Here is a 72,089-nt window from a genome sequence, read left to right as displayed (position 1 = left end):
CCAAAACACCAAATATCAGTAAAAAAAGGACTCAAAAATCTAAAATAAAATCGTCGGAGGAGAAGCGTAAACTTGACAATATGCCATTTACCACACGGAGTGGCAAGGAACGGCTGAGGCCCTGGCCTATGTTCATGGCTAGTGGTTCAGCTTCACATGAGGATGGAAGCACTCAGCCTCTCGCTAGAAAAATGAAAAGACTTAAGCTGGCAAAAGCACAGCAAAGAACTGTGCGTTCTTCGAAATCACAAATCCACAAGGAGAGTCCAATTGTGTCGGTTGCGATGCCTGACCTTCCCAACACTGGACGTGAAGAGCATGCGCCTTCCACCATTTGCACGCCCCCTGCAAGTGCTGGAAGGAGCACCCGCAGTCCAGTTCCTGATAGTCAGATTGAAGATGTCAGTGTTGAAGTACACCAGGATGAGGAGGATATGGGTGTTGCTGGCGCTGGGGAGGAAATTGACCAGGAGGATTCTGATGGTGAGGTGGTTTGTTTAAGTCAGGCACCCGGGGAGACACCTGTTGTCCATGGGAGGAATATGGCCATTGACATGCCTGGTGAAAATACCAAAAAAATCAGCTCTTCGGTGTGGAAGTATTTCAACAGAAATGCGGACAACATTTGTCAAGCCGTGTGTTGCCTTTGTCAAGCTGTAATAAGTAGGGGTAAGGACGTTAACCACCTCGGAACATCCTCCCTTATACGTCACCTGCAGCGCATTCATCATAAGTCAGTGACAAGTTCAAAAACTTTGGGCGACAGCGGAAGCAGTCCACTGACCAGTAAATCCCTTCCTCTTGTAACCAAGCTCACGCAAACCACCCCACCAACTCCCTCAGTGTCAATTTCCTCCTTCCCCAGGAATGCCAGGCCATGTCACTGGCAATTCTGACGAGTTCTCTCCTGCCTGGGATTCCTCCGATGCATCCTTGCGTGTAACGCCTACTGCTGCTGGCGCTGCTGTTGTTGCTGCTGGGAGTCGATGGTCATCCCAGAGGGGAAGTCGTAAGACGACTTTTACTACTTCCACCAAGCAATTGACTGTCCAACAGTCCTTTGCGAGGAAGATGAAATATCACAGCAGTCATCCTGCTGCAAAGCGGATAACTGAGGCCTTGGCATCCTGGGCGGTGAGAAACGTGGTTCCGGTATCCATCATTACTGCAGAGCCAACTATAGACTTGATTGAGGTACTGTGTCCCCGGTACCAAATACCATCTAGGTTCCATTTCTCTAGGCAGGCGATACCGAAAATGTACACAGACCTCAGAAAAAGACTCACCAGTGTCCTAAAAAATGCAGTTGTACCCAATGTCCACTTAACCACGGACATGTGGACAAGTAGAGCAGGGCAGACTCAGGACTATATGACTGTGACAGCCCACTGGGTAGATGTATTGACTCCCGCCGCAAGAACAGCAGCGGCGGCACCAGTAGCAGCATCTCGCAAACGCCAACTCTTTCCTAGGCAGGCTACGCTTTGTATCACCGCTTTCCAGAATACGCACACAGCTAAAAACCTCTTACGGCAACTGAGGAAGATCATCGCAGAATGGCTTACCCCAATTGGACTCTCCTGTGGATTTGTGGCATCGGACAACGCCAGCAATATTGTGTGTGCATTAAATATGGGCAAATTCCAGCACGTCCCATGTTTTGCACATACCTTGAATTTGGTGGTGCAGAATTATTTAAAAAACGAGAGGGGCGTGCAAGAGATGCTGTCGGTGGCCAGAAGAATTGCGGGACACTTTCGGCGTACAGGCACCACGTACAGAAGACTGGAGCAACACCAAAAACGCCTGAACCCGCCCTGCCATCATCTGAAGCAAGAAGTGGTAACGAGGTGGAATTCAAACCTCTATATGCTTCAGAGGTTGGAGGAGCAGCAAAAGGCCATTCAAGCCTATACAACTGAGCACGATATAGGAGGTGGAATGCATCTGTCTCAAGCGCAGTGGAGAATGATTTCAACGTTGTGCAGGGTTCTGCAACCTTTTGAACTTGCCACACGTGAAGTCAGTTCAGACACTGCCAGCCTGAGTCAGGTCATTCCCCTCATCAGGCTTTTGCAGTAGAAGCTGGAGACATTGAAGGAGGAGCTAACACTGAGCGATTCCGCTAGGCATGTGGGACTTGTGGATGGAGCCCTTAATTCGCTTAACAAGGATTCACGGGTGGTCAATCTGTTGAAATCAGAGCACTACATTTTGGCCACCGTGCTCGATCCTAGATTTAAAACCTACGTTGTATCTCTCTTTTCAGCAGACACAACATCTCCTCCTTCACATTCTCCCGCAACTGGGGGTGCGAGGAAAAGGCTCAGAATTCCGAGCCCACCCGCTGGCGGTGATGCAGGGCAGTCTGGAGCGACTGCTGATGCTGACATCTGGTCCGGACTGAAGGACCTGACAACGATTACGGACATGTCGTCTACTGTCACTGCATATGATTCTCTCACCATTGAAAGAATGGTGGAGGATTATATGAGTGACCGCATCCAAGTTGGCACGTCAGACAGTCCGTACGTATACTGGCAGGAAAAAGAGGCAATTTGGAGGCCCTTGCACAAACTGGCTTTATTCTACCTAAGTTGCCCTCCCACAAGTGTGTACTCCGAAAGAGTGTTTAGTGCCGCCGCTCACCTTGTCAGCAATCGGCGTACGAGGTTACTTCCAGAAAATGTGGAGAAGATGATGTTCATTAAAATGAATTATAATCAATTCCTCCATGGAGACATTCACCAGCAGCAATTGCCTCCACAAAGTACACAGGGAGCTGTGATGGTGGATTCCAGTGGGGACGAATTGATAATCTGTGAGGAGGGGGATGTACACGGTGAAAGGGGTGATGAATCGGACGATGCTGATGAGGTGGACATCTTGCCTCTGTAGAGCCAGTTTGTGCAAGGAGAGATTGCTTCTTTTTTGGTGGGGGCCCAAACCAACCAGTCATTTCAGTCACAGTCGTGTGGCAGACCCTGTCGCTGAAATGATGGGTTGGTTAAAGTGTGCATGTCCTGTTTATACAACATAAGGGTGGGTGGGAGGGCCCAAGGACAATTCCATCTTGCACCTCTTTTTTCTTTCATTTTTCTTTGCGTCATGTGCTGTTTGGGGAGTAGTTTTTGGAAGGGCCACCCTGCGTGACACTGCAGTGCCACTCCTAGATGGGCCAGGTGTTTGTGTCGGCCACTAGGGTCGCTTAGCTTACTCACACAGCTACCTCATTGCGCCTCTTTTTTTCTTTGCGTCATGTGCTGTTTGGGGAGTATTTTTTGGAAGGGCCATCCTGCCTGACACTGCAGTGCCACTCCTAGATGGGCCAGGTGTTTGTGTCGGCCACTTGGGTCGCTGAGCTTAGTCACACAGCTACCTCATTGCGCCTCTTTTTTTCTTTGCGTCATATGCTGTTTGGGGAGTGTTTTTTGGAAGGGCCATCCTGCGTGACACTGCAGTGCCACTCCTAGATGGGCCAGGTGTTTGTGTCGGCCACTTGGGTCGCTGAGCTTAGTCATCCAGCGACCTCGGTGCAAATTTTAGGACTAAAAATAATATTGTGAGGTGTGAGGTGTTCAGAATAGGCTGAAAATGAGTGGAAATTATGGTTATTGAGGTTAATAATACTTTGGGATCAAAATGACCCCCAAATTCTATGATTTAAGCTGTTTTTTAGGGTTTTTTGAAAAAAACACCCGAATCCAAAACACACCCGAATCTGACAAAAAAAATTCGGTGAGGTTTTGCCAAAACGCGTTCGAACCCAAAACACGGCCGCGGAACCGAACCCAAAACCAAAACACAAAACCCGAAAAATTTCCGGTGCACATCTCTACTTTAAATAGGACTGCATCTGGTTTGGAACCAAGCATTAAAGGTTCGCCTAATTCTTTGGACTTTCAACTGCTAGCATTGCAAAGTGCACCCAGGACTGTGGCATAATTCCAAGGATCTTCATCAGTGCATCATGTCCGGCTTCCTCGTGTGGTAATACACCAAACAAACTTGCTGTGCTTGCCCTGCTTGACACGTTTTTATCAAAATTATTTTATATTTATTTTTTATATCTATACATATATATGAATTGAATGGTTTACTTGTTGCAACAATTTTTATAATAAATTGTGATTATTATTATTTTTCCATATTCAGTTTTCCAGCGCTGTTTGCATACCCCTATCCCTATTGTTTCATCAGGGACTAACTATCCCTTCATACAGCAGCTTAAAGGTTTAGCATTTCCTCTTGACAGCGCCGGGCGAATAACCTTGGTATTTCGTTTTTTGCACTCCTTTCCCCATTCACTAGCCAACTTCTGTAAGAAGCCACATGTTTACCCCTATTTCCACACACACCTCATCACAGCTTCTCCCGCCCTGCCCCTTCTTCTGTTTCATTTTCTTCTTCCACCAGCTCTTTCCTACCCTTCGCTCCCCCTCCCCCCTTTCCTCTTCCGTGCTTCCCTTTTTTCCCCCTCCCCTCTCCCCCCCCCTTCCTTCCCCCTTCCCCTTTTTCCCCCCTCCTCTGCCCCCCCATCCCCCCTCCCGCCTTCCCCCGTCTTGTTTCCCCTTACTTTCTGGGACAAGGGGTTCAGCCAGACACGTCATTTTTTCTCCATTGCAGCACACTCCCAGTTAGACACAGTAGAGCCACTTCTATGGTTCTCCAGCACACAACATTACCCCATCCCTGACATTTACACTCATACACACATTCCTGCAACTAACGTGTGCCCCGCCTTGATATTGCTGGATCGGGTCCCCCATCGCATTTATGTCTACAATGTTTTCATTCATAGTTATTTGAGCATGGTAGTTGTCATGTGTTCATAGATATTCGGTGATTGGGGCTCTGTAATGTACGTCACTCTTTGTTTAGTTTGTAGCGCACACTGATGCGACATCGGGCGCCCCGGTTCCCATGACTACCTGGCAGCGTGTCATCATACCGCGCCAGTTGAACGTCAGAGTAGGGTCCAACCCACGTGACCGCGGGCGGCGCTTCTTCCACGGCGGGCTTCTCCTAGGTATTTAGGTAAGTTATGTTCTTGTTATTTCATCTCTGTTCACCTTGACAAAGGGGCGTGCCAGCCCCGAAACGTTGGTTTGGAGTGCTAATTTGAATACACGTTTTCCAAGTTAAAGACTCCGAGTGCCGCAGTGTCTTCCTTTACTGACTATATATATATATATATATATATATAGCACAAATTGGTGGGCGGCACTCCAAGGGTTTGTAAAGAAAAGACAGCTGCACAAGCTGAATTGCTTCAACGTTTCAGACGCCTTTATTTGCGCCTTTCGTCATCCTGACGAAAGGCGCAAATAAAGGCGTCTGAAACGTTGAAGCAATTCAGCTTGTGCAGCTGTCTTTTCTTTACAAACCCTTGGAGTGCCGCCCACCAATTTGTGCTGTCTGCTGGGCCTTGTAGTGCCACGGGAGGGCACCCAGGTACTTATGTATTTTTTAGTTGGAGTGCCGGTCACATGCATATATATATATATATATACAAAAAAGGATGTATTCAACACTCCACTAAAGATAGAGGTAACAGCTTGCTCCGGTGCCCTGCTAGCAAAATAGCATACGACAGACAGGAATAGCCGGCACTCTCAGAGACTTAGTAAATAACTTGACAAAGCACAGCAGCTAGAGTCAAGCTGCTGTGCTGTGTCAAGTTATTTACTAAGTCTCTGAGAGTGCCGGCTATTCCTGTCTGTTATATACACTGCTCAAAAAAATTAAGAGAACACTAAAACAACACAATGTAACTCCAAGTCAATCATACTTCTGTGAAATCAAACTGTCCACTTAGGAAGCAACATTGATTGACGATCAATTTCACATGCTGTTGTGCAAATGGAATAGACAACAGGTGGAAATTATAGGCAATTAGCAAGACACCCCCAATAAAGGAGTTGTACTGCAGGTGGTGACCACAGACCACTTCTCAGCTCCTATGCTTTCTGGCTGATGTTTTGGTCACTTTTGAAAGCTGGCGGTTCTTTCACTCTAGTGGTAGCATGAGACAGAGTCTACAACCCACACAAGTGGCTCAGGTAGTGCAGCTCATCCAGGATGGCACATCAATGCGAGCTGTGGTAAGAAGGTTTGCTGTGTCTGTCAGCGTAGTGTCCAGAGCATGGAGGCGATACCAGGAGACAGGCCAGTACATCAGGAGATGTGGAGGAGGCCGTAGGAGGGCAACAACCCAGCAGGACCGCTACCTCCGCCTTTGTGCAAGGAGGAACAGGAGGAGCACTGCCAGAGCCCTGCAAAATGACCTCCAGCAAGCCACAAATGTGCATGTGTCTACTCAAATGATCAGAAACAGACTCCATGAGGGTGGTATGAGGGCCCAACATCCACAGGTGGGGGTTGTGCTTACAGCCCAACACCGTGCAGGATGTTTGGCATTTGCCAGAGAACACCAAGATTGGCAAATTCGCCACTGGTGCCCTGTGCTCTTCACAGATGAAAGCAGGTTCTCACTGAGCACATGTGACAGACGTGACAGAGTCTGGAGACGCCAAGGAGAACGTTCTGCTGCCTGCAACATCCTCCAGCATGACCGGTTTGGCAGTGGGTCAGTAATGGTGTGGGGTGGCATTTCTTTTGAGGGCCGCACAGCCCTCCATGTGTTCACCAGAGGTAGCCTGACTGCCATTAGGTACCGAGATGAGATCCTCAGACTCCTTGTGAGACCATATGCTGGTGCGGTTGGCCCTGGGTTCCTCCTAATACAAGACAATGCTAGACCTCATGTGGCTGGAGTTTGTCAGCAGTTCCTGCAAGATGAAGGCATTGATGCTATGGACTGGCCCGCCCATTCCCCAGACCTGAATCCAATTGAGCACATCTGGGACATTATGTCTCGCTCCATCCACCAATGCCACGTTGCACCACAGACTGTCCAGGAGTTGGCGGATGCTTTAGTCCAGGTCTGGGAGGAGATCCCTCAGGAGACCATCCGCCACCTCATCATGAGCATGCCCAGGCATTGTAGGGAGGAAGCCACACACACTACTGAGCCTCATTTTGACTTGTTTTAAGGACATTACATCAAAGTTGGATCAGCCTGTAGTGTGTTTTTCCACTTTAATTTTGAGTGTGACTCCAAATCCAGACCTCCATGGGTTAATAAATTTGATTTCCATTGATAATTTTTGTGTGATTTTCTTGTCAGTACATTCAACTATGTAAAGAACAAAGTATTTAATAAGAATATTTCATTCATTCAGATCTAGGATGTGTTGTTTAAGTGTTCCCTTTATTTTTTTGAGCAGTATATATATATATATATATATATATATATATATATACACATATATATATATATATATATATAGTGGAGATCAGTAGTGGCGGCACTCAGGAGAAGAATAAGTACTTATTCGTCTCCTGACTGCCGCCACTACTGATCTTTACTGCATATATAGTCCGTAAGGTCTGGAAGGAGGGCACCGGAGCACGTATACCAGCTATTTACTGATGAGTGCCGGACCTGTTGTTTCTCTCTGGCTCTCTCTCTCTCTCTCTCTCTCTCTATATATATATATATATATATATATATATATATGTGTGGCAACTGGGACAAACTTACGCCACTGATTATGTGAAGGAAGCATGGCAGGAGGGTTGGCAGTGGCACCTCTCTGCTGTGCGCTGCCCTCCATATCCAGATGCAAAATATGTTGGGCCATGGACGGTACTACAAGCAGCTTTGTTTGCCTCCTTCTGTGTCTGGCCTGCCTCCTAAAGTCCCCCTTATTTGGCTGCATTGTAGCAGCAGCGGCCACACGTCAGCGGGAACGAGAAGGCAGGGCTGTCTCTCTGAATGGATCCTATGAGCCGTAACGTCCTTTGCTTGACCACACTTCCCTACCCCGTAGTCTGCAGCTGCCAGAGCTTGAACTGCACCGCAGCCGCGGGCAGTTATGTTTGACCACCTCCATCCCCTCACAAAATAACCTCTGTTTCCCCATACTGCCTTAAGACCTTAATGGCTGGCTAATGTACCCCTTAACCCCTTATTGCCAGAGAATAAAAAGTACAGATCCTATGTGTCATAGTAAGCCACTGTTTGGATATAGGGGCACAGTAAGACAAAGTGTTGAACTAAAACTCCCAGCATGGCTGGAGGCCAGTAATGTTATATGAATCCTAACATACTCTCTCCCCATAGCTTGTACTGTAGAAGCAGGTAGTAAAACCCGACCTCCCCCCCCCCCCTTCCTTAGGTTGCAACCGCGGATTGGGTAGCGTGAAACACGGCATTCATATGTGCCCCCTCCTCTCTCAGGGTAAGGGAGTTTTGGGCAGGGACTAAAGTGGGCCAGAACAGGGTGTATTACAGTTCCATCAGTTGTAACTGGAGGCAGAACTCGTTCAGCTTCTACTCACACCCCTTGCTTGCCTACCACAACAAATTATATACCGCACTCGGCACCTCACACACCTGCTCCATACCCAGCCTGATAATATAGACCGTACCCAGCACCTGACCCTCTGGTACCTCATACACCTGCTACCTGCACAGGCACCCACTCCCTGGAACCTCATACTCTTGTCACATTAAATACCCAGGAGGAGGGCATATCTTATGCTGGGATCAGTACCCCCAGCTGAGCACTGCTCTGCTCCCTATCCCTCAGCTGTCTCAACCCCAACTCCCTGCCATGGCTAATTACATGCACGTCCTGCATGGCTCCTTCCCAGGTGCACAATGTGGAGCTGTCCGTGCTGGCGAGAGGCTACCAGGAGCTGCTGTGTGAGCTCTGTCCTGACTGGAAGACAGAGGAGGTCACCACCCAGGTGTGGGGGGGGGGGGGGTATTGGGTGTGTATGTGGGGGGACAGAATGAGTAGGGTGTGTGACATTATGTGTATAAGTGGCACTACTGTGGGCAATGTGTTTAAGGGACACTGCACTTGAATGGCCCGATTTCTTAGGAGATGGGCTGCCTGAAGAAGACCGTTGTATACTGCTCTTAGTTCCAGGATGTTGATGGGCAGGCCGGCTTCCAGACTTGACCACCTTCCTTGGAATGTTACTCCTTGAGAGACTGCTCCCCAGCCCCGAAGGCTCGCATCCGTGGTTAGAAGGACCCATTCCTGAATCCCAAACCTGTGGCCCTCCAGAAGGTGAGTTAATTGTAGCCACCAGAGGAGCAAAATCCTGGCCTTCGGCGACAGACGTATTCTCTGGTGCATGTGGAGATGAGATCCTGACCACTTGTCCAGGAGTTCCAGTTGGAAGGCCCAAGCGTGGAACCTCCCATACTGGAGAGCTTTGTAAGAGGCCACCATCTTTCCCAACAGGCGAATGCATTGATGAACCGACACCCGAGCTGGCCTCAGGACATCCCAGACCATAGCTTGTATCACCAACGCCTTTTCCTGCGGAAGAAACACCCTCAGCACTTCTGGGTCTAGGATCATTCTCAGAAAGGACAACCTCTGGGTTGGTTCCAAATGGGACTTTGGAAGGTTCAGAATCCAACCGTGGATCTTGAGGAGGCGGGTTGTGAGAATAATGGACTGCAGCAACTTCTCCTTGGATGATGCCTTTATCAGCAGATCATCCAGATATGGAATGATGTTCACCCCTTGTTTGCGGAGGAGAACCATCATCTCTGCCATCACTTTGGTAAACACCCTTGGTGCTGTGGAGAGGCAGAATGGCAGGGCCTGGAACTGGAAATGACAGTCCAGTAATGCGAAACGGAGATAAGCCTGATGCGGCAGCCAGATCAGAATGTGGAGGTACGCATACTCGATATACAGGGATACCAGGAATTCCTCTTCTTCCAGACCTGATATCACCACCCTGAGAGACTCCATCTTGAACTCCTTTAGAAAGGGGTTCAATGATTTTAGGTTCAGAATGGGCCTGACCGAACCATCCGGTTTCGGAACCACGAAAAGGTTCAAATAGTAACCTGTGGTTTGCGAATGAGGAGGAACTGGCACAATGACCTGTGCCTCCACCAACTTTTGGACAGCTTCTTGTAGGACAGTGCTGCCTGCAAGCAGAGCTGGTAAGCCTGATTTTAAAAAACGATGAGGAGGGAGACTATGAAATTCCAGCCTGTATCCCTGGGATACAATATCTATCACAAAGGGATCCAGGCCGGACGATACCCAGATGTGACTGAACTGTCTGAGTCTTGCTCCCACTGGCCCCACCTCCAGTCCACGTGGCCCACCGTCATGCGGAGGACTTTGGCGTACCTGAAGCAGGCTTTTGTTCCTGGGAACCTGCAGCGGCAGGTTTCTTGGACTTAACTCGACCTCCCCTAAAGAAGGTATTGGACGGTCTGGTCTTTCTAGGCTTGTTAGGCTGAAAGGACTGTGTTGCTGATGAAGAGAAGGATTTCTTTGGAGCAGGTGCAGCTGAGAGAAGAAACGGAGACTTATCCACCGTGGATATCCATGCATCTAAAGCTTCCCCAACGAGAGCCTGACCTGTATAGGGTAGGGACTCCACACTCTTTCTGGATTCCGCATCGGCCGACCACTGGCGCAGCCACAGTCCCCGACGAGCTGAACTAGACATGGAAGAGATTCCCGCAGCCATGGAACCCAGGTCTTTCATGGATTCAACCATAAAACCTGCTGAATTGTGAATGTTGCGTAAAAATAATTCAACATCACCCTTATCCATCGTATCCAAATCCTCTAGTAAGGTAGCCGACCACTTTACTATAGCTATACTATAATCCATGCACTAGCAATAGTGGGACGCAATATGGCCCCTGAAGCAGTGTACATTGATTCAAGTGTGTTATCAATTTTTCGATCAGCTGGCTCCTTTAAGGCAGTAGATCCTGGAACAGGTAAAACCACCTTCTTTGAGAGTCTGGACACAGATGAGTCAACAATCGGCGGGTTTTCCCATTTTTTTCTATCCTCCTCAGGGAAAGGAAACGCCACCTGTACCCTTTTAGGGATCTGGAATTTTTTCTCAGGGTTTTCCCATGCTTTCTCAAATATAGCATTCAATTCCTTTGACACAGAGAAGGTTAGCAAGGCTTTTTTATTTCAGTGAAAAAAGCCTCCTCAACCTGCTTAGGTGTGGTATCATTAATATGCAACACATCCCTGATATCATCAATTGCACCCCCTTTGCAAGAGATGCAGACCCCGCAACACATCCCCATCATTGTCCACCGTCTGTGGTGTCAGAATCAGTATCCGTGTCATCCTGCGCATGTTTGTAGGGGTATATAGCGGAGATTCCTGAGGTACCAGAATCGGGCCATACTGCCATAGGGTTCTGTAATACCTGGGTTGCAGATTCATTACTTGCAATCCTGTCAGAAATCTGAGAAATCCAAGATTTGATAGAGGAAAACCACTCAGGCTCCCATGCTGGTATCTGTGCTAAACCAGTGCCATCCTGCTATCCATGGAATGGGATCATCCTGGGAGGACAAATCCTCAGCAGCATATGACACAGTGTCCCTGGACATAGCTAAAGGAGACCACCAAACACTCTACACACACACACAGGTGAGGGCAGACACAGTTTCCCCCCCAAGAATGGCAAGAGAGACACAGAGATTGGAGCCAACCCACACACAGTGCTTTTACCAAAGGGAGACCCCTTGTCAGCGCTGACTGTGCACCTTAATAGGATACACAGTCATATTGCATCCTCCCCACCCCTTCTACAACCCCCTGGTACCGTTTACAGATAGCTGGAGTTGCTGTGGAAGGACCTGATTCTCCTTGTCAGCGCTGTGCAGGCAGGAAAATGGCGCTGAATGCTGCTGGGTCCAGTCTGAGGAGAAGCTCCGCCCCCTTAATGGCGCTGTCTTCCCGCTCTTCTTCAGATTATACTGGCCTGAGGATTTAGTGCTGGCTGAGATCCGGGGGCCCCGACAGGCTTCTGGACCAGTGTAGGGTGTCGTGCTGGCTCAGGGCGCCCCCCACAACGCCGCACCATGTACCGCTGAGCCATCCCTGGAATGCAGTTAATACTGCGCTCCTACCCTGTGCCGCCATCTTCACACCGACCCCCCGCTTGCTAGGGGGGTCGGTGTCTCACTCCCCACCGATTCTTCAGCTCTGCAAGGGGGTGGCGGCATGCTGCTGGGGCGATCGGTCCCCTGTGACGGAGAACGATCAGACCCCAATGGAGCTCAGTGTCCAGTCAGTGGAGACAGTGGCTTAGACCCCGCAGGGCGGACACTGCTCCCCCCCTCAGTCCCTCGCTGCAGGGAGGCTGTTGCCAGCAGCCTCCCTGTAAAATAATAAACTCTAAAAAAAAAAAAAATTTACCAGGAAGACTCAGGAGAGCTCCCCTAGCTGTGACCGGTTCTTCCGGTCACATTTTCTAAATTGAGTCTGGTAGGAGGGGCATAGAGGGAGGAGCCAGCCCACACTCTCAAACTCTTAAAGTGCCAATGTCTCCTGGTGGACCCATCTATACCCCATGGTACTAATGTGGACCCCAGCATCCTCTAGGACGTAAGCGAAAACTATTCACAAATCACCAGAAAGGTCCTTGGGCGCTCATATGCAAAATAAAAAACAAACAAAAACATATAGTGTAATATATTCAATTTTTTGTTAAAAAAATGTGCTCGCTTCCTATATAAATGCTTTTAGTCTACTTAAACAGTAGACTGGAACTTGTGGTACGAGGTTCATTGTGTCTCATCAATTTTTATTTTGAACAAAAAATGGAATATATTACACTATATGTTTTTGTTTGTTTTCTATTTTGCATATAAGCGCCCAAGGACCTTTCTGGTGATTTGTGAATAGTTTGGATTTGCTCAAGTGTAAGGTGACACTTTTTTCCATTTTGGTCCTAGGAGCTGCCTTCTGCGCACTTTATTTGATCTATTTTCTATTCACGTCTTTGGATGGAGATAAAGTCGATGGAGATAAAGTACCAGCCAATCGGCTCCTAACTGCCATGTCACAGGCTGGGTTTGAAAAATGACAGGAGCTGATTGGCTGGTGCTTTATCTCCATCCACTTTATCTCCGTCCAAGGCTTAGTAAATAGACCCCTTTGTACTAGATTGTACACAATATAGTCAATATTGACTTGCCTGCACAGTCTATCTTTTCTTGCGATACCGACCCTACGGGAGCACGCATCGGTATCGCAGCTGTGTACACACTATGCGATTTGCACTCACTTTCCTTACGATTTTACTATATAGTCAAAATCATAAGGTTGCATTGCACCATGTGTATGCATCTGTAGGGACGAATTCCTGGTGAGTAGCTCAAAAGAGGAAGATGGATATGGTTGCCTAGCAACCTATAGCTTACAGAAAACCCCAAAACCCTGATATCAGCATGATAGAAATAAACCCGTAACAGGAACTGACCTCTTGGACAGCCGATTGAGCTCTTGGGCAGGTGTGCTCTGCTATCATTTGAAGCCCTATAAGTAAAATATCCAGAACTTAATCCAAATTTATTTGAGTATTTACAGTTAAGACATGTCACTAGAATGAGGCCTCAGAGATTTAGGGGTAGATATCCCAAGCAGTGAAAAGAGTGGAGAAGTGAGCCAGTGGAGAAGTTGTCCATGGGAACCACTCAGCTGCTCTCTATAATTTTATAGTATGCAAATTAAAGTTACTCAAGTGCTGATTGGTTGCCATGGGCAACTACTCCACTACCTTTTGAGAACCTATGCATTTCCTCACACCTATGAAAAGGTATGATGTCATTCCTTTACAGAGCTTTATGGGATGCTATCCTGGGAACTCAATGCAGGTATGAAAGGGAGTAGGAGAACCACTTCATTGCCTGCTGAAAAAGACTATTGGGAGACAGAAAGCCATCAGCTCTAATCGTCACCGTAACTAAGGAATACACTTATTATATTTATTTAGATACTGTAGCACTTTACCCGTGAGAAGCGTTCCAAAACATTAAACTTCTCCTTCCTTGATTGTTGTAAGGATTGAAGACAGGCAGGAAAGTGCATATATCTGGTGGTCTTGTCCCAAGATTTTCTCTATCTGGAACAATATCCAGGATCTCTTTGCTTTAAGAGTACTCTGTAGTCCACATGGATGATAAAGTAAGAAAAAGTTGAAAATAAAAAACAAATTATAAAAAACTCATGTCGACCTTTTCCTATGCCATGTCAACCTTTTAACAATGTCAACCTTTAATCCATGTCGACCTATTACATGTCGACCAATAATGGTTGACCTATTGACTGTCGACCTAACATCCGGATACCCTTGAATACTCCCTCAAACATCTTGCAGAACAGCTCCATATGTCGGAAGTGTGTACTAGTTCCCTCCCCTTCCTCATCACCGACCCCACGCCTAGTTAGATTAACCCCATAAGACTTAGGTTTGTCACTAGTTTTTATTTTTTATATACTTTTTTGCTATGTTCATATTGGAATTTGTGTTTTCTTACACCTTTTTCTCGTCATTTTTAGTAACTTAATGGATCCTTTAAGACTATTCAACATACTCTATATGTAATCTGTAGATTACTCTGTGGGTAGAAATATCCTGTGAAATGCGGCATAAAAAGCAAAGCAAAAAATAAACACCATTATGAGGTACAGTATATCTAGCAAAAGCATTTGGTCAGACACCAGATAAAAACAATATGGAAATATGTATTGTTTGAGATTGCATAACTGTGTAAAGTCACAGTAAGGACCAGCATGAGATGAAGGGAGCTTTGTTACTAGACATTTGGCATTGCACAACTGCTTACAAATTAACTGTTTTAAGATTTTTTTAAACTACAGGAATAAGCACTTAATCATTATTATTCACATGGATTGAAAATTACGGTTAATACATAACTACTGTATTTTCTGCTTCTCAAGTATGTAAACTTATAAACATCCTATAATGTATGTAGTTGTTAAACCTGATTTATATGGTATAAATTCAATATTCTTCATATTAGAAGATATAGAACATATACTGTATAAGACTGTCCGTCTACCCCTACCCTTTAGAATGTAAGCTCTCACGAGCAGGGCCCTCTTCCCTCACGTGCTTACCCTTTTCGTACTTTAATAATCTTCAGCTGCACCAAATCCAGCAGTCTTCTGCCACCTGATACTTATTCCAGTGTCATCTGCTGATGTAGCTATGTTTATTTACCCTGTACTTGTCCTATACTGTCATCAACTGTAAGTTGCTGTTTTCCTGTTTGATTATTTGTTTATGTACTCTGTAATTGGGCGCTGCGGAACCCTTGTGGCGCCATATAAATAAAGGATAATAATAATAAAAAAATACTCAAAAATTATAGGTTGGTGAATCACAGAGAACTTAGAATTTAGCAACTAATTTAACAGGGCAATAATGTAAAGCATACATATAGTCAACAGTGAGCAAGCGGAGCTGTGAACCTGATATCCACTCAAATGGTAATTTTTCACCTGCACATGTGTTGAAGTTGCATAAAAGTTGCACAGCGCATGTGCCAAAAGGTGTGTGTGCGTGTATGTACAAAGTCACAGTATCGATTGAGATGTACATCAATTGCAAATATAATAAGCGTTCCTGACGCATAGAGATGGCCTGTCTTATAGGCATGTAATGGGAATGTCGCAGACATATCTCAGAAGTGGTGCAGTCTCAGGTGCACAATCTTGTATGTTGGAGACCATATACTGATGGAGAATCTGCATTTATTGTAGCGTGGGGCTAGTGCATGTTTAGATCGCACAACTGATGGTTACGTCTGAAGATGCACCAAGTGGTATTACAGCATCTAAAGACGCTGAAAGTGAGCACACCAGTCCTTGCACATTCAGACGTACAGCTGTACACCAAGGAAGGATTTGTAGAGGCATCAGCTTAAAGTCAGACAAAAAGATGCAGACACAGACGCAGTTGCCTCTGACTGAGAATCAGGCCCTTGTAGTTACATCACTGGGGCATCACCATGTTACATATTTTCACATTTTTTGCAAAATGTTTATAAAGGGGTAATTAAATTAGATCTGGTCATTTAAGGGTGTGAAAAGAGGTGGTAGTCTCGGGTTTTAACACCCAGGGCTATTCAATTAGAGCCCTGTTTTCTTGCTCGGTAAATTACCCTATTATTGAGCATTAACACACAGGGCTGTCTTAACAGCAGTGTAGGCCCCTGGGCAAAGCAATGCACTGGGGCCTCTACCCATCCTCCAGCAGTAGGGGTGGGTGGTGCTATCAGCGGCAGCTGTGATGTCACGCGGGGTGGGAGGAGAACACTAAACTGTAGATGGGAGCATTGGACGGAATGAAGGGGCACCGGTACATGACTTTAAGGGTGGTAGATGGTGTTTAATACGCAGGGGAGTGGTGGATAGTGGAGTGGGCTTAATATTCATAATTTTCCGGTGGAAGGTCAGCTTGCTTGACTGCAGATATCTCTAGTTCCTGGGAATAGATTTCTTAGGTTACAATGGGATTAAAAATTAGAGAGTACCACCTTTCATGTGGGACTTGGGGATCAGAGTTCAGCAGTCAGAGCAATCCACCAACAAAAATATAAAACTGCATAACAGGCGTATGAAGCTGGAGCGGGGACCAGCTGTTGTAAGGCTGATATCTCTGGTTCTTGGCATAGTAGAGACAAGTTGCCAATGTCCACCAAAAGGGGAGAGTCCCAGGTTTTGGAGAATACCCTCAGAAAAACTCAGACAGAGCCAAAGATATCTGACTGGAAAGAGCAATTGACAGGCTTGGATGGGAACCACTGCTTTGAAGCCAGATATCTCCAGTTCCCCAGGGCTGATTTTCAAAAATCTGGTAGGCTGGAAAAAGGGGACCATCAGCTATCAGCCTAGGTCCCTTATACTCCTGGGTCCCTTGGGCAACTGCCCAATGAGCTCATACGAAAAGATGATCCTGTTAACACATAATGGGGGTCATTCTGAGTTGATCGATATCTGCCGTTGTTCGCAGCACAGCGATCAGGCAAAAATCGGCAGGCGCGTCGTACGGGTACAATGAGCATCGTGGGTTTGCACAGAGTCTAACGAACATTCCAGTCGCACTGCCGAACGCAGAAAGATTTACATGAAGTGGGCGTTTCTGGGTGTCAACTAACCGTTTTCAGGGAGTGCTTAGAAAAATGCAGGCGTGGCAGAAAAAACGCAGGTATGGCTGGGCGTTCACTGGGCGGGTGTGTGACATCAAAAGCCGTCCCTCCATCGTTAGAATCAACGCACACGAAGAGTAACTACAGGGCTGGTCTTGTTTTGCACAAAATTATTTTGCAGGCACTCTGCTGCACAAGCGTTCGCGCTTCTGCAAAGCGAAAATACACTCCCCAGTTGGCGGTGACTATGCGGTTGCACGGCTGCTAAAAACAGCTAGAGAGCGATCAACTCGGAATGAACCCCATACTTGGGGATAATTTCCCGGATATACAGTACGTGTTAACATGGTTTGGGCACCCAATAACAGGCTATTTATTGGGGATTTCTATTCAGTTCTGCTCAGACCTCAAAATAAATATCCGTTACCTGCAGCGATCCAGTCTGAATTAGGCCCTCCGCCATTATGTGTTACCATGATAAAATATGGGCCCTATAAATACTTTAATTCTCCTTTCATGTCCCAAGAACATAAAGTTACCAAAGCAAAAAATGTCCCATCTACAAAATGAGAAGTAAATCATAAAACAAATTCAGATCACAGTGCAGTTCTGGAAATTAATCTGTACAAACTTATCTTCAGGTACCGGTGTCGCTAAAAAGCACGACAGCTATATAGCATGTGGCTATATTTATGAAGGCACAGAGAAGACTTGCAGGTGCTGATTGATATTCTGCCCAGGCTTATGGTGCACGGGGTAACCTGACAAGTGCCAGGGACATCTGCATTATCATATTTGTCTAAGCTGCGAAACAAATTAGTTAGTTATAAATTTGGAATTTAAGGATCCAGGTTCTTCACTCATCACAAAACAATCAGAGCCGAAGAGTGGAAATTAGTGTTACATTAGATGCTAATGGGGGCAGCTGCATTGGCAGTTTGCCTGGCAGGGGCACCATAACTAAATGTTGCAATGTTGTTACTCATTCACACCGATGACATGATTATGTGTCTCATTTACAGTCCATGGCTGTTATTTTTTTTACTGAATAATTGTTGCCTTATTTTATTTAAATTATTACATCAACTGTGAAATTCACAAGCAAAGTTGCCAACATAATTAGAGATGGACTATATGATTCTGCCGATTAAGGAATGCAACATTTCATAGATTCTATGGGGAGAATGCAATTGTTAGTGTCGGCAGCTGTCCCTCCTGCTCGCCCGATGGAGCTATTCAATTGTTGTTCTTGTCAGGTGCGACCAGCTGCGTGCGCCGGCATTTCAGCTCGCACCCCCCTGGGGGCAGCAAGATGAAATGTGAGAAAGTGACTTGTTTGGGCACCCAAATGGCACTTTTTGCGATCACGCCCATTAGTTTGGTTGGGTTTAGCTGCTTTACACAGCGATTGGTGCAATAACCAGCATTAATTGAATATCGCCTCTGCGATCTTCCGTCACTTTAGACGGAGATCGGGCAGTGTTAACAACTGAACTTCCCCCTATGTTTGCAAATTAATTCATAAATTAATCCTAACTAGCAAAAAATATGGTTAATTTTAACACCCACTGGAGAATCAGACCAATCACAGGGGATGGAATCTAGAGCAGCCAATCCTCAAGCATGAAAAAGTGAGCTTACAGCCCATCTTCCTGCCCTGGAACTCTGAATGATCTCTGATCGCTGTACACATCTGTGTCCTCTCCATTTTCTACATTGCTTTTAAAACAGTACTGCAGCATTGTTTGCCTGCTCTGTCTTACACATGTTACACCCTCACTACAACAAACGGAATGCAACAAAACAGAATTATTTTATGTTTCATATTTGTGCCATAACTATCAAAGTTTAGAAATTTGTTATAGATGTTTCCACATACACCTATCCTCAAATTGCACCAAATCGCTTAACCTGTGACTTTATACCATTTCCTTTGTGAAAAAAAGTACTAAACTAGTGTGCCTAGAACACTATGGGGCATATTCAATTAGTCACGGTTGTTACCCTTAGGCTGCACTACCCGTGTGTTTCTGCTCCTCCTGAGGTGTGGACAGAAATAGCTGAAGTAAGTAAGTTTTTTGCCTTACTGAAGCCACCGCTAGTTGCTCCATGTACCATTGCTCCATGTACTTTAACCGGAATTTATGAGTTCATGCGCATTTGCCATGGATCTACTGCTGGAGGAAATGGGCTTAAAACTGAATAGCTGCGGATGTTAAAGCTCAAGGCTATCCTCCCAGCAGTAAGCCCTGCTACTACTTGAATATGCCCCTATAAGTGAGTTTGTATGTGTCTGGAAATCACTACCCATGGCAGAGTGTCTCACGCCACATAGGACAGGAGTATGAGGACACATCTGCATATTCTCAAGTAATCGGAGAGAACTCTTTTAGCTGGGGCACTCTTTATATGATGGAAACTTAACTTTTATTAGCATGAAATATGACTTACTCAACACATCACATAAATATGGTTAATATGAAAATAACCCTTTCAGAGCTGCAGACTCTGCCTTCAGTATGAGTATAAGCAATAAGGAGAGTTATGATAGAGTTACCATGGTTAACTCTTTTTCTGTGAGATACACTGGGTTCCACAGGGAAAACATCAGGTGTAGAGTGGACCTTGATCCAGAGGCACCAACAGGCTAAAGCTTTAGGCTGTTCCAGGATGCATTGGGGTGAGAAGGGACCAGCGACTAATGCCATACAAACCCATAGAAGCTAGGTGCGTCAGGGTGGGCGCCCTGTGGAACCCAGTGTACCTCGCAGAAAAAGAGTTAACTATGGTAAGTCTACCATAACTCTCCTTTTCTGCAGCAGGGTGCACTGTGTTCCACAGGGAAAACATTGGTTGATGTCCTAAAGCAGTTCCTCAAGGGAGGGGACGTGCCTTAGCGGGTATGAGAACCCGGCATCCAAAGGAAGCATCCTGGGAGGCTGAAGTATCAAAGGCATGGACCCTAATGAACGTGTTCACTGAGGACCATGTAGCCACCTTGAACAATTGTTCTGTGGACGCGACACTGCAGGTCTCCCAAGAAGGTCCAACAGACCGAGTAGAATGGGTTTTAATAGCAGCAGGAGCAGGGAGTCCAGCCTGCACATAAGCTTGTGCAATCACCATTCTAATCCATCTTGCCAATGTTTGCTTATTCACAGGCCAGCCACATTTGTGGAAACCAAACAGTACAAAAAGGGTATCTGACCTCCTGATAGAGGCAGTCCTCTCCACATATATACAGAGAGCCCTTACCACATCCAAAGACCGTTCTTTGGGGTATAAGTCAGAAGAGATAAAGGCCGGAACCACAATCTCTTGGTTAAGGTGAAAAGATAACACTACTTTAGGTAAGTAACCTGGGCGAGTTCTGCCCGGTCATGATGGAATATTAGAAAGGGTGGATGACAGGACAAAGCGCCTAAGTCCGTCACCCTTCTACCAGAGACAATAGCCAGCAGAAACAGGACTTTGGCTGTGAGCCATTTAAGGTCCACTGACTCAAGAGGTTCAAATGGAGACTCTTGCAGGGCATTCAGGACAATAGACAGATCCCATGGAGCTACAGGAGGGATATGGGAGGCTGAACCCGTAACACACCCTGAGTGAATGTATGAACGTCAGGTATAGATGCAAATTTTCTCAGAAACCACACTGACAAGGTAGATATGTGAACCTTGAGGGAGGCCAGATGAAGACCTAAGTCCAGGCCTTGTTGCAGGAAATCCAGGACTCTGGGTGTTTTGAATCTGTACGGATCATAGTTCTTATCAGCACACCAGGTGAAGTAAGAATTCCAGACCCTGTAATAGAGCCGGGCAGACGCCGGCTTATGCGCTTTCAACATAGTTTGGATGACCACCTCAGAGAATCTTTGGCCCTCAGGAGTGATGCTTCAAGAGCCACGCCGTCAAAGCCAGTCTGCCCAGGTCTGGATAGAGATAAGGGCCCTGTACGAGGAGGTCTGGTCATTGAGGAAGTAGATGAAGACGCTCTATCGATAGACCCTGCAGGTCTGAGAACCAATGCCGTCTGGACCACGCCAGAGTGACTAGTAATAGCATTCTTTCTTCTTGCTTGAACTTCCGCAGGACCCTGGGCAGGAGTGACACTGGGGGAACACGTAAAGCAGCCAAAAGTTCCATGAAATGGCTAATGCGTCCACGAACGTTGCTTGAGGTTCCCTGGTCCTTCATCCGAAGACCGGAACTTTGTGATTGTGTCGAGACGCCATCAGGTCTACATCTGTAAGGTCCCACGAGTCCACTAGGTGTTGAAAGACTTCCGGATGAAGACTCCACTCTCTGGCGTGTACATCCTGGTGACTGTGGAAGTCTGCTTCCCAGTTTAGGACCCCCGGAATGAACACTGCCGATACTGCTGACAGATGGCGTTCTGCCCATTGAAGGATTTTTGACACTTCTAACATTGCCATGCGGCTTCGAGTGCCGCCTTGATGGTTTATGTTTGCCACCATGGTGGCGTTGTCTGACCGTACTTGAACAGGCCTGTTCTGTATCAGAGGCAGAGTGAGAGTTAACACATTGAACACCGCCCACAGTTCTAGAATGTTTATCAGGAGAAGGGACTCCTCCTTGGTCCAACGACCCTGGGAAGAGTGTTGCTCCAACATCGCACCCCATCCCGGCAGACTGGCATCCGTCGTCAGGAGGACCCAGTCGGGGATCCAGAAGGGAGGGCCCCTGCTTAATTGCTGGTCCCAGAGCCACCAGGTCAGTGATTGACGAATCACCGGAGTCAAGTTAATCATGTGAGATCTGATCCGATAAGGTAGGCCATCCCACTTGGAAAGGATTAACCTCTGTAGAAGGCGGGAATGAAATTGAGCGTACTCTACCATGTCGAATGCCGACACCATCAGGCCAAGTACTTGCATCGCCAAGTGTATCGACACTCTGGGGCAATAGAGGAAGCATATTATCCTGTCCTGAAGCTTCAGGACTTTCTCCAGAGACAGGAACATACATTGACTGTTTGTGTCCAGGAGTGCCCCCAGGTGCACCATGCTCTGAGCTGGGACCATTGAGGATTTCTTCCAATTGGTGAGTCACCCGTGGGCTTGTAGGAAGCTTACCGTCAGTTATAGATGACTGAGGAGGACATCGTGGGAGTTTTCCAGGATCAGCAAGTCGTACAGATACAGCAGGATCCTGACTCCCTGGCGATGGAGATGGAGATGTGCCGTCATTAAGGCCCTGACCTTGGTGAAGATAAGATAGCCAGTCCAAATGGCAGAGCCTGGAACTGATAGTGTACTTTAGGTTGACAATAACAGACCACAGATACTGCTGATGTGACTTGGCAATAGGTATATGCAGGTACGCATCCTGAATATCCAGGGATACCATATAGTCTCCGGGTTCCATCGCCAGTACAATTGAGCGCAGCGTCTCCATACGGCACTTGGACACTCTCACAAACTTGTTTAGTGATTTTAGGTTGAGTATAGTCCGAAAGGACCCATTATGTTTTGAGACTAGAAACAGGGTCAAGTAGTAACCACTGCCCGTTTGGGACAGAGGTACTGGCTCTACCACTCCTGTATCCAGGAGAAAACTCACAACCTGCTGCAGAGCTTGCGCCTTTAGTGTATCCCAAGGGATGACTGTGGTGCAAAACTGGCAAGGGGGACGTCTCCTGAAAAAGACTGCGTAACCAGTGAGAGACAACTTCTTGCACCCATGAGTCTGAAGTGGTCTTCAACCAGACCTGGGTGAACTGCAGAAGTCGGCCTTTCACCCTGGGGTCCCCCATGTGGAAGCCCGCCCCATCATGCGGCAGGCTTGTCTTGTTTAGAAGCAAGCTGACGGGCTGCCCAGGACTACTTCACCTTGGGCTTAGTGGTTTCGCAAGCACAAGATTGTCTCGGGTATGCCTGACCTTTTGCTTTCCCTTGAGGTGGAAAGGAACGAAAAGTGGTACCTTTTGCCTTCTGTGCAGAAGGATTAGTATTTGGAAGAAAGGCAGTCTTGGCAGCCTCCAGTTCAGACACTATTTTATTTAGGTCTTCCCCAAACAATATGTCTCCCTTAAAAGTGAGTACCTCCAAGGTCTTTTTGGAGTCCAGGTCCACCTTCCATGACCTCAACCACAGAATACGGCGAGCCAGGACAGACGTGGTCAACGCCTTGGCCGCCAACACACCTGCCTCAGAGGATGCCTCTTGAATATAATAAGAGGCGGTGTGATGTGAGACACGTCAGATATATCCTCGGGCAGCTCATCCTCTATTGCCTGAACCCATGCTTCAAATACCTTTAGAAAGCCCAGGAGGCAGCAATAGTAGGTCTATGTACAGCACCTGTCAGGGAGTAAATAGATTTCAGGCATCCCTCCACATGTTTATATGTCGGTTCTTTCATGGAAGTGACAGTGGTGACAGGCAGAGTTGATGACACCACTAGGCGGGTAGCATGTGAATCCACCAGCGGTGAATTTTCCCACTTGTTACATAACTCTGCAGAGAGAGGGTAGCGAGCTAAGGCTCATTTAGAGAGAGGGAATTTCTTCCCTGGATTAGACCAGGGTTCCTGCCTGATGTCTACCAAATGGTCAGAATGGGGTAATAGATTTTTAGCCACCTTCTGCCATTTAAACATGTCAGTTTTCTTGGTGACAGTAGTGGAATCCTCATCATCAGTGATTTGTAGGATTTGCTTAATAGTAACCACTAGAGCAAGGACATCCACTTGCAATGTAGAATCCTCATCAGAAATGCCTCATCAGACACAGGATTGACTTGGGGTAGATTTTTGTCTGACCAAAGAATGAGTCAACTGCTGCAACTGGTTAGACAGGTTGTCCGCCCAAGGCGGATTGACCATAGGGACTATTTGAGGCTGTAATGGTACAGGTGGTCCCATAGGGGGTGTTAGGCATTCCACTAGAGTACCTAGTAGGTTTGAGAATGCGGCCCAGGGTGGCTCTTGATTGGTTACAGGAGCCACCAACTGACTAGTGGGTGTATGGCACATAGTACACAGACCATCAAACACAGCTTCCCCCTCTGGTAAATCCTTGGCGCATGCTCTGCATGATGCAGGAGCATCCAGACTTACTGCCCTTTCTGTTAGACATTGTACACAAATGCAACACAGAGCAGTTTAGTACGATGAAGCCAGACAGAGTATAATACCTGCGAATAAATCCGATAGTACGTGACCAAGTCCCCAGTACACAACACCTGCGAATAAATACGGTATTATGTGACTGAGTACACAGCAGGATACATGTAAAAGGTAAAAACTGTGAAGCACTATATAAACGACCCTGACGCACCTAGTCCCCTAGGGTACAGAATATAGTGATATATCTCTGAGAAACACTGAAAGTGAAACCTCACAGCAGACACAAGCACACACAGCTTTAGCCTGTTGATGCCTCTGGATCAAGATCCACTCTACACCCAATGTTTTCCCTGTGGAACACAGTGTACCCTGCTGCAGAAATTGCAATTCTGTTAAACCCTTTTTTCAGTAACAGTACTACTTTATACCACAAGTACTGCTTAAGTTGTCAACAATCCAATAAGAGACTTTGTTCCCATTAACTTTTGCTCAGCATGAGCTTATCCAGGAACATGATTATACACCATCTTATGCTCAACATATGATTGTGTGAGTGAACAAAAGATTTATCAAAGTATTCATAATCATATCATCAAACATATACACATACCATAATTATAAATCACTTTTGAAGGTACTGGTATTTAGAGATATTCAAATCAATGCTGATTTTTAAAAAGATTGGAAAGATCGAAGGCAGCATATGGTACACATAGTGCCAATAAGGTTTCTACTTTTGGTTGTTTGTCACTTAACATTGGACAGCCAATGTGAGTCCTGATTTGCAGCAATATGTATAAAGTAACTCAGCATCTGCTTTTGGCTGAGATCTCTCTAGGAACAGTGGCCCTCATTTCGAGTTGATCGCTTGCTAGCTGCGTTTAGCAGCAGTGCAAACGCTAAGCCGCCGCCCTCTGGGAGTGTATCTTAGCTTAGCAGAAGTACAAACGAAAGGATCGCAGAAGAGTGCTAAAAAAAATTCAAGCAGTTTCAGAGTAGCTGCAGACCTACTCCTACCTTGCGATCACTTCAGTCTGTTTAGTTCCTGTTTTGACGTCACAAACACGCCCTGTGTCCGGCAAGCCACTCCCCCGTTTCCCCAGGCATGCCTGCGTTTTCATCTGACACACCAGCATTTTTTAGCACACACCCAGAAAAGGGTCAGTTACCTCCCAGAAACGCAACTTTCCTGTCAATCACTCACCGATCAGCAGTGCGACTGAAAAGCGTTGCTAGACCTTGTGTGAAACTGCATCGGCTTTTGTGAAAGTACTTCACGCGTGCACACTGCGTACCATGCGCATGCGCAGAAGTGCCGATTTTTTACCTTATCGCTGCGCTGCGAACAACGGCAGCTAGCGATCAACTCGGAATGACCCCCAGTGTTCCTTGCCAATGAGAGTACCGATGAAAAAAAGGAGGATTGTTACAGAGAGAGTCTGTAGTGATAATCAGTTAATTTATCTTAAAAACTTTGGTAATGATACTGTATTTACAAAACATTTGTTCTAATAGTCAGTTAAAAGTCTTAACAATAAAGATTCCACCACCTATTTGCACACAAGGTTACTAGGTATCATCACAGTTGCAGAAATGTATATAAGGCATACAGGTGTATGCAAGAAGTTAGAAATATAAACTATAGCCAATGAGAGAGCACAGAGGGAGAAAAAGTATACAGTAAGGTACTGGATACCAATATAGATAGTCCCTCAGGCATGGAAAGCTTCTACTTGCACCCCATGTTCAGCATGGATGCTGCTTCCCTCATATATCTTTCACCAGAGTATAGGGCTTTGTCAAGGTGGTCTATATTAGTATCCAGGTACCTAACTGAATACTTTCTCTCCCTCTGTGCTCTAGAATTACAAATGGCTCTTAAGCCAAAATGGTGCAAATATGAGTCAAACACATGAAGTTATGGATTGGTGCCTAGCTCATGACAGGAAAATGAATTTGTGATGCACTTTAATTGTCACAACTTTGTGAACTTTGAGGATAAAGTTTATTTAAAATTACTATAATTAAATGCCAGTAACCATAGGTAGGACTGAAGTTAGACTACTGTTCATTTTGGGCAAAGAGAAAGCTCATTGCCCCCCCTTCATTATCTCTCTTTTTGCCCCTTACATATGCCCCCCAGAGCTCTCTCAATGCCGAGTCCATTGCTCTTTCACTACCCCTCCATATCTCTCTCACAACCCTTCCATAGGTCTCTAACTCCACAACTCTTTCTGTCCTTTCCCAAACTCTTGCTGACTTCACAGCTTTCTCCCCCCCCCCCCACCCCCATGGCTCTATCATTGCCTTTTCATATCCCTCTCACCTATTCCCCCAAAGCTCTCTCACTGCTTCCTCAGCATGTCTCTCACTGCCTACTCAATGCACTCTCATTGCTCCCTCCATGGATCTTTCAAAGCCCTCTCCACGACTCTCTCACTGCTCCCTCCAAAGAACTCTCTCTCTCTCTCTACTCCTCCTCCTCAGCTCTCTCATTTCCTTTCCATAGCTCCGTCACTGGCCTTTCAATAACTCTCACTACCCCTACCCTTACTCTCTCAGGCTCCCCTCAGTAGCTTTCTCATTGCCCTCTCTATGACTCTTTAATTGCCCTCTCAATAGCTCTGGTACTGTCCTTTCCAAAACTCTCACTACCCCTCAAAAACTCTTGCTTTTCCCCTCCACATTTGCCTAACTGTCCCATCCATAACTCTCATTGCACTATAGCTCTTTCATTGCCCCATTATATCTCTCACTGCCCCCTTCCATGGCTCTCTATTTGCCCCTTTCATGTCTCTCTCACTGATCCTTCCACAACTCTTTCATGGTCAATCCACATTTCTCTCAGACACCTCAATAGCTCTATAATTGCCTCCTGTATATCTCTCTCACTGTTTCCTCTATAGCTCTTTAACTGCTCCCTCCCCAGCTCTCTCAGTGCCCCTCAATAGCTTTCTCATTGCTCTCTCTATGACTCTTTCAATACCTTCTCCATAGCTATTGCACTGCCCTTTCCAAAACTCTCACTACCCCTCCAAAACTCTTGCATTATCCCTCCGCATTTACCTAACTTTCCTATCCATAACTCTCATTGCACTTTCTATAGCTCTATCATTGCCACTTTATATCTCTCACTGCCACCTTCTATTGCTCTCTCATTGCCCCTTTTGTTTCTCTCTCTCTCTCTCTCTCTCTCTCTCTCTCTCTCTCTCACTGATCCATCCACAACCCTCTCACGGCCAATCCACATTTCTCTCAAAAAACCCTCAATAGCTTTATCATTGGCCCCTCTATATCTATCTCACTGTTTCCTCTATAGCTATCTCACTACCCTCTTCATATCTCTTTTACTGCCTTGTACATAGAACCATAGAAACACAGAATTTGAGGGCAGATAAGAACCCGTTCGCCCATCTGGAAAGGCTCTCTCAGTGCCTCTTCCATGGCTCTCTCACTTACCCCTTCATACTGCCTCATACATGGCTCTCCCAGTGCCTCCTCCAAGGCTCTCTGTCCCTAGTTGTGACTTCTCTGCCACTGTCAATCTAGTTTCAGCTCCTCCTATGCTGCTCCGACTGGAAGCAAATTAAATGTTCACGGGGCTGTGTGGCAGCTCAGGCAGCGAACCGAGGAGTCACTCAACATTAGCTTTACCTCTGTTGTTTTTCAGAAAGTGATTATGAAGTTAAGTCAAATGGTGATGAAAATTCCACCCTCCCCCCTACTGCATCAGAGAAATACACCCCCTCCCTGGCTGCCCAAAATATATTATTATATTGTGAAAGATCACTTTAGAATAAACGTGTTCTAAATACCTCTTGTCTATTCTGTAATTGAGTTCATAGAATTTGTATTACACTACTTCAGAGTTTAACAGATAAAGATTTTTAATCACATAAAAATATGGTTCTAGTGTTTAAAGATTAACAATTAGAAGCTCCTGTGCCACTTCATGGTGAGCTTTCATATAGGTTGATGTGCTAATATTTTAGGAAATCAGATTCAAAGCTATTACACAGAGTTAAAGGTGAAACAAATCTTTTTTTAAATGACTGTCTAGTTTAGCAACATTTACATCTTTCTTGTCTTTGACTATACAGTACATTCCCTATGTTTTGGATGATTTCAGATATACTCCTGCCCCTTTGAATGTATTATATTATCAATCATTACAGGGTCGCATGGTGTGTGACCTATTTTTTATTATTATCATATTTTTATTAAGCATATTACAAATTTACATAGTACAATTAGCAGTAATTGCAAAAAATAAAAACAAGAGGGAATAGAATGTCTGCACAAGTACAATAAATACAAAGTATAACACACTAATTCATAGCATGTGGTGTGGAACAGCGTAAACTACTCATAAAAAGTGTAAATGTACAAATATTTTTTTTTCTCCCTTGTTATCAAGGACTATTCCTTTAACGTATAGAAGGTAACCAATATCAATAATCAATGACTAGTGATATAAAAAAATAAAGCAAACAAACAAACAAACAAACAAACATTAACGGGGGATAGGTTCATGGATAGGTTCATCCCCAGTGGCGTAACTAATGAGGATGCAGGGGGTGCAGCTGACATGGGACCCAGGCTGCTTCCAGGGCCTGCTGCTCCCACTACACACAGACATTGGCTGCCTCCAAGGCCGGCTGCTCCCCCCTTCACCGCCGCCCACTGTGAGAACGGCTGCCGCAGCCGATAACACCCTCCACCCCATCAGGATGCAGTGTATACTGAGGATGTAGAGGGGTGTGCGGGGCCCTTCCTGGCCATCTACAAGTCCCGGCTGCCGGTGCCGCGATTCGCTGACATTTAGGGAGTGGGGCCTAATTCCGTGAAATGGCTGCCCCCATCAGAGACCTCTGCTGTGTTCAGGAGGGACAGGTAATATATCTCCTGCTTGTCCCCATCTCTCCTCAATCTCTCTCCCTGATACTCTCTCCCTTGCTCCTCTCTCTCTCTTGCACACTCACTCTCTCTCTGAGACTGACTCGCTATCCTTGATACTGTCCCTTTCTCTCTCTGACACTCTCTCCCCCTCTCTCTCTCTCGCTCTCTCTCTATGATACTGTCCCCCCTCTCTCTCTCCCTCCCTCCCTGTCACCGTCTCTCTCTCTCTTCCCAATACTGTCCCCCTCTCTCTCTCCCTGACACTTTCTCTATTTCTCTCTGACACTCTCTCCCTCCAACACTGTCTTTCTCCCCCTCTCTCTCCCTGACACTATCACTCTCCCTCTGTCTCTGACACTGTCTTTCTCTCCTTTACACTGTCTCTCTGTCCCTCTCTCTGAATATCTCTCTCCCTGACACCCCCTCTCTCTCGTTCTTTCTCTCCCTGACCTCACTCTCTTTTGAGCTCCTGTCTTTCTCTCTCCCTCCCTTCGTGACACTCTTGCTCACTCTCCACCTCTCTCTTCCTCCTCCCTGCTCTCTCTCTCTGACACCCTCTCTCCTCGCTCCTGTCTCTGTTTTCTCATTCCCACTTTCTCCATGAAACTCTCTCTCTCTCTCTCTGACCTGCCTCTCTCCCCTTCTCTTTCGTGTTCCTCTCTCTTTCTTTCTTTCTCTCTCTCTCCCAGCACCCCTGGGTCTCTCTCTCTCTCTCTCTCTCACTCCCCTCATTATCTCCTGCTTCCTTAAGAGGCATTGTATTAAAAATGGTGGTGGGGGGGGATCGGACCCTTTCAAGATTTTACTATGGGGCCACCAAAGTTCTACTTATGCCCCTGCTCATCCTCCAACAAAATTCTGGTCTCATATCAACCCGTATGCTGAGTACAAGTATGCTGAGTGCAAGTTTTTAACCTGCAGCCGTGTGGAATTTGACAAATTATCCATATAGCTTTCCCATCATTCAAAAAAAAATCTGCCCGCTAGCCTCCTTATGGAGGGATGCCTTTAGCCAAACCATTTTACAAAAGCAAAATATATTTTCTTGAAAAAAAGACAAATTTGGAGGGTTAGGATGAATTCAGTGCTTGAGGAAGGTTTTTTTATGTAGCAGCAGAGAGAGTAAGGTGGAGTTTCTTGCTCCCTTTATTGTACCTCAAACCCAGGGATGTTACTCTCAGTACAGCACCTTCAGGCGGCAGCGGCAAATAGTTGAGGAGGGGGCCATTTGTATAGTTTTTAATCTGCACCAAGAATCTTTTAATTGGTGGTTAGTTCCACAGACAGTGAGATAATGAGGCATCTACACAGGCACATTTAGGACAAGACGAATGGGATTGTAAACCAATCATACTACATCTAGACAGCTGGCCAAGTTCTATTCGTGTAAAGCAATTGGGTCACACGTATGGGTGAACTCGCTTCTAAAACAGAGAGCAGCTTTTTAGTGTCATTGGTCATTGGTTAGCTGCCGGACACAGTTAAGTCCCTCCATTGTCCAAGAACGCAATAGAAGTGTGGCCTCATCATTTTGAAATTCAGGATTTGCTAAAAGGGGGAGGAAAATAGAGTGATGACTTTTGAGATTCCAAGCATTTCTCACAGTATGTCAGGTTTACCAAACAGTCATTTATGGGTCTATTCATGAAGCAGTGAAAAGTATGAAGAAGTGAGCCAGTGGAGACGTTGCCCACGGCAACCAATCAGCATTGAAGTAACATTTATAATTTGCATACTAAACAATTCTAAGGAGCAGCTGATTGGTTGCCATGGGCAACTTCTCCAAAGGTTCACTTCTCCACTCTTTTCACTGATTCATGAATAGACCCCTAAAAGTGGATTATCTTATAAATGAGGAATCTCTTGCTTGTGCATATGTAAGAAACAAATTAGATCCGTCCGGGCCAGTAACTGCTGATCTAGTAAGTGTCTCGTTTATGTAATCTTTAATGTATCTACACATACTGTAGCAGCCTATGAGTAAAGCCAAACATCTGGAAAATTGACCCCACCCCTCAACCTCGTCTTCTGCAGAACAACCATACTAATTTCGTTTTTTATGTCTTTCCAAATAAAGGAACATAATTATTTGAGAACAGCAGCCTCATCTGATATAGAGGGTATAGTCGGCAGCACTTGAAGCGGATACAACATTTTCAGAAATACATGTGTGATCTGTTTAAAGTAACAAGGTTTTAACCCCATGGTTTTACACAATAATATTTTTATGTGTATTTTTATATGTCCTCCTTGAACTTCCACTTTTAAAAGACCAAGTTTCACGATGGAAAAATGAACAAAGGTGCATATAGTGAAGTTCGTTTAATACATGTCAAATTACAAACATAAAACCATAATTAATATTTCACCCAAAGCATCTGGTAGCATGTAAGGCGGGCAATTACCGGAAAAGAACGTAACTGGGGCCAAACAGTTCCTATCAGCTGGTGGTTTGATGAAAAGAACTCCGGATCTCCTAGTCACCACCTCAAATTTACACGCCGATCACCGGTAGTTCTCCCCGTGTTCCTTGCTGCCACAAAGCTCTCCAACGTGTTTCCACCCTGATCTGGGGTCTTTTTCAAGGTTTCCAGGTGAATACTAATCATCTACATCCAAAGGTATTTAAATGTCCATTCACCAATCGTTGGCCGGAATGTACAGCTGGACCCTATACATCATCATTCCTAATTGTCCCATGGTCCCCTGCTTTGCATTACATATCCCGGAAACATCCGTTGTGTGTGTCTCGGTTGTCATGGTAACCTGCTCGCACCTCAGTAGCCCCTTCATGTCACTTCTGGTCTGTGTGAATCTGCGGGCTCCTATTACACATTGTTCCACACAAGATGTTTGTGCACATATGTCCTGCTTGGAGGGGTCTTTCTCTGTTTTCTCTGTCTCTCTATCACTCTAAGAAAGAGCGATTTAAAGAAAGATTTACATGATTTTATATTGAAGACTGTCCAGTTTCTTTTAGGAAATAATTATTTTGTTTTTAATGGGACCGTTTACCTTCAGAATGTCGGCACAGCCATGGGCACCAGGTTCGCTCCAAGTTATGCAAACATTTTCATGGGACAGTGGGAAGAAGATAACATTTTGAACCACTGCCCCTTTGGAGCGAACCTGGTGTCCTGGAAAAGATACATTGATGATGTATTTTTTATCTGGTAGGGGGGATAAGAGCTTTTAAAGGAATTTTTTTTATCTACCTCAACAGCAATACCGTAAACATATTTTTTACTTTTGAGCACAGTAATGTCAAAATTTACTTTTTAGACATTACGATTTTCATAGAGAATAATTTGATTCAAACCATGAATTATGTTAAACCAACCGATTCAGGGGCCTACATAGGGACTACAAGTTGCCACCACCCAGTCTGGTTAGGCTCAATACTCGAGAATTTGCTAAAATCTGGGGAGAGGAAAAAAGACACTAGTTTCGAGGGGGCCTTTGTGACGTCATTTAGTTCACAGTATAAAAGCATAGAAAACTCCATAAAAAAACATTGGGGAATCCTTAGGAAGGACCTGGTAATAGGAAATCTATTACCTGGGAAACCAAAATGCACTTTCAGAAGAGACCCAAATTTAAAAGCAAATTTAGTATACAGTGCTTTACCCCCGAAGAAAGCCATGTGTATGATCAAATCAAAAGGTTTTTTCAGGTGTGGGTTGTGTTTGGGCTGTAGAGGTGTACAAACAGGGGAAAGTAAAATCATAAATGTTGAGGTCAATAATGTTGAGGTAAAAATCACAGATTTTATTATGTGCAATAGTTCAAACGTAATATATGGAATTGAATGTGCATGTTGCCTATGGTACATAGGAGGAACATCAAGGCCAGTGAAAGTACGGATTAGTGAGCACCTTAGGAATATCAAAAAGTGTCTCACAACCCATGCACTATCAGAACATTTTAGTGCGGCCATTAAACAATTCTGTGGCTTGAGACATGTTAAAGGCCATTGGAGAAGGGAGGAAACAGCCAGTCAATTAGCCCAGGCAGAAATGAAAATGATTTTTGAACTGGGCACATTAAAACCGGGCGGATTAAATGCTCATTTCGAAGTGAAATGGTTTTTATAAAAAGTTTTATATATTCTTAATTATTTATATGTACCCTCTGTCGTTATGTTATCCGAATCACCTTTTGTAAGTTTTAATTGTGTCCTAATCTACTCGTAACAGTGAATACAGCCGCTGTGTTGACATATGATGTCACCGGAAGTGATGCAATGGCACGGAGTAGGAATGGGACTCTAAAACCTCGATAAAAACTATTTAAACAGAGAAATAAGACCCATCTGAGCAGGACATATGTGCACAAACATCTTGGGTGGAACAATGTGTAATAGGAGCCCACAGATTCACGGAGACCGGAAGTGACGTGACAGGGCTACTGAGGTACGAGTGGTTACCATGACAACTGAGACACACACAACAGACGTTGCCGGGAGATGTAATGCAAAGCAGGGGACCATGGGACAATTAGGAATGATGATGTATAAGGTCCAGCTATGCATTCCAGCCAACGATTGGTGGACCGACATTTAAATACCTTTGGATGTAGATGATTAGTATTCGCCTGGAAACCTTGTCAAAGACCCCAAATCGGGGTGGAAACACGTTGGTGAGCTTTGTGGCAGCAAGGAACACGGGGAGAACTACCGGTGATCAGCATGTACATTTGAGGTGGTGACTAGGAGATCCGGAGTTCTTTTCATCAAAACACACACTGATAGGAACTGTTTGGCCACAGTTCCGTTCTTTTCCGGTAATTACTCACCTTACATGCTACCAGATGCTTTGGGTGGAATATTAATTATGGTTTTATGTTTGTAATTTGACATGTATTAAACGAACTTCACTATATGCACCTTTTCCATCGTGTAACTTGATCTTTTAAAAGTGGAAGTTCAAGGAGGACATATGAATAAGGATACAGCCTGACAGCGCCGGCTAAGTGTCTACTCTGTTCTTTTGTATTGTGTCACGGTGCAATGACTGTCTCGCATGAAATTACGCATTGGCCTCCACAGGTAAAAACCTCAAACACATATGCCCCCACAGTGCCAGTTACACATATGCCCCCACAGTGCCAGATATACCCCCACAGTGCCAGATATACCCCCACAGTGCCAGATACACATATGCCCCCACTGTTCCAGACATGCCCCCACAGTGCCAGATATGCCCCCACAGTGTCAGATACACATATGCCCTCACAGTGCCATGTGCCCACAGTGATAGATATGCCCCCACAGTGCTAGATATGCCCCCAAAGTGCCATGTGCCCACAGTGTCAGATATGCTCCCACAGTGCTAGATATGCTCCAACAGTGCCATATGCCCCCACAGTGCCAGATATGCCCCACAGTGCTAGATATGCCCCCGCAGTGCCAGATATGCCCACACAGTGCTAGATATGCCCCCACAGTGTCTGATATGCCCCCACAGTGCCATATGCCTACAGTGCCAGATATACCCCCATAGTGCTGCTCACCATTTTGCTGCTGTGGTTAGGAGAAAGAGTTATTACATTTTGTAAATTGAGCTTATATGTCATTCTTAGGTTCAGTTATGTGGTGAGGGACAAGATTTGCTTCTGTTTGTCCACATATTTTATTATTGACAGCCACCAGCACTAGTTTCACTATTACATTGACCATAAATAAATAATTTGAAATGGTCCTGTATCACCAACACAGGGCACCCCTGCAAGTGTGCCAAGGCACCCCAGGGTGCCACGGCGCACAGTTTGAGAACCACTACCTTACACATACTTACTGTATGCCTACCTCTACAAGTGGCTAGTGCAAGATATGGCAATGTGAAGATTGGGAGAAGGGACTGTGCTGCAAAGAATATGCCATATTTTTCAATCAAAATAGCTCAAAGACGCTACTTCACAGTTGATACATTTTTGTCCTTATGTACTTAATGTTGTCGGGTACTGCCAAGTCATCAGTGTGCGTGCTTTGGGTTCTGTTTTGTTTCACTGATCTTACAGTCAGTTAATGATCTTGCAGATCTTTCTGGTGTACTGCTTGTCAAATTTCTGAATATTACATTTACACTGTCTTCTAGTATTAAAATTTCATTAAATCAGTAACAGATAATCTAATAAATTAGTACCCTTTCCTTTAAACACATTTTTAAAAGTTTGTGGTTATTTTTGAGTGCAGATTAAACAAAAAAAATCTTATACCATGCGCTTGCAGCGTCGGAGAATCGGAAATGGAACAATATCGTACCCATAATAAAAACACAATATTGTTCCCCTTGTGGGAGTCATTATTTCTTGAGTATAGTTTTAAGAAACAATATTTTTCTTACAGTGTTTGCTTGCATTGTAAGTAGCTCGTACTTAAGCAAATGGCTGCAGTGGCGGAACTAGAGAGTGGTGGGCCCAGGTTCAACACTGTGCTTTGCCCGCACCAGTCCCCTCACTAATCCTGGCACCCCACACCCCCAACACCATCCCACAGACAGGGTAATAGAGTATACTGTATATATATATATATATATATATATATATATTCTGTATACCTGTACACAAGATAGATATAGAGTGGGGAATTCAATGAAGTGCCGGCAGATTTGCCCTGCAAATCCATGCAACACTTGCAGCACTTTACGGCAGCAGGGATCTCGCTAAAAAGTGCTTGGTGCCCCCACAGTGTAGGCGAATATGGCATTTAGACATCCATGCAAAGGGTGCAGATCAAGCTGCCATTGCCAGCATTGAAATGCCATGGCAAAGGCTAATCCACCCCCTTTGCACCTAATTGAATTACCCCCATAGATAGAGATATCAATATCGATAGATAGATCGGACACCCTCACATTGAGGACGCCGGCACCCCTGCACAGTGGACACCGCCAGCACCCCCACACTGAGGGCAACGTTGGCACAGCCGCACTAAGGACACCACCAGCAGCCCCACACAGAGGACACCGCCAGCACCCCAACACTGAGCACACCACCGACACTCCCACACTGGGGACACCACCAGCAACCCCACCCTGAGGACAACGTTGGCACACAGCATCTATTCATTTGAAGATGGGGGCATGGCCAGAAGCTCACAGAGTGCTCGGCATTCTCCCACAGTGACGAAAACAGGAGGTGTGTCTCATGGTTCCCAAGAATCTACGCCCCTTTCACTGAGGCCACACCCCTTTTTGGCACAATTGGGCACTCAACACAGTTGGGAGGTATGTCCATGTGCCAGCAATTCCACAGTCGGAGAAGCAGTACCCGCAGTCAGCTGTGGGGCAGAGCGAGGTGGTGGTGGGGTTTAATCTGTTGTCTACAGAGATCACATAATTGACAGGAGTTATCAGTTGTGGGTGCAGAGTGAGGCACGGGGGAGGAGGGAATGCTGTGGACATTGGCAGTTTCAGGTGACCCGGGTCCCAGGTCCCGTAAGTGGAAGCAGGGAGACAGACATCTCTGCTTGAGTGCTGAGTAACCCTGGCACCTCTGATTAGCTGCTGCAATAGAAGAAGGGTGTTGAGAAGATGGGGAGGATGCAGGAAGTCGGCTGAGCTTCCCATGCTTCTATGAATTGCTCTTCCCATTCTGCTGTATGGGGAAGTGATACACTGTCTTCACTAATCAGAGGTGCTTGAGAAATCTGCGATTTCTCCACAGTAACCCATTTGGTGAATAGACGGAAACAGTGAAAAGCCCTGTTATCATTAATAAAGTGCTTTTCACTACTACATGACCCCAAAGTACTAACCAATCAACTTCTGTTGTTTTACAGGCTGTGTTTAAAAATGGACAATTGGGAGCTGATTAGCTGGTACTTTATCTCTCTCTCTAAGCTTTGATCAATTTCTCCCACAGATATAAGAAAAAGTATTCACACACTATTGGTCCCATTCTATTCACATTCTCTTTTCTTAAAGCACGGAATCACAAAGCATTTATCCAGGAATGATACTGTTGAGCAACACAAAATGCTCAAAATATGTGAAGTCAAATAAACATCAGCATATCCCCCCAAAATATTCTAATTACAATAAAAACATAAAATAAATATTTATACAATTATTGATTACTTCAAAAAAAGGTTTAATCTGTTGTCTACAGAGGTCACATAATTGACTGGAGTCCCCCAATGAGGGGAGGAATATTTTATATACAGTATTCACTGTATCAGTTTATGTGAAAACATTTTGGGTCACTTTACAACACTGTCTTTATCACAATTAAAACCACTTTGTGAGTCACATTTATTAATCTTCATTGATTTAAGTTAGGGTAGCTGACATGTCTTTAAATGATTACAAGCAGTTGAAAAGTTTTCAACCAATCAACTGTGTGTCTGCTTTCAGTATAAGTGAGATTAATTGGTTGTGCCTCAATGATCTGCTCATTAAACTGTGTGTAAGATAGGAGCGCTACCTGATGTGTAAATATAATCAGATAACAGCATTGCTCTGTTGGTTCTGTTCTTTTAGCATACTATTTGTGTTCAAATTAATGTTAATTCAAGACACTGTACTGGAAAAATTCCCATTAACTATGTTAAAGTATTTTTCTGCAATGGAAATATCTCTTCCCCAACAAGGGAAGTATGTGCATGCATGTTACACAATTTCATATATATACTTCTAGCGCAATGGGAAATGTGTCATAGTTAACACCCACCATGTGCCAGGTTAAACCACCCTTATCCCACAAGGAACATGAAAAACTATTGTGTTTTATGAGATGTTTTATGTGCACCATAATGGGGACTGAACAATCCCCAGCCATTATAAATCCAACCTCTTAAATCTGACTTAGCTGTTCAACTAGAGCAATAAAATAAAATATGATATAAAACAATTTATAAAAAATATTTAAAATAGCTTAATTAATATAAAGAGTATATATTGTAACTGTCTTTTAAAATAAAAAACTTTAATAAAAAAAATATAATAAAGTGAAAATATCCAACAACTGAATATGAGATAGAATTCTAAGCTCAGCTAATAATAATAAAGCATTTGTAACAATCATACATTGTAAGCCTGTAAAACACCTACTATAATAATGCCTTCCCAAGATCACTCACATGAAGCCTTCCATCTGGCAATGCAGTATTCAATCTGCAGCCAATTCCAACAGGACTTGACTGTTCTCGACAATGTTAATCCAATTTTTTTTTAAGTCGGATTGACATTGTCGAAAACAGAGCTAAAAGCTGTTGGATTTGGCTGCAAATCCGGAAGAAAAAACAAGTCTGATTTGCCCACCGGTCAGAAAAAAGGCTGCCCCATTGAATAGATCGAATCACTATTCGACCTGAAAAAGTCGGAAACTGCCCTCTTTCCAACAAGACAGCAGTTCCGGCAAGAATTGAATACACCTCTATAGCCTGAAAAAAATAAATATAGACAACAAAGATCTATAAGGGCTCAAGATATGATAAATGCATTAAACTACATTATTTTACTGTATATAAGGAAACTGCCCTATTTTGGTATATGCACTACATCTGTATGACAATGGTTCTTATTGTTTTTCTATTAAAAGTATCTGAAGCTTTACATATTATCATCAGTGACTGTTTTTATTTTATGATTTCATAATTTAAATGGATCTCTTTCTCTTAGATTCATTATTTTAAAAATTTATAAATTATAAACATATAGTATGTATTGTAAATATGTAAGCACGGCTTAAGGTACATACATACTAGACAATTGTGCTCTATGAGCGACATCGTCTAGTGTTTCTCCCTCCCGGGCCGGCCGGTCGGCGGCAGTGCATACACACTGAGCGATATGATGACCATATCGCTCAGTGATGTCATGCCGTGCCGCGCAGGCAGCTCTTCGACAACAGTCCAGATTGAGGATGCATGCATGGCCGACAGCGAGGGTCGTTAACGACCTGCAGGGCCACGCATCAGTCATCATCGCCGGTATACACACACTTGCCGAGAAAGTGTAAGATGACGCTCAGGAATGGTGAAAATGAGCAACGTTGTTCATTCTGTCGGCAAGTGTGTATGCACTTTTAATGTAACATATTAATATATTTTCCTCTACATGATTTTAAATAATTATGTTATATAGATAAATTAGGTTTATCCTGAGATAATGATTTAAAAAAAGTGCTGTCCAGTACCGATGTGGCACACACACATATATATATATATATATATATATATATATACACACACAGAGAGAAAACCACAGCACTCGCCACCCCAGAAGCGGGGCACAGCTATGCACTTACAACTCACAGGGTGGGGTGCATGTAACACAGCACTCTCCACCACAAAAGCGGGGTACACAGCTGTACTTACCACTCACAGGGCGGGGTGCATGTAGCCCATGACCACATCGCTCTAATAAATACAAACAAAAAACCCAGCACTCACCAAAGTAAGCTCACTTATCCTCAACAATTCAATAAATAAATGATGGGGGTTTAGTTAGTGGATTGGCCAATGCACGGAAGCCTGCATACCGATCTCCAAGGTACCCCACCTTCATGCAGGTCCTACAAAATCACAGAGTCTCAAAACCTGACTACTTCACTGCTGTTACACACATCATCTGCCTGCTAGATTTAATGTGTACCTGCCACAGACTTTATGGCTTTTAAAGGTACACTAGTCACCTTTTGCACTGGCTCAGAGATGATTGCTAAGGAACAGCTGAGACAGGTTCAGGATAATAGAGTCCACACAGGGGTGCATGAGAAAGCTAGTGGCCACGGTTAATAAGAGTTAACCATAGATTAACCCCATCGTATACACAGAGAATGAAAACCACAGCACTCGCCTCCTCAGAAGCGGGGCACAGCATGAAGGTGGGGTACCTTGGAGATCGATATGCAGGCTTCCGTGCATTGGCCAATCCACTAACTAAACCCCCATCCTTTATTTATTGAATTGTTGAGGATAAGTGAGCTTACTTTGGTGAGTGCTGGGTTTTTTGTTTGTATTTATTAGAGCGATGTGGTCATGGGCTACATGCACCCCGCCCTGTGTGTTGTAAGTACAGCTGTGTACCCCGCTTTTGTAGTGGAGAGTGCTGTGTTACATGCACCCCACCCTGTGAGTAGTAAGTGCATAGCTGTGCCCCGCTTCTGGGGTGGCGAGTGCTGTGGTTTTCTCTCTGTGTGTATACGATGGGGTTAATCTATGGTTAACTCTTATTAACCGTGGCCACTAGCTTTCTCATGCACCCCTGTGTGGACTCTATTATCCTGAACCTGTCTCAGCTGTTCCTTAGCAATCATCTCTGAGCCAGTGCAAAAGGTGACTAGTGTACCTTTAAAAGCCATAAAGGTTGTGGCAGGTACACATTAAATCTAGCAGGCAGATGATGTGTGTAACAGCAGTGAAGTAGTCAGGTTTTGAGACTCTGTGATAGTGTAGGACCTGCATGAAGGTGGGGTACCTTGGAGATCGGTATGCAGGCTTCCATGCATTGGCCAATCCACTAACTACAAACAAAAAAATGTAAAGATGACATTTTAGTTCAAAGGTGCTGCAGTCCACCAGCCGGGATGGTCAACTGAATCCCAAAAAAGTCACAGTTTATACAGTCAAATTTTGCTGTGGTGCGCTCCCTGGGTTACTAGGGCAATATTCGATCTTCAGAAGGATAGTGTTAGGCTCTGGTGAGGATATTCTTAGTTCGGCAAAGATTCCCCACTCCAATTCACATGGTTTTACCCAAAAGATGAGAGAGAGAGCAATATAGTGAAGTATAGTCAGACTCAATTCTGCTCACATAAATTAGATTATTCAAACAAATGGAATCCCACTGAATAGGTGGACCCACGTACCAGATTCTGTGGGGTGTCAGTAGTGCCCACCCAAATACGCCTGTGGTATTGCTTCCACTGCTTTCTAGTAGATCTCCTCCGAGATTCTTCACCAATTCACCTCTCCATTTTGAGTTATATCCCCAAAAATAGGAAGAGAACAGCAGTATATAGTGAAGTACTATTTGTTCTGATATGCAAATGATAATTTTTATTAAAGTGCAACAGAAGGTCTTTTTCTAAAAACATATAACGTCCAAGTGCAAATTTAGCAAGAACCTTTGGTGACTGGTTGGAGGTACCTACAGTATCCAGAGGAAATTCTCTGACTTTTGCTGCAAACCCCGGGGAGCAATATTTAAGGCGTTTTTGGGTGGACACTTGATACACCCCAACAACTCTGGTACGTGGGTCCACTAATCTGTGGTGGATTGCACATTTTAACTATTTATTTATTCTTGCTAAATTTGCACTTGGACGTTATATGTTTTTAGAAAAAGACCTTCTGTTGCACTTTAATAAAAATTATCATTTGCATATCAGAACAAATAGTACTTCACTATATACTGATGTTCTCTTCCTATTTTTGGGGATATAACTCAAAATGGAGAGGTGAATTGGTGAAGAATCTCGGAGGAGAACTACTAGAAAGCAGTGGAAGCAATACCACAGGCGTATTTGGTAGAGATGAGCGCCTGAAATTTTTCGGGTTTTGTGTTTTGGTTTTGGGTTCGGTTCCGCGGCCGTGTTTTGGGTTCGAACGCGTTTTGGCAAAACCTCACCGAATTATTTTTGTCGGATTCGGGTGTGTTTTGGATTCGGGTGTTTTTTTCAAAAAACCCTAAAAAACAGCTTAAATCATAGAATTTGGGGGTAATTTTGATCCCAAAGTATTATTAACCTCAAAAAACATAATTTACACTCATTTTCAGCCTATTCTGAACACATCACACCTCACAATATTATTTTTAGTCCTAAAATTTGCACCGAGGTCGCTGTGTGAGTAAGATAAGCGACCCTAGTGGCCGACACAAACACCGGGCCCATCTAGGAGTGGCACTGCAGTGTCACGCAGGATGTCCCTTCCAAAAAACCCTCCCCAAACAGCACATGACGCAAAGAAAAAAAGAGGCGCAATGAGGTAGCTGACTGTGTGAGAAAGATAAGCGACCCTAGTGGCCGACACAAACACCGGGCCCATCTAGGAGTGGCACTGCAGTGTCACGCAGGATGGCCCTTCCAAAAAACCCTCCCCAAACAGCACATGACGCAAAGAAAAAAAGAGGCGCAATGAGGTAGCTGTGTGAGAAAGATAAGCGACCCTAGTGGCCGACACAAACACCGGGCCCATCTAGGAGTGGCACTGCAGTGTCACGCAGGATGTCCCTTCCAAAAAACCCTCCCCAAACAGCACATGACGCAAAGAAAAAAAGAGGCGCAATGAGGTAGCTGTGTGAGTAAGATTAGCGACCCTAGTGGCCGACACAAACACCGGGCCCATCTAGGAGTGGCACTGCAGTGTCACGCAGGATGGCCCTTCCAAAAAACCCTCCCCAAACAGCACATGACGCAAAGAAAAAAAGAGGCGCAATGAGGTAGCTGACTGTGTGAGTAAGATTAGCGACCCTAGTGGCCGACACAAACACCGGGCACATCTAGGAGTGGCACTGCAGTGTCACGCAGGATGTCCCTTCCAAAAAACCCTCCCCAAACAGCACATGACGCAAAGAAAAAAAGAGGCGCAATGAGGTAGCTGTGTGAGTAAGATTAGCGACCCTAGTGGCCGACACAAACACCGGGCCCATCTAGGAGTGGCACTGCAGTGTCACGCAGGATGTCCCTTCCAAAAAACCCTCCCCAATCAGCACATGATGCAAAGAAAAAGAAAAGAAAAAAGAGGTGCAAGATGGAATTATCCTTGGGCCCTCCCACCCACCCTTATGTTGTATAAACAAAACAGGACATGCACACTTTAACCAACCCATCATTTCAGTGACAGGGTCTGCCACACGACTGTGACTGATATGACGGGTTGGTTTGGACCCCCCCCAAAAAAGAAGCAATTAATCTCTCCTTGCACAAACTGGCTCTACAGAGGCAAGATGTCCACCTCATCTTCACCCTCCGATATATCACTGTGTACATCCCCCTCCTCACAGATTATCAATTCGTCCCCACTGGAATCCACCATCTCAGCTCCCTGTGTACTTTGTGGAGGCAATTGCTGCTGGTCAATGTCTCCGCGGAGGAATTGATTATAATTCATTTTAATGAACATCATCTTCTCCACATTTTCTGGATGTAACCTCGTACGCCGATTGCTGACAAGGTGAGCGGCGGCACTAAACACTCTTTCGGAGTACACACTTGTGGGAGGGCAACTTAGGTAGAATAAAGCCAGTTTGTGCAAGGGCCTCCAAATTGCCTCTTTTTCCTGCCAGTATAAGTACGGACTGTGTGACGTGCCTACTTGGATGCGGTCACTCATATAATCCTCCACCATTCTATCAATGTTGAGAGAATCATATGCAGTGACAGTAGACGACATGTCCGTAATCGTTGTCAGGTCCTTCAGTCCGGACCAGATGTCAGCATCAGCAGTCGCTCCAGACTGCCCTGCATCACCGCCAGCGGGTGGGCTCGGAATTCTGAGCCTTTTCCTCGCACCCCCAGTTGCGGGAGAATGTGAAGGAGGAGATGTTGACAGGTCGCGTTCCGCTTGACTTGACAATTTTGTCACCAGCAGGTCTTTCAACCCCAGCAGACCTGTGTCTGCCGGAAAGAGAGATCCAAGGTAGGCTTTAAATCTAGGATCGAGCACGGTGGCCAAAATGTAGTGCTCTGATTTCAACAGATTGACCACCCGTGAATCCTTGTTAAGCGAATTAAGGGCTGCATCCACAAGTCCCACATGCCTAGCGGAATCGCTCCGTGTTAGCTCCTTCTTCAATGCCTCCAGCTTCTTCTGCAAAAGCCTGATGAGGGGAATGACCTGACTCAGGCTGGCAGTGTCTGAACTGACTTCACGTGTGGCAAGTTCAAAGGGCATCAGAACCTTGCACAACGTTGAAATCATTCTCCACTGCACTTGAGACAGGTGCATTCCATCTCCTATATCGTGCTCAATTGTATAGGCTTGAATGGCCTTTTGCTGCTCCTCCAACCTCTGAAGCATATAGAGGGTTGAATTCCACCTCGTTACCACTTCTTGCTTCAGATGATGGCAGGGCAGGTTCAGTAGTTTTTGGTGGTGCTCCAGTCTTCTGTACGTGGTGCCTGTACGCCGAAAGTGTCCCGCAATTTTTCTGGCCACCGACAGCATCTCTTGCACGCCCCTGTCGTTTTTTAAAAAATTCTGCACCACCAAATTCAAGGTATGTGCAAAACATGGGACGTGCTGGAATTTGCCCATATTTAATGCACACACAATATTGCTGGCGTTGTCCGATGCCACAAATCCACAGGAGAGTCCAATTGGGGTAAGCCATTCCGCGATGATCTTCCTCAGTTGCCGTAAGAGGTTTTCAGCTGTGTGCGTATTCTGGAAAGCGGTGATACAAAGCGTAGCCTGCCTAGGAAAGAGTTGGCGTTTGCGAGATGCTGCTACTGGTGCCGCCGCTGCTGTTCTTGCGGCGGGAGTCCATACATCTACCCAGTGGGCTGTCACAGTCATATAGTCCTGACCCTGCCCTGCTCCACTTGTCCACATGTCCGTGGTTAAGTGGACATTGGGTACAACTGCATTTTTTAGGACACTGGTGAGTCTTTTTCTGACGTCCGTGTACATTCTCGGTATCGCCTGCCTAGAGAAGTGGAACCTAGATGGTATTTGGTAACGGGGGCACACTGCCTCAATAAATTGTCTAGTTCCCTGTGAACTAACGGCGGATACCGGACGCACGTCTAACACCAACATAGTTGTCAAGGACTCAGTTATCCGCTTTGCAGTAGGATGACTGCTGTGATATTTCATCTTCCTCGCAAAGGACTGTTGAACAGTCAATTGCTTACTGGAAGTAGTACAAGTGGGCTTAAGACTTCCCCTCTGGGATGACCATCGACTCCCAGCGGCAACAACAGCAGCGCCAGCAGCAGTAGGCGTTACACGCAAGGATGCATCGGAGGAATCCCAGGCAGGAGAGGACTCGTCAGACTTGCCAGTGACATGGCCTGCAGGACTATTGGCATTCCTGGGGAAGGAGGAAATTGACACTGAGGGAGTTGGTGGGGTGGTTTGCGTGAGCTTGGTTACAAGAGGAAGGGATTTACTGGTCAGTGGACTGCTTCCGCTGTCACCCAAAGTTTTTGAACTTGTCACTGACTTATTATGAATGCGCTGCAGGTGACGTATAAGGGAGGATGTTCCGAGGTGGTTAACGTCCTTACCCCTACTTATTACAGCTTGACAAAGGGAACACACGGCTTGACACCTGTTGTCCGCATTTCTGGTGAAATACCTCCACACCGAAGAGCTGATTTTTTTGGTATTTTCACCTGGCATGTCAACGGCCATATTCCTCCCACGGACAACAGGTGTCTCCCCGGGTGCCTGACTTAAACAAACCACCTCACCATCAGAATCCTCCTGGTCAATTTCCTCCCCAGCGCCAGCAACACCCATATCCTCCTCATCCTGGTGTACTTCAACACTGACATCTTCAATCTGACTATCAGGAACTGGACTGCGGGTGCTCCTTCCAGCACTTGCAGGGGGCATGCAAATAGTGGAAGGCGCATGCTCTTCACGTCCAGTGTTGGGAAGGTCAGGCATCGCAAACGACACAATTGGACTCTCCTTGTGGATTTGGGATTTCAAAGAACGCACAGTTCTTTGCGGTGCTTTTGCCAGCTTGAGTCTTTTCAGTTTTCTAGCGAGAGGCTGAGTGCTTCCATCCTCATGTGAAGCTGAACCACTAGCCATGAACATAGGCCAGGGCCTCAGCCGTTCCTTGCCACTCCGTGTGGTAAATGGCATATTGGCAAGTTTACGCTTCTCCTCCGACAATTTTATTTTAGGTTTTGGAGTCCTTTTTTTTCTGATATTTGGTGTTTTGGATTTGACATGCTCTGTACTATGACATTGGGCATCGGCCTTGGCAGACGACGTTGCTGGCATTTCATCGTCTCGGCCATGACTAGTGGCAGCAGCTTCAGCACGAGGTGGAAGTGGATCTTGATCTTTCCCTAATTTTGGAACCTCAACTTTTTTGTTCTCCATATTTTATAGGCAGAACTAAAAGGCACCTCAGGTAAACAATGGAGATGGATGGATTGGATACTAGTATACAATTATGGACGGACTGCCACGGTTAGGTGGTATAAAAAAACCACGGTTAGGTGGTATATATTATAATAATAATACAATTATGGATGGACGGACTGCCTGCCGACTGCCGACACAGAGGTAGCCACAGCCGTGAACTACCGCACTGTACACTGGTTGATAAAGAGATAGTAGTATACTCGTAACAACTAGTATGACACTATGACGACGGTATAAAGAATGAAAAAAAAACCACGGTTAGGTGGTATATATTATAATAATAATACAATTATGGATGGACGGACTGCCTGCCGACTGCCGACACAGAGGTAGCCACAGCCGTGAACTACCGCACTGTACACTGGTTGATAAAGAGATAGTAGTATACTCGTAACAACTAGTATGACACTATGACGACGGTATAAAGAATGAAAAAAAAACCACGGTTAGGTGGTATATATTATAATAATAATACAATTATGGATGGACGGACTGCCTGCCGACTGCCGACACAGAGGTAGCCACAGCCGTGAACTACCGCACTGTACACTGGTTGATAAAGAGATAGTAGTATACTCGTAACAACTAGTATGACACTATGACGACGGTATAAAGAATGAAAAAAAAACCACGGTTAGGTGGTATATATTATAATAATAATACAATTATGGATGGACGGACTGCCTGCCGACTGCCGACACAGAGGTAGCCACAGCCGTGAACTACCGCACTGTACACTGGTTGATAAAGAGATAGTAGTATACTCGTAACAACTAGTATGACACTATGACGACGGTATAAAGAAAGAAAAAAAAATACCACAGTTAGGTGGTATATATTATAATAATAATACAATTATGGATGGACGGACTGCCTGCCGACTGCCGACACAGAGGTAGCCACAGCCGTGAACTACCGCACTGTACACTGGTTGATAAAGAGATAGTAGTATACTCGTAACAACTAGTATGACACTATGACGACGGTATAAAGAATGAAAAAAAAACCACGGTTAGGTGGTATATATTATAATAATAATACAATTATGGATGGACGGACTGCCTGCCGACTGCCGACACAGAGGTAGCCACAGCCGTGAACTACCGCACTGTACACTGGTTGATAAAGAGATAGTAGTATACTCGTAACAACTAGTATGACACTATGACGACGGTATAAAGAATGAAAAAAAAACCACGGTTAGGTGGTATATATTATAATAATAATACAATTATGGATGGACGGACTGCCTGCCGACTGCCGACACAGAGGTAGCCACAGCCGTGAACTACCGCACTGTACACTGGTTGATAAAGAGATAGTAGTATACTCGTAACAACTAGTATGACACTATGACGACGGTATAAAGAATGAAAAAAAAACCACGGTTAGGTGGTATATATTATAATAATAATACAATTATGGATGGACGGACTGCCTGCCGACTGCCGACACAGAGGTAGCCACAGCCGTGAACTACCGCACTGTACACTGGTTGATAAAGAGATAGTAGTATACTCGTAACAACTAGTATGACACTATGACGACGGTATAAAGAATGAAAAAAAAACCACGGTTAGGTGGTATATATTATAATAATAATACAATTATGGATGGACGGACTGCCTGCCGACTGCCGACACAGAGGTAGCCACAGCCGTGAACTACCGCACTGTACACTGGTTGATAAAGAGATAGTAGTATACTCGTAACAACTAGTATGACACTATGACGACGGTATAAAGAATGAAAAAAAAACCACGGTTAGGTGGTATATATTATAATAATAATACAATTATGGATGGACGGACTGCCTGCCGACTGCCGACACAGAGGTAGCCACAGCCGTGAACTACCGCACTGTACACTGGTTGATAAAGAGATAGTAGTATACTCGTAACAACTAGTATGACACTATGACGACGGTATAAAGAATGAAAAAAAAACCACGGTTAGGTGGTATATATTATAATAATAATACAATTATGGATGGACGGACTGCCTGCCGACTGCCGACACAGAGGTAGCCACAGCCGTGAACTACCGCACTGTACACTGGTTGATAAAGAGATAGTAGTATACTCGTAACAACTAGTATGACACTATGACGGTATAAAGAATGAAAAAAAAACCACGGTTAGGTGGTATATATTATAATAATAATACAATTATGGATGGACGGACTGCCTGCCGACTGCCGACACAGAGGTAGCCACAGCCGTGAACTACCGCACTGTACACTGGTTGATAAAGAGATAGTAGTATACTCGTAACAACTAGTATGACACTATGACGACGGTATAAAGAAAGAAAAAAAAATACCACGGTTAGGTGGTATATATTGTAATACAATTATGGATGGACGGACTGCCTGCCGAGTTCCGACTGCCGACACAGAGGTAGCCACAGCCGTGAACTACCGCACTGTACTGTGTCTGCTGCTAATATAGACTGGTTGATAAAGAGATAGTATACAATACATACAACAATATACTACTATACTGGTGGTCAGGCACTGGTCACCACTAGTCACACTGGCAGTGGCACTCCTGCAGCAAAAGTGTGCACTGTTTAATTTTAAATTAATATAATATTATGTACTCCTGGGGGCTCCTGCTATAACAACCTGCAGTGCTCCCCAGTCTCCCCCACAATTATTATAAGCTTTGCCTTTTATACATTGATGTGCAGCACACTGGGCTGAGCTGAGTGCACACAGACTGAGTCACACTGTGTGACTGGCTGCTGCTGTGTATCGTTTTTTTTCAGGCAGAGAACGGATATAGCAGAGAACGGATATATTATATTAAAATAAATAAAAGTTAACTAACAACAACTGCACTGGTCACTGTGGTAAACTCTGTCTGACTCTGCACAATCTCTCTCTCTCTTCTAATCTAATTTCTAATGGAGAGGACGCCAGCCACGTCCTCTCCCTATCAATCTCAATGCACGTGTGAAAATGGCGGCGACGCGCGGCTCCTTATATAGAATCCGAGTCTCGCGAGAATCCGACAGCGTCATGATGACGTTCGGGCGCGCTCGGGTTAACCGAGCAAGGCGGGAGGATCCGAGTCTGCTCGGACCCGTGAAAAAAACATGAAGTTCGTGCGGGTTCGGTTTCAGAGAAACCGAACCCGCTCATCTCTAGTATTTGGGTGGGCACTACTGACACCCCACAGAATCTGGTACGTGGGTCCACCTATTCAGTGGGATTCCATTTGTTTGAATAATCTAATTTATGTGAGAAGAATTGAGTCTGACTATACTTCACTATGGCCCTCATTCCGAGTTGTTCGCTCGCAAGGCGATTTTAGCAGAGTTACACACGCTAAGCCGCCGCCTACTGGGAGTGAATCTTAGCTTCTTAAAATTGCAAACGATGTATTCGCAATATTGCGATTACAAACTACTTAGCAGTTTCAGAGTAGCTTCAGACTTACTCGGCATCTGCGATCAGTTCAGTGCTTGTCGTTCCTGGTTTGACGTCACAAACACACCCAGCATTCGCCCAGACACTCCTCCGTTTCTCCAGCCACTCCTGCGTTTTTTCCGGAAACGGTAGCGTTTTCATCCACACGCCCATAAAACGCTGTGTTTCCGCCCAGTAACACCCATTTCCTGTCAATCACATTACGTTCGCCGGAGCGAAGAAAAAGCCGTGAGTAAAAAAACTATCTTCATAGCAAAATTACTTGGCGCAGTCGCAGTGCGAACATTGCGCATGCGTACTAAGCAGAAAAACGCTGCGATGCGAAGAAAATTACCGAGCAAACGACTCGGAATGAGGGCCTATATTGCTCTCTCTCTCATCTTTTGGGTAAAACCATGTGAATTGGAGTGGGGAATCTTTGCGGAACTAAGAATATCCTCACCAGAGCCTAACACTATCCTTCTGAAGATCGAATATTGCCCTAGAGACCAATCCACTAACTAAACCCCCATCATTTATTTATTGAATTGTTGAGGATAAGTGAGCTTACTTTGGTGAGTGCTGGGTTTTTTGTTTGTATATATATATATATATATAAGATAAGCGGATTCGGTTCCCAGAGAACCGAACCCCCCGAACTTCACGCTCCGAGCCCGAATCCGAGTCTGGCTTGGGACTTCCTGCCAGACTCAGAAACCAGAACGAGGAAAAACATCATCATCCCGCTGTCTAAATCTTGCAGGGTTTGGATTCTATATAAACAGCCGCGCGTTGCCGCCATTTTCACTCCAGACTTAGAAAGTGAGGGAGACAGACCTCTGTCTCTCTGTGGGTGGTGAAATCGGGTGGGGTCAATGTGTTCTCTGTAGGGGTGCTGCTCCTGTCACTGTGGTGTACCTGTGCTGTTAGGGGTGCTGTCCTGGCTGTCACTGGTGTTTCATGTGCTGTTAGGGGTGAGGCAGCTGTACATGGGTGTTGTTGCTGTCCTGGCTGTCACTGTGTTGTACAGGGGGCAGGAGCACTGTCCTCCTGTATGCTGTAAAAATGCAGGGGTGCAGTTGTTACAATAAAAGCACACTGGTCTTGTATGTTGTGAAAATGAAAGGGTGCTGGCCCAATCTTGTATGCTGTAAAAATTCAGGGTGCTTCTGTTGTTAAAATAAAAGCACACTGGTCCTGTATGCTGTAAAAATTCAGGTGTGCAGTTGTTAAAATAAAAGCACACTGGTCCTGTATGTTGTGAAAAAACAGGGGTGCAGTTAAACTAAAAGCACGCTGGACCTGTATGCTGTAAAAATTCAGGGGTGCAGTTGTTAAAATAAAAGCACACTGGTCCTGTATGCTGTAAAAATACAGGAATACTGGCCCAGCCTTGTATGCTGTAATAATTCAGGGGTGCTTCTGTTGTTAAAATAAAAGCACACTAGTCCTGTATGCTGTAAGAATACAGGGCTGCTGTGAAAATAAAGGGGCACTGTTCTGTGTGCTGTAATAATAAAGGGGTGCTGTCAATTTGGGGGGGGGGGAAATAGTGGAAGATCAGGAACCACTTCCTGTTCCTAGTACTAGTACTGAAACTGTTGCTGCCACCAGTTATGACATTGGTGATGCAATTCCATCAACGTCATCTGCTAAGATCGATGCCCAATGTCACAGAGCGCATGTTAAATCTAAGAAGCAAAAATTAATAATCAGGGGGAAAAAAGAAATGATCTTATGAGAAACGTAAAATTGGCAATTGGCAAGGAAAGGCTAAGGCCTTGGCCTATGTTCTGGACTGGTGGCTCAGCTTCTCATTACGATGGAAACCCTCCTCCCTCTCGCAAAATTAAAAAATTAAGCTTGTTAAAGCACAGGAAAAAACAACTGTGCATTCAGAGATATCACAAATACCCAAAGAGAGTCCAATTGTGTCTGTGGTTGCGATGTCTAGGCCTTTCCCAAGGAAAGAGGAGGCTCCTACTACCATTTGCACGCCCCCTGCAAGTGCTGAGAGAATCACCGCCAGTCCAGTTGCCAATATTGAGATTGAGGATGTCACTGTAGACGCACACCAGGATGAGGAGAATATTGGTGTAGCTGGCACTGAGGAGGAAGTTGACGATGAGGATTCTGATGGTGATGTGGTTTGCTTGAATAAGGCACCACTGGAGACAGTTGTTGTCCATGGGATGAGAAATCCCATTGTCATGCCTGGGCAAAATACCAAAAGAGCCACCTCCTCGGTGTGGGATTATTTCTACACAAATCCGGACAACAGGTGTCAAGCCGTGTGTTGCTTTTGTCAATCTGTAATAAGTAGTGGTAAGGACTTTAACCACCTAGGAACATCCTCCCTTATACGTTCCCTGCAGCGCATTCATCAGAAGTCATTGTCAAGTTCAGAAACTTTGATTAAGAGCGTAAGCATTCCACTGACACCTAAATCCCTTCTTCCTCTTGTACCCAAGCTCCTGCAAGCCACACCATCAACTCCCTCAACGTCAATTTCCTCCTCAGTCAGGAACGTATATAGTCCTGCTGGCCATTTCACTGGCGTGACTAACGAGTCCTCTCCTAACCAGGAATCATCTAGAGGATCCTTGAGTGGTACGCCTACTGCTGCTGCTGTCACTGCTGTTGTTGCTGCTGGGAGTTGATCGTCATCCCAGAGGGGAAGTTGGAAGACCACTTGTAGTACTTCAACTAAGCAAGTGATTGTCCAGCAGTCCTTTGCGAGGAAGATGAAATATGACAGCAGTCACCCTGTTGCAAAGCGGATTACTGAGGCCATAACAACTATGCTGGTGTTGGACATGCATCTAGTATCCGCCATTAGTGCACTGGGATTTAGACAGTTGATGGACATACTGTGTCCCTTTTACCACATCCGGTCTAGATTCCATTTCACTAGGCAAGCGTTTCCCGGACTGTACAGGAACATTAAGAAAAGTGTCCTCAGTGTCCTGAAAAATGTAATTGTACCCAGTGTCCACTTAACCATGGACATGTGGACAAGTGGAGCAGGGCAAACTAAGGACTACATGACTGTGACAGCCCACTGGGTAGATGTATTGCCTCCTGCACCAACAACAGCAGCAGCACCAGTAGCAGCATCTCACAAACGCCAACTTGTTCCTAGGCAGGCTACGCTGTGTATCACCAGTTTCCGTAAGAGGCACACCGCTGACAACATCTTACAGAAACTGAGGGACATCATCACACAATGGCTTACCCCACTTAGACTCTCCTGGGGATTTGTGATATTGGACAATGCCACCAATATTGTGCGTGCATTACATCAGGGCAAATTCCAGCCTAACCCATGTTTTGCACATACAATTAATTTGGTGGTACAGAATTTTTTAAAAAATTACAGGGGCGTGCAGGAGATGCTGTCGGTGGCCAGAAAAATTGCGGGCCCCTTTCGACATTCAGCGACTGTGTAACAAAGACTGGAGTGCTAGCAAACACTCCTGAACCTGCCCTGCCATGCTTCACCTGAAACAAGAGGTGGTAATGAGGTGGAATTCAACACTCTATATGTTTCAGAGGATGGAGGAGCAGTAAAAGGCCATTCAAGCCTATAAATCCATCTACTATATAGGCAAAGAATGGGGAATGCACCTGATTCAAGTGCAGTGGAGAATGATTTCCATGTTGTGCAATGTTCTCCAACCCTTCAAACTTGCCACACATGAAGTCAGTTCAGACTTCCAGCTTGAGTCAGGTCATTCCCCTCATCAGGCTTTTGCAGAAGCAGCTGGATAAACTGAAGGAGTAGTTAAGACGGAGCGACTCCGCTAAGTATGTGGTTTTTGTGGATGGAGCCCTTCATTCGCTTTGCCAAGATTCAAGGGTGGTCAATCTGTTGAAATCAGAGCACTATATTTTGGCCACCGCACTCGATCCTAGGTTTAAAGCCTACGTTGTATCTCTCTTTCTGGCAGACACAAGTCTGCAGAGGTGCAAAGAGCTGCTGGTGAGAAAATTGTCAACTCAAGCAGAACGTGACCCGTCAATAGCTCCTCCTTAATTTTCTCCCGCAACTGGGGCTGCAAGGAAAAAGATAACATTTCCTAGCCCACCCGCTGGCGGTGATGCAGGGCAGTCAGGAGCAAGTGTTGACAACTGGTCTGGACTGAAGGACCTGCCAACAATTACTGACATGTCGTCTACTGTCACTACATATGATGCTGTCACCATTGAAAGAATGGTGGAGGATTATATCGGTGACAGCATCCAAATAGGCATGTCAGGCAGTCCGTATGTATACTGGCTGGAAAAAGAGGCAGTTTGGAGGCCCTTGCACAAAGTGGCTTTATTTTACCTAAGTCCCCCCCCCCTCCAGTGTGTACTCCGAAAGAGTGTTTAGTGCAGCCGGTAACCTTGTCAGTGATCGGCGTAGGAGGTTACTTACACAAAATGAGGAGAAGATGATGTTCATGAAAATTAATTATAAATTCCTCCAGGAAGTCGTTTACCAGCAATTGCCACCAGAAAGTACACAGGGACCTGTGATGGTGGATTCCAGTGGGGATGAATTAATACTCTGTGAGGATGAGGATGTACACACTGAAAGGGGTGAGGAATTGGAGGATGAGGACGGCATCTTGACTCTGTAGAGCCAGTTTGTGCAAGGAGAGATTAATTGCTTCTTTTTTGGTGGGGTTCCAAACAAACCAATCATTTCAGCCACAGTCGTGTGCATGTGTGCAAGTGTGCATGTCCTGTTTAAACAACATAAGGGTGGGTGGGAGGGCCCTAGGACAATTCCATCTTGCACCTCTTTTTTTTCTTTGCATTATGTGCTCTTTGGGGTCTAGTTTTTAAAACTGCTATCCTGTCTGCCACTGCAGTGCCACTCCTTGATGGGCCAGGTGTTTGTGCCACCCACATATGTCGCTTAGCTTAGTTATCCAGCAACCTCGGTGCAACCGTTTAGCCTTAAAACAATTTTGTGAGGTGTTCAGAAATAGACTGGAATTGAGTGGAAATGAATGTTATTGAGGTTAATAATACCGTAGGATCATCATTTTACCCCAAAATTCTGTGATTTTATCTGTTTTTAAGTTTTTTTCAAAAATCATCCAAATCCAAAACCAAAACCCGAAAGGGTGTTTTTGGCAAAACCAGTCCAGATCCAAAACACGAGCGGGGATCCAGATTCAAAACCAAAACCTAAAAAGCGTCCGCCGCACATCTCTAATATATATATATATATATATATATATATATATAGATACACACATACATATATATATACATATATACAGTATCTATCTATCTATATATATATATTTTATATATATATATATATATATATATATATATATATTTATATATATACACACACTGTCTGAAACTGGAGGGGATGAGGTTCAGGGTAAATTTAAGGAAAAATAACTTCACAGAAAGGGTAATGGATAAGTGGAATAGCCTCCCATCATAGGTGGTAGAGGCTAAGACTGTAGAGCAATTTAGACATGCATGGTTTAGGCATATGAATATCCTTACAAAGATTTAAGGTTCAAAAAGGGTTGAGATTGCCTAAAGGATAAAAAAAAGGAGCAGACTAGATGGGCCAAGTGGTGCTTATCTGCCGTCAAATTCTGTTTCTATGTTTATATATATATATATGAAACAACAATATTCAATTCCTGCGCTGCATATCCGTGTTTTCCAGAGTCTCTCTAAATGTCCCAATGCAGCTCAATCCAGCTCCAAGCCAAGGAGCAAACGGTATTGGTACTAAAACAAATCAGGAGAGCGCACTGGTAAATGTAAGAGCATTCACTTTATAAGGAAGAAGTAATATCCACATACATTGCAGTTTAAAATTCCAAGCTCAGTGAAGTTCAAAAACTGTCACCATTGTGCCCAGTCGAGCTGAAACTCTCTTGCCGGCTCCGGACCCGGCGGATGACGTCACAACGTCCACAGCAGGTAGCCATGCCCAACGCGTTTTGACCAATCACAGTCTTCGTCAGGGGATGAAGACTGTGATTGGTCGAAACGCGTTGGTCCTGGCTACCTACTGTGGACGTTGTGACGTCATCCGCCGGGTCCGGAGCCGGCGAGAGAGTTTCAGCTCGACTGGGCACAACGGTGACGGTTTTTGAACTGCACTGAGCTTGGAATTTTAAACTGCAATGTATGTGGATATTACTTCTTCCTTATAAAGTGAATGCTCTTACATTTACCAGTGCGCTCTCCTGATTTGTTTTAGTATATACATATATATATATATATACACACACACACACACACACACACACACACACACACACACACACACGTGCCACATCATTATTGGACAGCACTTTTTTAAAAATATATATATATAATAGAAAGAGAGAGAGAGAGAGAGATAAAAGCACTGGCAATGTTATACATGGGAGATATATTTGTATCAGGTTTTTGACCCATATATTTTAAAACCTCAGGAAAATATCTGTAATTGCAAAACAGACTTCATAGACTTTTGAGCTTTAGTAAAAGCCGGTTAAGGGTTCCTGGGGTTATGGATGGAGAATGAGGGCAGGTCCATCCATGAGGCACATTTCGGGTGTTCAAGTCCTCAGCCTGAGAACAAGTTAGTTAGAACTTACACCTGTAAAAGGCTGACAAAGGTGTTTTAGGGTTTTTACTCAGTGTCTCCCTACCTGGGGGAACAGGCTGCGGGCTTGATAAGATACACCTTGATTTACTGACTATGAGTACTGTGCATATGCCTATTTTTGAGGTAGGGGCATTAGTTCCAACAATGTTTTGAGAGAGGGAACATGTTTGCTTAGTTAGATCACATAAGGGCTAGAAATTTGTAAAATATTTTACTTTTACTGCACAGTAAACTAGCTTCAGCTAAATTGCATGAAAACCCTGGACTGGTGTGCTGTTTCCTGACTGCTGTGTGTTTGGATGTGCCCATCCACCCCAGGAGAGGGTACTTCTACCTTGATCTCCTCAAAATTGGTGGAAACTGTGACCAACACACTGAATTTGTAGCCATATGAAAAAAAAAATTAAAATGTAAAGTGACAGACACCAATTTGTTCTTATGGACATCAAAATATATACTGTGAAATCAATGATGGTGGAATTGCAAATGCTTAGGAAGCCATATTTTGCTTCAACCCTTCACCCAAAGATAACATGGAGAACATTGTCTAACGTTGCTGCTGGCTAGCTTTGCCTAACAGGAAGCCACCACAGCTCAGCAGGAAGATATCCAGCTGCAGCAATCTACTCTTGAGGAATTCCACAGACATCAACAATTGGAGCTTGAAGAAAATCGAAAGCAATAGCAAGTTCTTATCAATGATCTCTGCAGACAACAGCACCAAAACTGCGAGCAACAGCACCAAGACCGCGAGGCTTTAAACGTGGTCGTGCAGCATTTAGCATACCTGTCCGGAAACATTTCCACGGATGTTCCAACTAACTCTCGGCCAACAACGGACAGTCATTTTCTGTAAAAGATTGCTCTAACTGATGCTGTTGAAGCTTATCTAACCACTTAAACAAATAAATAAAAAAAACAGAGAGAGAGTTGGCCTAAAGATTAGTGGATAAAACTTGTGGCACCATTCCTTCCAGTAGAGCTGCAGATAGCCTATTTTGACTTGTGCTTGACTTATGTCAAAGACTATTATATGTTAAAAACAGAAATCCTAACTCTGTTGGGAGTCATAGTGTTTGTTCGTGCCCAACAAGTTCATCAATTATAATACCTAAATGCCCAGCATGAATACGTGTCTAAAGAAATGTAAAAAATGTTGGAGTTAGATGTAATTGAGGAGTCACTTACTGAGTGGTCAAGTCCCATTGTGCTCATTCCGAAACCTGACAGGAGTTTGCGATTCTGCAATGATTTCTGTGAGTTGCATAATGTGTCAAAGTTCAATGTACACCAAATGCTTTGGGTGGATGAACTTATTGAAAGATTAGGAAGAGCAAATTACTTAACCACTGTAGACTTAAGCAAAGGGTATTGGAAAGTGCCGTTAACAGATAATGCCAAAGAAAAGACAGCTATTTCTGCAGGGGAAGGGTTATCCCATTACAAGATGTTGCCATTTGGATTACATGGGGCACCTGCTACCTTTTAATTGATGGTGGATAAAACTGTAAGACCCCGTAGACAGTATGCTGCTGTTTATCTATAATCATGATTGTCAGTCTCGGTTACCCAGGGTACAAGTGGAGGTTTTATAAAGTACAAACTTAATAAAATTGAGGCAATACAAAATTGGACTTGAACCTTGTATATGAAGCAAATTTTTTCCACCAGTACTGTCCCTCTAATGGACTTTACTAAAGAGAAAGTAATGGTTAAATGGAATACTGAAACAGAAAAGGCTTTCAGAAGTGTAAGGTAACATTGTGTACCCAATCAGTTCTGAAGATGCCTGACGTTAAAAGTGAATTTGTGGTGAAAACTGATGTATCGGATGTAGGGATAGGTGCAGTCCTGACCCAGAACAAAGAGGGTGAAGAGCATCCTCGTATCTATAAGCAGAAAGTTGAATGTACATGAGAGTAACTATGCCACTGCCAAAAAAGAAGCATTGGCAATGAAATGTGTATTATTAACTCTCAGGTACTACCTGCTGGGAAGGAAATTAAGGTTGATCACCGATCATGCCCTTTTTATATCGATACTTGAGAATACAGTGAGCAATGGGAGAATAATGAGCTGGTTCTTGGCATTGCAAAACATAACATTTTCAGTAAAGTACAGGCCAGGAAGCCAACTGGCCAATGGTTTTTAACAAGAAACAGCAGCAATAGCGGAAGCATGCCTAGCAATTCAATGCAGAGCTGGAGGCTGCAGAAGACATTTATATAGTTGCTGAGGAAGGCAGCATACACTGTTATCAGAGGACACATCTGTATATGTTTTAAAACCTCTAAAATGTCTGTGATTGTACAACAGACTTGCAAGACCTATGATCTTTTGCAAAAGCTGGTTAGAGGTTCCTGGGATTATGGATGTAGAGTGAGGGCGAGGGCAGGCTCCATCTATAAGGCCCATTTCAGATCTTCAGGTCTTCAGTCTGAGAACAGGTTAATTAGTACTTGCGCCTGATAAAGGTGTTTCAGCATGGGTGCTTTAAGAGAGGAGGCCCGTAATCAGCCTCCTTCGTTCGGGCCCCCTTCTCTCTGCCAGCAGTGCTGAGAGTCTGAGCAATAGAGGGCTCAGACTCTACTGCGCATGCGCAGATCTCTGGGAAAATGGAGCGGCGGCCATTTTCGCTGAGATTTCTCTAGTGCGCATGCGCAGAATTCCATTAAAATGGCCGCTGAGCCATTTTCACAGTGTTTTAACAGCGCTGCGGATGTCGGCGCTGGACTTCGAAGGGGTGAGTAATTTAAAAATGGGTGCAGCATGTGCGGTGGGGGCCCCTTTGGACTCAGGGGCCCATGTGCACCGCACACACTGCAGCCATTATAGAGACACCAGTGTGTTTCAGGGTTTTTACTCAGTGTCTCACTACCTGGAGGAAGAGGCAGCAGGCTTGTTAAGATACACTGTGATTTACTGACCATGAGTACTGTGCCTATGCCTATGTTTGAGGTAAGGGCATTAGTGTCTACCATTTTTTAGAGAGCTTAAACCTGTTTCTTTTACAGCCTAGATAGGCTAGGATTTTGATTTATGGCTTAACTTAATTACACAATAAACAAGCTTTGGCAAAATTGCACAAAAACACTGGACTGGTGTGCTATTTCCTAACTGCTGTTTGTTTGGATGTGCCCCTCTATCTCAGGAGAAGACACCCCTACCTTGATCTCTACACATTTATATACAGTACTATGCAAACGTTTTAGGCAGGTGTGGAAAAAATGTTGCAAAGTAAGAATGCTTTAAAAAATAGAAGTGTTAATAGTTTATTTTTATCAATTAACAAAATGCAAATTGAATGAACAGAAGAGAGATCTAAATTAAATCAATGTTTGGTGCAAACACCCTTTGCCTTCAAGACAGCATCAATTCTTCTAGGTACACTTGCACAAAGTCAGAGATTTTTGTAGGATTAGAACCAGTCATACTAAACAGGTGATAATGATCATCATGTTCATCATTTTTAAGGTAAGGGTGCCCTCTCCTGCGGTAGCCAGTGCTACTAATTCAGTCTTCTCCTAGGTATCAGGTATCCAAGGCATCATAGTGTCTAAGGAAGTACAGAGATGGCTTAATTATAGTGATGTGCACCGGACATTTTTCGGGTTTTGTGTTTTGGTTTTGGATTCGGTTCCGCGGCCGTGTTTTGGATTCGGACGCGTTTTTGGCAAAACCCCACCGAAATTTTTTTGTCGGATTCGGGTGTGTTTTGGATTCAGGTGTTTTTTAAAAAAACCCCTAAAAAACAGCTTAAATCATAGAATTTGGAGGTCATTTTGATCCCATAGTTTTATTAACCTCAATAACCATAATTTCCACTCATTTCCAGTCTATTCTGAACACCTCACACCTCACAATATTATTTTTAGTCCTAAAATTTGCACCGAGGTCGCTGGATGGCTAAGCTAAGCGACACAAGTGGCCGACACAAACACCTGGCCCATCTAGGAGTGGCACTGCAGTGTCAGGCAGGATGGCCCTTCCAAAAATAGTCCCCAAACAGCACATGATGCAAAGAAAAAAAGAGGCGCACCAAGGTCGCTGTGTGACTAAGCTAAGCGACACAAGTGGCCGACACAAACACCTGGCCCATCTAGGAGTGGCACTGCAGTGTCAGGCAGGATGGCACTTCAAAAAAATTGTCCCCAAACAGCACATGATGCAAAGAAAAAAAGAGGCGCACCAAGGTCACTGTGTGACTAAGCTAAGCGACACAAGTGGCCAACACACACACCTGGCCCATCTAGGAGTGGCACTGCAGTGTCAGGCAGGATGGCACTTCAAGAAAATTGTCCCCAAACAGCACATGATGCAAAGTAAAATTAAAGAAAAAAGAGGTGCAAGATGGAATTGTCCTTGGGCCCTCCCACCCACCCTTATGTTGTATAAACAGGACATGCACACTTTAACGAACCCATCATTTCAGCGACAGGGTCTGCCACACGACTGTGACTGAAATGACTGGTTGGTTTGGGCCCTCACCAAAAAAAGAAGCAATCAATCTCTCCTTGCACAAACTGGCTCTACAGAGGCAAGATGTCCACCTCATCATCATCCTCCGATTCCTCACCCCTTTCACTGTGTACATCCCCCTCCTCACAGATTATTAATTCGTCCCCACTGGAATCCACCATCTCAGGTCCCTGTGTACTTTGTGGAGGCAATTGCTGCTGGTGAATGTCTCCACGGAGGAATTGATTATAATTAATTTTGATGAACATCATCTTCTCCACATTTTCTGGAAGTAACCTCGTACGCCGATTGCTGACAAGGTGAGTGGCTGCACTAAACACTCTTTCGGAGTACACACTGGAGGGAGGGCAACTTAGGTAGAATAAAGCCAGTTTGTGCAAGGGCCTCTAAATTGCCTCTTTTTCCTGCCAGTGTACGTACGGACTGTCTGACGTGCCTACTTGGATGCGGTCACTCATATAATCCTCCACCATTCTTTCAATGGTGAGAGAATAATATGAAGTGACAGTAGACGACATGTCAGAAATCGTTGGCAGGTCCTTCAGTCCGGACCAGATGTCAGCACTCGCTCCAGACTGCCCTGCATCACCGCCAGCGGGTGGGCTCGGAATTCTTAGCCTTTTCATCGCACCCCCAGTTGCGGGAGAATGTGAAGGAGGAGATGTTGACGGGTCACGTTCCGCTTGACTTGACAATTTTCTCACCAGTAGGTCTTTGAACCTCTGCAGACTTGTGTCTGCCGAAAAGAGAGATACAACGTAGGTTTTAAATCTAGGATCGAGCACGGTGGCCAAAATGTAGTGCTCTGATTTCAACAGATTGACCACCTGTGAATCCTGGTTAAGCGAATTAAGGGCTCCATCCACAAGTCCCACATGCCTAGCGGAATCGCTCTGTTTTAGCTCCTCCTTCAATGTCTCCAGCTTCTTCTGCAAAAGCCTGATGAGGGGAATGACCTGACTCAGGCTGGCAGTGTCTGAACTGACTTCACGTGTGGCAAGTTCAAAGGGTTGCAGAACCTTGCACAACGTTGAAATCATTCTCCACTGCGCTTGAGTCAGGTGCATTCCCCCTCCTTTGTCTATATCTGTGGCAGATGTATAGGCTTGCATGGCCTTTTGCTGCTCCTCCATCCTCTGAAGCATATAGAGGGTTGAATTCCACCTCGTTACCACCTCTTGCTTCAGATGATGGCAGGGCAGGTTCAGGAATGTTTGGTGGTGCTCCAGTCTTCTGTACGCGGTGGCTGAATGCCGAAAGTGGCCTGCAATTCTTCGGGCCACCGACAGCATCTCTTGCACGCCCCTGTCATTTTTTAAATAATTCTGCACCACCAAATTCAATGTATGTGCAAAACATGGGACGTGCTGGAATTTGCCCAGATGTAATGCACGCACAATATTGCTGGCATTGTCCGATGTCACAAATCCCCAGGAGAGTCCAATTGGGGTAAGCCATTCTGCGATGATGTTCCTCAGTTTCCGTAAGAGGTTGTCAGCTGTGTGCCTCTTCTGGAAAGCGGTGATACAAAGCGTACCCTGCCTAGGAACGAGTTGGCATTTGCGAGATGCTGCTACTGGTGCCGCCGCTGCTGTTCTTGCTGCGGGAGGCAATACATCTACCCAGTAGGCTGTCACAGTCATATAGTCCTGAGTCTGCCCTGCTCCACTTTTCCACATGTCCGTGGTTAAGTGGACATTGGGTACAACTGCATTTTTTAGGACACTGGTGAGTCTTTTTCTGAGGTCTTTGTACATTTTCGGTATCGCCTGCCTAGAGAAATGGAACCTAGATAGCATTTGGTACCGGGGACACAGTACCTCAATCAAGTCTCTAGTTGGCTCTGAATTAACGGTGGATACCGGAACCACGTTTCTCACCGCCCAGGCTGCCAAGGCCTGAGTTATCTGCTTTGCAGCAGGATGACTGCTGTGATATTTCATCTTCCTCGCAAAGGACTGTTGGACAGTCAATTGCTTACTGGAAGTAGTACAAGTGGTCTTCCGACTTCCCCTCTGGGATGACGATCGACTCGCAGCAGCTACAACAGCAGCGCCAGCAGCAGTAGGCGTTACACTCAAGGATGCATTGGAGGAATCCCAGGCAGGAGAGGACTCGTCAGACTTGCCAGTGACATGGCCTGCAGGACTATTGGCTTTCCTGGGTAAGGAGGAAATTGACACTGAGGGAGTTGGTGGTGTGGTTTGTAGGAGCTTGGTTACAAGAGGAAGGGATTTAGTGGTCAGTGGACTGCTTCCGCTGTCACCCAAAGTTTTTGAACTTGTCACTGACTTATGATGAATGCGCTGCAGGTGACGTATAAGGGAGGATGTTCCGAGGTGGTTAACGTCCTTACCCCTACTTATTACAGCTTGACAAAGGCAACACACGGCTTGACACCTGTTGTCCGCATTTGTGTTGAAATAATTCCACACCGAAGAGCTGATTTTTTTGGTATTTTGACCAGGCATGTTAATGGCCATATTCGTCCCATGGACAACAGGTGTCTCCCCGGGTGCCTGACTTAAACAAACCACCTCACCATCAGAATCCTCCTTGTCAATTTCCTCCCCAGCGCCAGCAACACCCATATCCTCATCCTGGTGTACTTCAACAGTGACATCTTCAATTTGACTATCAGGAACTGGACTGCGGGTGCTCCTTCCAGCACTTGCAGGGGGCGTGCAAATGGTGGAAGGCGCAAGCTCTTCCCGTCCAGTGTTGGGAAGGTCAGGCATCGCAACCGACACAATTGGACTCTCCTTGGGGATTTGTGATTTAGAAGAACGCACAGTTCTTTGCTGTGCTTTTGCCAGCTTAAGTCTTTTCATTTTTCTAGCGAGAGGATGAGTGCTTCCATCCTCATGTGAAGCTGAACCACTAGCCATGAACATAGGCCAGGGCCTCAGCCGTTCCTTGCCACTCCGTGTCGTAAATGGCATATTGGCAAGTTTACGCTTCTCCTCAGACGCTTTTAATTTTGATTTTTGGGTCATTTTACTGAACTTTTGTTTTTTGGATTTTACATGCTCTCTACTATGACATTGGGCATCGGCCTTGGCAGACGACGTTGATGGCATTTCATCGTCTCGGCCATGACTAGTGGCAGCAGCTTCAGCACGAGGTGGAAGTGGATCTTGATCTTTCCCTATTTTAACCTCCACATTTTTGTTCTTCATTTTTTAATGTGTGGAATTATATGCCAGTAACTATCAATAGCAATGGCCTACTACTATATATATGCTGCGCACAACTGAAATGCACCACAGGTATGGATGGATAGTATACTTGACGACACAGAGGTAGGTAGAGCAGTGGCCTTCCGTACCGTACTGCTATAAATACTGGTGGTCACTGTCAGCAATCTGCAAAACTAAAATGCACCACAGGTATAGAATGTAGATGGATAGTATACTTAATGACGACACAGAGGTAGGTACAGCAGTGGCCTTCCGTACTGCTATATATAGTATACTGGTGGTCACTGTGTCAGCAAACTGCAAAACTAAAATGCACCACAGGTATAGAATGTAGATGGATAGTATACTTAATGACGACACAGAGGTTGGTACAGCAGTGGCCTTCCGTACTGCTATATATAGTATACTGGTGGTCACTGTGTCAGCAAACTGCACAACTGAAATGCACCACAGGTATAGAATCTAGATGGATAGTATACTTAATGACGACACAGAGGTAGGTACAGCAGTGGCCTACTGTACCATAATGCTATATATTATATACTGGTGGTCACTGGTCAGCAAAACTCTGCACTGTACTCCTCCTATATAATATTATACTGGTGGTCCCCAGTCCCCACAATAAAGCAGCACACTGAGCACAGATATGGAGTGTTTTTCAGGCAGACAACGTATACTGGTGGTCACTGTCAGCAAAACTCTGCACTGTACTCCTGCTATATAATACAGCTGCTCCCCAGTCCCCACAATTAAGCAGTGTGAGCACAGATATATGCAGCACACTGAGCACAGATATGGAGCGTTTTTTTCAGGCAGAGAACGGATAACTGGTGGTCACTGATCAGCAAAACTCTGCACTGTACTCCTCCTATATTATACAGCTGTTCCCCAGCCCTCCCCACAATTAAGCAATAGTGCACAATCAAGTTCAACAATAACGGAGAGGACGCCCGCCACGTCCTCTCCCTAACATTTCCAATGCACGAGTGAAAATGGCGGCGACGCGTGGCTGCTTATATAGAATCCGAATCTTGCGATAATCCGACAGCGGGATGATGACGTTCGGGCGCGCTCGGGTTAACCGAGCCATACGGGAGAATCCGAGTATGCCTCGGACCCGTGTAAAATGGGTGAAGTTCGGGGGCGTTCGGTTTCCGAGAAACCGAACCCGCTCATCACTACTTAATTATCATCTTAATTACTTTTTTCTATCTTTGTTCTTTTTTATGTGGTCTCTAGACAATCCAGTAAAATCCATACAGTAAGACAGTGTAATTCGTGAGCATACTGAATGCACAGTTATAAATCTAGTGAGTAGTCATTTACAAAGACTTATTGCATCATAAAATACTGCAGACTTTCAGGGGACTTACTTAACTACCTGCAGATGTCTTCCTGTGACTTCTAGAGTATGTTTTATATAACTTGTTTCTCAAACTTATTTCTGAGACAATGTGATGTTTATAAACATATACAGTATATTGTGGATAAATCTATTTAATATGTGAAAAGCAGCAATCAGATTGTATATTCATACAAAGGCAGCATATGCACCTGCATTTTCTGCGGGGAGTGTGTGCAGAAATTGCGATCACCTCTGTCTGTCAATCAGGCAGAGGCGGTCGCGGGTTGGGGCGGCAATGCTCCATTTCCAGAGCGGAGACGGAGCGTTGCAGGGGGCGGAGGCGGCCTAAAGGACAGCGGTGCGGCACAAACGGGGGCGTGGTGGGGACATGATCTTGGCGGCTGCATGATGTCACAGGCAGCTGCCGCTATAGGAAACATGGAAGGAAGCATGCTAAGCTGCGCCAGCAGGAAGCATCCTAAATTTTTAAAAAGTAGACATTGCGATACGTTGGCAATTTCTGATTGTTGAGGGGGGGGAATAGCGCACGCAGGGGGGTTTCCGAGTATCTGGAAACCCCCCCTGTCCACTGATCCATCGCGGGGCTGACGATATATGGTGAATATATATATTTTTTTTTTTTAACTGGGGCGCAAGAAACTGAAACTGCGCCGCCGAGCCAGGTCTGTGGTGCTCAGCGGCATTACAGCAGCAGCAGCTCCTAGCCTCCACTTTGCTAGGGGCCTAGGGCTGCTGCCAGGAGCGTGACCGGGGCGCTTCCGTTCAGCCCGCCGCCTGGCCTCACTGTACGCGCCGGCTCCTGGCTAGAGGTAAGGCGGGGAGCTCTCTGTCTATGGAGGGGAGGGGGTGCTGTCTGTCTGTCTGTCTGGGGAGGGGGGTGCTGTTTGTGGAGGTAAGGGAGGTGCTGTCTGGGAGGGGAGGGGGGGCTGTTTGTGGAGGTAAGGGGGTGCTATCTGTGGTGGGGAGGTGGGGTGCTGTCTGTCTGTGGAGGGGAGGAGGGGTGCTGTCTGTGGTGGGGAGAAGGGGTGCTGTCTGTCTGTCTGTCTGTCTGTGGTGGGGAGGAGGGCTGCTGTCTGTGGTGGGGAGGAGGGGTGCTGTCTGTGGAGGGGAGGAGGGCATAGGTGTGCGCAGGGGGGGTGCCTGGTGCGCACAGGCACCCCCTAATGTCTGGCACCCCGATCTCACATGCCTGATGCAATGATCGCCGAGCAGGCTGATTACTGTCCCCTCTGTGCTGCACCCTGTCAGGACTGCATTACTGACCAGACGCCTGGGTTAATCAAGAGTGCCACTGACACCAGCTTTCAAACTCCCGGCTCCACCTCCATGTACAAAAACAGCGCAATGTGATTACGTCATGCTGCTCGCATGCCCACCTGTCACACCCGCCACATACACACCTCTCTCCTTCTATGCTATGCCAACACCAACTACTGATGAGGAGAGAAGCATGCAGCCAGCGTTCCTCTTAGGAAGACAAATTCAATACTGGCAGGCGGTCGGCAGCAGCATTGACACGTCACTCGTTTTTCCAGCAGCAGCAGTACTAGTCTGCGACTGTCAGTGTCAGTGAGTGACTGACTTGTAAGTAAGCTGCTGCTGCAGCTAGCAGGGGAAAGACAGGGGGAGCCAGACCAGGCTGAGGAGGAGCAGTGTAACTGCAGTGAGTGCCATCAGGGGTGTTTGTTTGGTGCACATCACAACATCTGGCAATGTATCTGCTTTATTAGGATTGGTACAAAGGTGGATATTTTATATGCGTTGACCATCAATATATGGTGCTAGACACGCCCAAAAGGCAGTGCTAGACATACCCCTCCGACGGAGCACCCCCTAATAAAATGTGCTGCGCACGCCAGTGGAGGAGGGGTGCTGTCTGTGGAGGGGAGGAGGGGTGCTGTCTGTCTTTCTGTAGTGGGGAGGAGGGCTGCTGTCTGTGGTGGGGAGGAGGGCTGCTGTCTGTGGTGGGGAGGAGGGGTGCTGTCTGTGGAGGGGAGGAGGGGTGCTGTCTGTGGTGGGGAGGAGGGGTGCTGTTTGTGGAGGTAAGGGGGGTGCTGTCTGTCTGTGGTGGGGAGGGAAGTGCTGTCTGCGGAGGGGGGAGGGTGCTGTCTGTCTATGGAGGGTGTTGGTCGCTGGGTACTCTGCAGCCCCAGTGTGTGTTGAAGGGGGGGCGGGAGGGGATGGGCACGACAACAGTCTGCAGTCCTAGTATGTGTCCCCATTTTGGTAATACACATACTGTGGGTGGCAGTTTTATATATATATATATATATATATATATATATATATATATATATTAGCAGAATTTGCAATCCTTACTGAATTAGCCCCAATGTTTGTAGAAATAGATATCTGATAGGTCTTAGATTGCTGTTGTCGTGCGGCTGTTGTGTGAATATACTCCTGAAGAGTCAACAGACTTTTTTAATATTACTGTAATGTAAATGGCACAATAGATTGTAAGCTTTACATGAGTGCCTGTTTTTTGTTAACTTGGAGAAAGCAACGCAGAATATTTTGTAACCTATGCAAAATGAGCTTTCTTAATGTGCCAGCTGCCAGGTGCATGTTGATAACATAAATGTCATTTGGCAGAATTTTAGTGATATTACTGACGTTGTCCTTCACAAAACAACATATTAATTTTAAACACCATCTGTACTCTTTATTCATTTTTAGAGTAACTAAAGAAATCATCCTTTAACTCAGATTTTGGGCAGAACACTATAACTTCTTTTTTACTTTGTTACAGTTAATTGTGTTTTTGACTAGATAATTAATTACACAAGAACGTGCTATATTTAAATTGGCAGCTTAAAATAAAAATAATTTTGGTTTGTTAACTTTTCTGAACATTTGCACGCTTTTTAGTACTGATACTGTATTGTGAAATTATTTATGGTTTCTCTGCCTGTCACAAAAGATATGATTACATAGTATCAGTGCCACGTGCTAGCCCAGGGAGACATAGGGAGTTTAGGGAGGTAAATGTGTGGCTCAGAGACTGGTGTAGGAAAGAGGGGTTTGTGTTCTTGGAACACTGGGCGGACTTCTCAGTCAGGCGCCATCTTTTTTCTCGTGACGGATTGCACCTGAATGAGGAAGAGGCTGCTGTCCTGGGGGGTAGGATGGTTAGTAGGTTGGAGGAGCTTTTAAACTAGGAGCCTGGGGGGAGGGTTTAGCTAGAAACTATGGGTCATGTAGCGAGTATAGTAGGGATGGTGGTAATTAGATAAAAGGGGGTGGAGAAGGGGGGAGGGAAAGTGCAGCCGGTAAGGGTATTTACATGGGTTCTAATAAGGGTGTTAAGAAAGGTATTGCTAAAGCATTAAATAATAACAATTATGTGTCATCATTACAGCCTATATAAAATGTTGTACGGGACTTAAGGGAAAATACTTATGTCAGGGCAGTAAATTTAGACGGGAACATTGGGTTGACCAAAGAGAAAAGTAAGGTGGGCAATACTAAGTACTGTGGGGTTGGAGAGGGAGTGAGAAGGACAGTCTGTATCAGTAACTCTACGGATGCACTAGTTAACCAGGATGGAAAACAAACAAATAAAGGAACCGATAAACTAAAATGTATGCTTGCAAACGCAAGAAGTCTAGCAGGTAAAATGGGGAATTGGAATTGTTAGCATCAAAGGCTGAGTATGACATTATAGGCATTACGGAAACATGGTGGGACGACTCTCACGACTGGGTTGCTAACTTGGAGGGGTATTGTCTTTTCAGGAGGGACAGGGCTAACAAAAGAGGAGGAGGTGTATGTCTTTATGTTAAACCATCACTTAAACCATACCTGAAGGAGGATATCTATGAGGAGACCGGCGAAAATGTGGAGTCACTATGGGTTGAAATCTCAAGTGGGGGAATTGATGCAAAATAACTAGTCATAGGCACGTGCTACAAACAGCCGGATATTAGCATACATGAGGAAGAACAACTATTGCAGCAAATCAAAATGGCTGCGGGATTGGGGGACATCCTTTTGATTGGGGATTTTAATTACCCGGATATAAACTCGAGTAACGATACATGTGCTAAAGCGAGGGGCAGCAGGTTCTTAAATATGTTTAGGGATCACTACTTGTCTCAATTAGTCGAGGACCCAACTAGGGGTAAAACTACCCTGGATCTAGTAATTACTAATAATGTGGACATTATATCAAACACTAAAGTTGGGGAGACTTTGGGTAACAGTGATCACTATATAATCACATTCGACATCAGTTTAAAAAAACATAGCTACAGGGGTTCCACCAAAACTTTTAACTTTAGGAAGGCTAATTTCAGTATGCTTATAGGTGCACTTAACGACATAGAGTGGGAGGTTCTGTTTAATAACAAGAACACTTCGGAAATGTGGGATGTTTTAAAAGGGTTGCTGGATAGCAATATTCATAACTTTGTTCCCATGGGCAGTAAACGCAGGAGTATTAAACTCAAACCGATGTGGCTTAACAAGAAGGTTAAGGCAGAAATGGATTAAAAAAAAGCGGGCTTTCAAAGCATTTAAATCTAATGTAAAGGAGGAGTCTTTCAAGTATTACAAGGAGTGTAATAAGAAAAGCAAAAAAGCAATAAGAGCAGCTAAAATGGAAAATGAAAAGTAAATCGCTATAGAGAGTAAAACCAATCCCAAAAAGTTTTTTACATACATAAACGGTAAAAGGTTAAAAAAGGAGAATATAGGTCCATTAAAAGATGAATTAGGAGAATTGATAAATGATGACGAAATAAAAGCGGAATTACTGAACAAATTCTTTTCATCAGTATTCACCAGTGAAGAATTGATGGTGGGAGTAGAGCATAACAATTGTGACAGTAATGGTTCATGGTTAGACACTTGTTTAAGCGAAGAAGTAGTCCGGGAGAGACTAAGCAAAATTAAGATTAATAAATCACCTGGTCCTGATAGACTTCACCCGAGGGTTCTTATGGAGCTTAGTTCACAATTAGCACGACCCCTGTACTTGATGTTCAAGAGTTCAATTAGATCAGGCATGGTACCGAAGGATTGGCGTATAGCTGAGGTAGTGCCATTATTTAAAAAGGGATCCAAAAATCTTCCAGGAAACTACAGACCAGTTAGTTTAACATCTATAGTAGGGAAAATATTGGAAGGAATTCTAAGGGACGGCATACAGGAGTATCTACAGTCCGCTAGGATTATTAGCAAGAACCAGCATGGGTTTGTGAGGGACAGGTCGTGTCAGACTAACTTAATTAGCTTCTACGAGGAAGTGAGCAATAATCTTGATCAAGAAAAAACAGTGGATGTGGTCTTCCTAGATTTTGCAAAAGCCTTCGATACAGTTCCTCACAGGAGACTGATTATCAAATTAAAGGAGCTTGGCCTAGGAAAAACTATTTGCACATGGATAAGCAGCTGGTTGGATAGCAGGGTAGTCCTCAACCTGGTTAGGTTCCAGTAGTCAGTGGAATACCACAAGGGTCCGTACTCGGACCACTACTGTTCAACATATTTATCAATGACCTAGAAATAGGCCTGGAAAGCACAGTGTAAATCTTTGCAGATGATACTAAACTGTGTAAGGTAATTAATTCAGAATTGGATGTGGAGTCCATGCAGAATGATCTATCTAAACTTGAACTCTGGGCGTCTAAATGGAAAATGAGGTTCAATACAGACAAATGCAAGGTTATGCATTTTGGGACTAATAACAAACTTGCATCCTACATATTAAATGGGTGAACGCCTAGGGGAAACAGAGTTTGAAAAAGATTTGGGGGTATTCATTGATAATAGGCTTATTAACCATACACAATGTCAAAACGCAGTAAAGAAGGCAAGTAAGGTGCTAGCGTGCATAAAAAGGGGAATTGAGACAAGGGACTCGGATGTAATCATGCTACTGTATAAGGCATTGGTACGTCCGTACCTGGAATATTGTGTTCAGTTTTGGGCACCATTGCATAAAAAAGACATCAGTGAACTCGAAAGTGTTCAAAGGCGAGCTACTAAATTGATTAAAGGCCTAGAAGGACTGGACTATAAGGAAAGACTTTAGGCTGAATATGTATACACTAGAAAAGAGGCGCTTAAGAAGATATATTATTAATATCTTCAAATATGTAAAGGATACAAATGGATTTAATCAAGGGAGCGCTGAAACCAAAGTCACTTTATATCATAGATTTATTACAGTCCACATATAAAACAACAGTTAAAATAAATTAAAGGATAATATCCGGATATTTAAAACAATATTGTGCACTCAATAATCCATCCCATGCCCTGAGCTCAGGTTTAATAAATGTCCATTTGTTTGTAAAGGTCCGTTCAAACCCCGCTTGATAATTTTAGTTGTATCTGACTGTAGCCACGTTGTAATGGTGATATAAAAGAAACAAAACAGTCTCTTTGCATTCAAGCAAATAGTTACAGTCACTGTAAAAGCTTTTTAGTACGTAGCGGAAGGGGGAGAGCGCTGTGTGGTGAATGTCTTACACAGCGGTATACTACGACCCCTTGATCATCCCAGCCGCAGCCCATCTTAGACAGATACTCTCAGCCACCTCGGCTTCCCACGGGGTGTGGACCGCCTTTCGCTCGGTCACGCTATTGCTTTGTCCCCAGTTGTATGTCTCGTAGGCACTCTGTGCGGCAACGGGATAAATGTAGAACGTCTCAGGGCACCGGGATCAAAGCAGTATAGCCCTTCTTACGCGTTTCTCCGCCTACAGGGCTGGCGGTTTCGTCAGACGATTTGCGATCCAACCTGAATTAGCCCCTGTGTATCTCTATTGGTGCAGCAAAATTGGCTACCGCAAATACCAGTCCACTTCTCAAGTATGTTTGTGGAACAACAAGCCTCAGAATAAGCTTCACTGCTTTTTTTGACTATCCACTTGTTATCTGTGGCTCCAACTGATCTCTTTGCACTTTAGACCCTT

This window comes from Pseudophryne corroboree, chromosome 4, assembly GCF_028390025.1.
Source record: "Pseudophryne corroboree isolate aPseCor3 chromosome 4, aPseCor3.hap2, whole genome shotgun sequence".
Lineage (NCBI taxonomy): Eukaryota > Metazoa > Chordata > Amphibia > Anura > Myobatrachidae > Pseudophryne > Pseudophryne corroboree.
The sequence above is the reverse complement of the archived record's forward strand: the minus strand, read 5'-3'. Positions refer to the sequence as shown.